Consider the following 72089-nt stretch of genomic DNA (forward strand, 5'->3'; position numbering starts at 1 on the left):
AAGTGAGAGTAGATAAAGACTCAAGAAAACATGCCTTTAGAGAAACAAATCACTTTGAGACACCATTTAAAAAATTTTATTTTTTAATTTCAAAATTTTAAATTTTAAAATTTTATTTATTTTATTTTTTTTGAAGATTTCATTCATTCATTTGACAGAGAGAGAGAGAGATCACAAGTAGGCAGAGAGGCAGGCAGAGAGAGGCGGAAGCAGGCTCACTGCTAAGCAGAGGGCCCGATGCGGGGCTCAATCCCAGGACCCCGAGACAATGACCTGAGCCGAAGGCAGAGGCTCAACCCACTGAGCCACCCAGGCACCCCTAAAATTTTATTTTTTACAGTAAAACTTGTGTATATTTAAGATATACAACACAATGTTTTGGTATTTGTATACCATATTCATATATCAAGTACACATTGTGAAACGCTTACCACCACCAAACTAACATATCCAAATTAACATACCCATCACTTCCCATAGTTACTGTTTTTGTGTATATGCTAAGAACATTTGAGATCTACTCTCAGTGAATTTCAAGTATGTATTATTATTTAGTACACCATGCTGCACATTAGAATTCCAGAACTTATTTATCTTCTAACTGAAAGTTTGTACCTTTTCACCAATATCTCTGAGCCATGAATTTTTTTATCTAAACTACCCTATATCCAAATTCTCTGGGAAATGTTAAAATCATATAGACATATGATCCATTCATGTATTTATTAATTTATTCAGTAAGGCAAAAGCAGTTAAAATGTGAACCTTCGTCCTGTCCCTTTCTTTTTCCCTCCTATGTCATTAATCACATCAAGTCTGGGTTTTTTGTCTTTTGGGGTTTTTTTTTTTTTTTTTTTACTTTAAAGAAAGTTTTGTTTTTACTTTACATTCTTTTTTTTTTCCCCCCCTTTTAAGAGATTCTCAGAAACAAGGACCTCCTATAATAAATTTTACATAGAGTGGTAGAAATTTATGACTGTCTACTGTCAGTCTAAGAATGGCTGACATTCAGCCATTCTTTTATGAAATACAGATTATGGGAAGTTAGAGAGAATGGGGTAAGGGAGACTAGAGGTGACAGAACTCTGATTTGATTTGGAGCACCTGGGTGGCTCACTGGGTTGAGTGATTCTTGATCTCAGCTCAGGTCTTGTCTCAAGGTTTCAGGGCCTCTGGGGTGAGCCCTATTTTGGGCTCCACAGCATGGAGCCTACTAAAAAACAAAACAAAACAAAACAAAACAAACCCTCTACTTTGGTTTGAATGTCCTCCTACTTCTCACCAACTACCTGAAGCTCTATATGACCGTTCTCTATTTTTCCCCTTTTTTATTTGATCACCAAATGCTCAATGCTGACACACCTCACCCATGTTCCTTGCAGGCTTACCTCCTGCACATACAGCTTGGTTGGAGGGTATTGGCAGGAATATAAAAAGAAGTGTAAGAAATGGACCCTGATTCAGGTGCAAGAGCTGGCAGTTGAATTGGGACCTGATGTTAATAATCAGAAGACCTGGGACTGATTCCTGGCTCCTTCCCTTACTAATTGGATTACCATGAAAAATTTGTTAAAATTCTCTATCTGTAAATTAAGACAGATAGTATTAATAATAATAGTACCTATGTGTAACCTAAAGGGTTGCTCTTAGGATCACAAGGAGTAAATTCTGTGAAAGCATTTTACTAGGAAAGCATTTACTAGGAAGCGATAATCAGGAAATTATTATTAATATTTATGTAAAATGTATACACAGATTAAAACACTTTTCAGGTTTTTGTCACTTTGCAAGTTTGAATTTTCCAAGATTATTCCTCCTTCAGAGACATATTCCCTTTAAGAAGTAATGTCAGGCTCAGTCTTACTTGAAAAGTATTTGACATTTTACCATACCCATCTTAATGTGGGCACATTTTGACACGACTCCCCCCAGATCTTTAAGATTCTAGGTGTTCTTTTTAGTGACCAATCAATGTGTGACATGCACAAGCTTACCCCATCCTTGAGGCTTGCTCTGTCCCTCACCTCACTCCATCACTGACTTCTGGGTTAGAAATCAAGGACATGAGTGAGATCCACAAAAGGTGGGAGGTGGAAAATGAGGTAAGCTCAAATTCCGGTGTGGCGAGTCAAGGCTCTTTTTGGACAGAAAACCCAAAGCAAACCCAATTTAATTCTATAAGGAGTTTAGGAGTAGGCTGGCTACAGTTACAGCTAGTTTCAGAACACCGGTGACATCACTGGGACACCAACTCTTCATTTATCACTCTGCTCTTGTCCATTTGGGCTTTATCCTTGGTTTCCATGTATTGACAAGATGGCTCCTGAGAGCTACCAGCCTGTGTCCTGTCAGGGGCAAATTCAGCAGAAAATCGTTCATCTCCGTCTCAAAAATTTAAAAGCAACTCCTAGGTCTGAATCTCAATGGACTAAATTAGGTCACATTTACATCCTGTATTAATTAATCACTGTGACCAAAGATATGAAATGACTCTTATTGGCCAGACCTGCATCAGACCCACCCCTGAAGCTTGATATGGAATCAACACCATCTGAAACTTATGGGCTGAGTGAATGGGATCTAAATATTATTGTGAGAGTTTCTTTATGTATGACTGCCATTAAGATAAAAAAAAAAAAAAAAACCTTTGAACCAGAATTTTTAAATTGCTGTATCCTATCGAGGTTAAGTCACATTTTCAAAATAAAAATAAATAATATCTACTTTCCTTTTCTTTCTTTCTTTCTTTATTAAATTAAGCAAGGAAGCCATAAGACTGCAATGACTCTTATATCATGGAGGCCTATATAAGCAAACCCAAATCTAAGCCTATAAATGCCTCAAGGCTATAAAATTGAAACCTTAGAACAAGCAATCATAACCAACTAGACTTTACACTGTAACCTATCAAATCATCTCCTTTCTTCTGCTCCTTCTCCCAATAAGTCATCCCCCTAGATCTTGATCACCTCCAATTTGGTGCTGCCCAGTGGAATGAATTTTTGCTCAAACTCTTAAAATTGGTAACATGCCTCAGCTTATCTTTTAATATTTTCTTCCTTCTTTCCTTCTGTCCTTGGCCCTTCTTTCATAGATCCATTCATGGAGGGGGGCGGCAGGAAATACAATATACACCTGGGGACTGTGAAGAGGAAGATTAGGGGAGAGAGTGCTCCCCTCGCCACCTGAGGGGACTTGATGTGGACAGATGGATGACTGGCAGCCCAGAGTAGGATGCTGGGTGTCACTGCCATGTTTCTCCAAGAATCGAGTGTCCCTTGCAGCCTTTTCAAATGCTAAGAGCACAGCAGAGAAATTGCAGCTCTAGCAAGTGTCATAGCTGCACGAACTCCAAGTTTTTTAGTGTGTTTTCTTCAAGACCAGCCTTTCCCAGTCAGAATAAAATTTCTTATTACGATCACCTCTACTCCCCTGGTGTTTGCTCTTGTATATAAGCTATTAACCTCAAATACTTACTGTAATTGATTCATCATTTCTTTTAGCCATTGTACAAGTTTGAGGTCTTGTTACTCATATTTTAGACAGTTTCATTGTATATTCATAATGAAGAATTCTAACAGTACAAATCTGTTCAGGGTACTGTAAACAGACATACTCATGGCACAGCAAGTGGATATTCTCTTTGTGCCAGAGGAATGCCAGGGAAGGGACATTCAGGAGGGTAAGGCTGGAGGACTTGGGTTTGGGACAGACGGCAGTGCATCGTAAATCTCAGGCTAAGCATATTGGGAAAGGTGTAGCTATGGGAAGATTTTGTTTATGGTGAAAGCAGAGTATTAGGAAATTAAATTTGATGATGGTTCAGCTTAAGTATATTTTCTAAAAGATAGATGTGCAAATATAGATGGGTGTGTGTGTGTGTGTGCGTGCACGCGTACATTCTAGAGCTTAGAAGCAATGACACCCAGGAGTTCATGGTTTCTAAGTACTATCAATCAATGCAAGAAATCAAGACGCCTTGAGAAATGGTTGATTCCGGGACTGGGGTATAAGAAGTGCAAGATGAACCTGAAACAAATTTTAGATACAGAAAACAAGGAGGTGTTCACTGAAGATATAACAAGCACACAAGAGTTAGCTTTAAAGGGGTTCCCACAGGTCAAACCTGGGACCAGAATGAATCATTGCAATGGGTTATAACTCATAGAATAAAATTTAAAACCCATGAGTCCATATAGATATAAACAGGCAAATAAATAAATAAATAAAGGGAAAAGTGAAGTTAAAATTTCAACTAACAAATATTTTTTAAAAAGACGTAACTCAAATTACCATTTGGCAATCTCTGTAGTAATAAATGTTTCAGGCAAGAATCATCAATGAATGCTTAAATCTGGGAAGTAAAAGGATGGTAAGAGATAGGATATTTACATGGTCTTAAAGTATCTCTCACAAGAGATTTATTAAGTATAAAGAGGAAAATAATAATCTTTACAGTAAAGAAATCTGGTGAACACCACCACTCTAACCAAGTAATTAAAGTTAATGTCACTAGTAATGAGGCAAATTGATAGAGTGTGCATCTAATGTGGGCATTTCTGCCAGAAACACATAGTCTACATCTAATCAGAGTATCAAACAAAAACTTATGAACCTTATGACCTTATAGAAAAACTTATGACCTTATAGAAAATGTCAAGATCATGAAAGCCTGAGATTAAAGAAGATTAAAGAGACGTGCCAATTGAAGGCAACTTGTGATCCAGGATTTTCTTCTTCTTAAAGATACCCCCAAATATTATTGGCCAATTAGAAACATCTGAATAGGTTCTGTAGATTATCTGGTAGTACTGAATCAATATTAATTCCCTGATTTTTATAAGGGAACAATGGAAGAAAATAGCTTTATCTTCAGGAAATACACGACTATTTGGGGGATAAAAGAGCACATGTCTGCAACTTATTCCCAAATATTTCAGGAAAAGACAGTTAGATGATAGATAGATGGTAGAATGATAACAAAATAAAGGGAATCTGGTTAAAAGGTATATGGGAATTCTTTGTACTGTTTTGGCAACTGTTCTATAACTCACACATTATTTAAAAATAAAAAAAAAAAAATTGGGCACCTGGGTGGCTCAGTTGGTTGAGTGACTGCCTGTGGCTCAGGTCATGGACCTGGAGTCCTGGGATCCATCCGGCATCAGGCTCCCTGCTTGGCGGGGAGTCTGTTTCTCCCTCTGACCCTCCCCCTTCTTATGCTCTCTCTCTCTCTCTCAAATAAATAAAATCTTAAAAATAAATAAATAAATAAAATTGATAATGGTGAAGAGAGCAGTACAGAGCAGACTGAGTAAAGGAGGAAGATATGATGGCTCTGGCTTAGGGGACCAGAAGGAGAAAGAGATGAAACTCCAGAGAACTGCATGGACATTTTAGACAAATCAGGCACCATCTCCTGGCAACAGACAAAGGCAGGAGACATCGGTTCTTTTTTAAATCAGGAACTGTGGCCAACCTGGAAAATAAATCCTGTTCTTTTTGCCAAAGAAAATAAAATATGGATTTTCCCTATTAGGATAAATACCGGTGTCTGGTCACATAAGGATATCTCATCAAGGCTTTGTTATTCATGAAGGATGAAAAACTCCTGGTAGTAATGTTTGGATTTTAGCATGTATCAGCTGAGCTGTTGTTCCTCTTTCTGGAACAAGGCAGATGGAGTCTGAAATATACAACCAGTGGAATGGAAGGCTGTAATTCTTTGTGTTTGTATCACTTAGTGCAGTCACCCAGATATGTTCCCAGTACACTGCCCTTTGTACAGACTTAAGACTGGAACCACAGATGTGCGCTAAAGCCATTCAGCAAAATCATACTCATTTGCTTGAACAAAAGAGGGGATATTCAAATTGTACTTAAAAAAAAAAAAGTGCATACTCCTATTGCTGTAACTAAACGCAATTATCTGTTTTAACCCTTGCCATCTTCACACCGAATATTTTAGAAAGGACAAAACTGAGACATAAAGAAGGCTAGGCATTGGCCCCAAGTTCACAAAACTACCCAGTAGCAGAGCCTAGATTTGAAGCCAGGTCTTTCTGGCCTCAGACTTTCTATTCTTTCTAGTACTGCACCCTTTCTTACTTTTTTTTTTTTTTAATGATTTATTTATGTAATTGAGGTGAGGGAAGGGGCAGAGGGAAAGGGAGAAAGAAACGTAAGCAGACTCTGCCTTGAGCATGGGGCCGAGTAGGGCTCAGTCCCATGACACCGAGATCAGGACCTGAGTGGAAACCAAGAGTCAGATGCTTAACTGACTGTGCCACCCAGGTGGCGATTCCACTTTTTTACTTTTAACAGGAAGAAGCACCTCCTTCAGACGACGCTGACCTCACACTCCACTCGCTATAAAGAGGGGCCCAACTTCCCTAAGTCTAACCATTCTTCCCCTTTCAGGGAATTATTCATAACTGGGATTGCAACCAACTTAGGCTACTAAAATATAGAGAGGAGTTTTCTGGGGCTTTCTGGGGAAGTTCTTTAGTCGTATAGGGGTGCCTATAGAAGCAAGGCCTTTTCTCCCGCCTGGGGTCTAACAAGAAATCATGGCACAGTCCTGCTGTTCCGGCCAACAAGCTAAGACTGCAATTGTGACCTGCCTGGGGATAGAGTGATGCTGTGGATGAAATTTGGAATAAGATATGGTTCAGGAACACGAGTTCTTCGACCCACATACGTTCTGGGTCCTCTCTTACTTTTCCAAAGACTCTCCTCCTATAGTTATTCCTGGTTTTCTTTCACTTCACTATCAACCTCTCCCTTTTCCAAACATGTGTTGGACTCTTTTGTATTAAAACAAAATAAATCTTTGATTCTGGACATCTCCGCCTTTCTTCCAGCTATAGGCCCCTTTCCTCTTCCCCCTTTTCTAAAACCTCGGGTATACTTGCTCACCTCCCAATCACACTTGAACCCCTTCTGGTCCTGCTCCTGTTAGGACTACTCTTTATGGTAAAAGCACCTGTTATGACAACTGTAGGATTTCAATGGGGTGGGCATGTCCTTCTTCTTTGGCTTCCATGACTCCATACTCCCCTGATCTTTCCCCTGTCTCGCTGGCTACTGCTTCTCTCTCTCCTACACTGATGCTCCTCCTGTATTGAATTTCTAAATGTTGCTTTGATTCAAGGCTTGGTCCTAGATCCTCTATGCTTCTCTATTCTAGCTCTTTCTATGTTTGTTCAACACTCAATCAATTTCATTGAGAGTCTACCAGATGCCAGACTCTGCTCTAGGCGCTGGAAATAAAGCAATGAGTTAAAGCTCCTGCTTTATAAAGCATACTTCTGGTGGAAAAGAAAGAAAGAAACAAACACCAAAAAATAAGGGTATAATATAATATCGGGTAGTGATAAGTGCTATGAAGAATAAAAAAGCAATAGCAACATTGATGAAGAATGATGTTGCTATTTGTTGAAATAAGGAAGACTAGGGGGTGAAGAGATTTGGGAGGGGAAAATCAAGAATTCTGTCTGGAGGGGCGTGTGGGTGGCTCAGTGGGTTAATCCTCTGCCTTTGGCTCAGGTCAGGATCCCAGGGTCCTGGGATCGAGTCCTGCATCAGGCTCTCTGCTCAGCAGGGTGCCTGCTTCCCTTCCTCTCTCTGCCTACTTGTGATCTCTGCCTGTCAAATAAATAAAATCTTTAAAAAAAAAAAAAAAGAATTCTGTCTGGATGTATTAAGGGGTCATTTGGACACAGGATGTAGTTATTTGAATAGATTAAATTTCTCTTATGTATGAATCCTTCCTCAAATCTTAGGAGACCTTCGCTGTCCACTCTATCTCTGAAAGCATTCCACCTGCCTCTTCTCTCTTGCCCTCCTTAGTTAACGGTCTTCGTGATAGCCCCCACAATCTGTAAAAACCAAACTTGGCTATTGTTTGGCTACTCCCACTAAAACTATGTCCTGTGAGAACAGGAATCTTGTCTGTCTTTTTCATAGCTGTGTCCCTGGGCTTGGTATTGTGCCTGTCAGAGAGAAAGGGCTCAACAAATCATCCTTACATGAGGGAACAAAGGGGATGTCTGTCCTCTGGAAAAGTCAGCACAAGTTGGTTCTTATCTGAGCTTAGCCAATCTCTAGCTATTTGACTTCAGGCAAGTTACCTCTGTGGTATTTTCTCAATACCAGAAGTAATTTGATTAGATGATTTCTAAGGGATAGTTTTTCCACTTTGAAATGTATGATTTTTATTGACTTACTCTGACCAAATTTGTATCTCGAACCTCATTTCAGTAGCAGTGCTAATGGGCTTTCTGATGTAGACTGTTCAAACTCTTGCTTATGGGGATATTTACCACAGGAAATCTGAAGGCTTCTGTATTCACACTCCTAGCTCCCCTAAATCCTGTCTCAGCTATTCATTCATCCATTCTGCTAGCCTCCACTCTAGGACCAGGGAGAAACAATTGGAAAGAAAGAAGTGAAGGAGTTTATTTTCTGGAACATTATGGAACACCTACCTATTCCCCAGTACAGTTCAAGCCTTTGAAGGTAAAGTATGATACCTTTGAAGGTATCATATTTCATGTGTATTTAAGAGTGATTTGGATATCAAAGCATATTTCTACAAAACCCTGTGAAGTAGGTATTAACACCCCCATTTCACTGATGTAGGAAATGAGGTTCAGGGACACGAACTGATCTGCCCTAGTTCAGACAAGGGGCAGAAAAAAGATTGGAAGCTAGGTCTCGCCCCACCTCCTCATTCTGCTTTCCCCCACACCACAGATGCCTATGGTCAAGGGCAAACCCTCTTGGATACAATCAGTTTCCAGTGGACTCAGGTCTATTTGTTGAGTCAACAAATGAAAATAAATTGGATTAAGAAACCCTCTCTTAAAATCCAGGGTTCAAAAAGTTGACAGTTTACTTTTCAATTAAGTGCAGAGAAAATCCTATTGCAGAGGCATTGATTACTGTGTAACTTAAATACATAGCTAGGTGGAAATAATGCCACAAAAATATCAGTATGCTTACAGAGGCAGAAAAGATGTGTCTTCTGAAACAGCAAGGTTTCCCAGGGCTCCTTCTGGAGAAGGAAGAGGGGGATGCCAGGATTATCAATTCCCTACATGACCATCTTGGGAAAGATCCTCCTCGCCCTTCTACTTTTCTTTAGCATTTTTAAAAAACTTCACTTTCAGAAGAGTCCTTTTTGCTTAATGGGAAAGAAATTCTTTTCCCACCAAGATATGCTTATTGCAGAATGTCCGACTCTGATGTATGGGCATCAGTGAGGATATGAACCTATGCCACACCAAAATATGTAAAGCCGTCCGTATATGTGAATCTTAGCATTGGGCAGCGTTCTGAAATAATAACTTAAAAAATAACAAACCTTTAGCGTTATCATAAAGCAGGGAGGGTAATCAAGGCAGATTGGGTGTAGTTACTTTTTCTCCCTTCCAGCCTCTTTCCCTTTGAACGTAAAAATGGTCTGGAAAAAAGGATTGGATGTCGTGAATAGAGAACTTCATTTTTTCCATCACTACCACCAATGGCAAAAACAGACATCTAAAAACTAAACTGTCAATAAAACAAGATCATAAATAGAAAAATGAATAAATAGCATTTATTTTGTCCGAAGGGGCTGTCCGGGTCCAAGGTCCCAGCGCGCGGAAAGCGCCCCAAGGGGAGGGCCCGAGGCCCGGGCACCCTCAGGGGAGCAGCAGGGAGCCCAGCAGCAGCTCGCCCTGGCCCAGCCGGCGGCCCCGCTCGCGGCCGCTGCCCCGCTTCTCCGCCTGGACGCGCACGGCCAGGCGGCGCACCTGCTCCTCCGACAGCCCGTCCAGGCACACGTCCTGGTCGAAGGCGGCCTTGCGGCTCGTCCGCACCACGGCGCTGCGCTGCGGGCGCGTCTTGCCTGGAGAGCGCAGGACGAAGCTGACGCGGCAGCCCACGGCGCGGGGCTCGGCGGTCCCTGCGGGCAGGCCCTCGGCACCGAGCAGCCGCACGCGGAGCCGCCCGCTGGCCCGGCTGTACTCGGCGGCCAGGCGCAGGGCGCCCCAGTCGCGGCCCAGGGCCACTGTGCCCTCGGCCTCCAGGCGCTCGGGCCGCGGGTCGGGGCCAGGCGGTGGAGGCGGCGGCGGGGACGCGGAGGGGGCCCGGGCCGGGGGCTGGGAGCCGGCGCCGCGCTCGTCGTCGTCGTCCCCGCTGGACACGGAGCGGGCGCGCGCCAGGCCACGACTCCTCCGGGCCCGCAGCGCGCGGCTCAGCAGTCCTTCGGGGGCGCGCAGGAGGCGGTGGGCGCGGGGCGGCGGCGCGGGCACGTCCGGGGTCTGCCGGGGGCCGGCGGGGATCGCGGGGTCGGGAACCGGGGCTGAGCCCGGGAGCAGGAGCGGGGCGGCGCAGGCGCCCCCGAGGAAGAGTGACTCCTTGCGGCGGGTGTGCGGGCTCTCGAGCAGCGCGCAGAAGCCGTAGGCGGTGCGCGCGCGCGGCAGATGCGGCAGCGAGAGCGCGGCCTGCGAGCGCGGGTCCCAGTCCGTATGTCCCGCGGCACCGTAGGCTCCTCCGGGCCACAGGTCTGGCTCAGCGGCGCAGCGCCGGGGCAGAGCCGCGGCCGGAGGCAGAGACTCCGGTGAGCAGGGCGCGGGCAGCCGGGGCGGGATGCAGAACTCGGGGATGCGGGCCGGGGTGAGCACGTTGGAAAAAGCAGGCTCCGGAGCGGAGGCGCGCAGTTTCCCAAGGATCCGCATCCTTAGAGGCTGAGGCTGGGAGTGGTGGCAAGAAGTGCTCCTGCGGAGGAGAGAAGTTGGTGAGCGTGGACGCCTGGCGCCCCTCGGGAAGTGGCTGGACCGCTCCCCGGGGCGCTCCGAGTGTACCAACCGCCTACGATCCCTGGCTAATCCAAGCCCAGCTCTCCCGCACCACAGGCCTGCCCGCCTTCCACTCATCGGTACTAAATAAACGAACAAATCGATATCAGACCTTTCCTTCCTTCTCCAGTCACTCAGGGTCATGAGTTGCAAGTTCAGGGCTGGCTGCCTCCCGGTCCTGGCTGGGGCGCCAGCTTCAGCACTCTGGCTGGGACAGTGGCGCCCCTGCCTTATACTGGCAGCCTGAGTCCCGCCCAGCCGGCCGGGAGCCCAACCCCTGGAGGCCCTGGACAACCCGCCTTCCAAGCCAGCCCCGCTCGCCCTGCTTGCCGCTGCCCGGGGCCCGGCAGCGGATGCTTGGGCGTGACCGTGTGGCCAGTCCTGGGACCTGCATCCTCTCGGCGTGCACAGAGAATGCAGGTGAAAAGAGCATGCCCGTTTGCACTGCCCAGGGAGAACTTGGCGGCGGAACATGCTGGCTGGCGGCCTCTTGGAGAAAGTGAAACAGGATGAGGAACCAGGAAGTTTTTTGCTAGGAGCTAAAGTCTGTCAGCCTGCGCGTGACGGACACGCCCGAGGTTCTTCTATTTTACTCCCTCCACGCACCCGCCACGTGTAGATGGAGTTTCCACGTACCCGTGTACTTATTACAGGGTTCCCTCTGCTGGATGGTGGCCTCCTTAATAGCCTGCTCAGTCAATGCCGTAAATACTGATGAACTGGGTGGATTTTGCAAACATTTCTGAATGTTGGCAGCCTGTCATCTGTTGTCACAAGAGATGGGGCCTCTGGCTCACACTCTAGAAGAATAACACTTGATATTCCCAAAGCCATCCCTTTTCTGCTTCAGTGGGGAGTGACCAGTTAGAAAGCCCTTTACGGAAAATCTACGTTGCCTCTTTCCACGCCCCACCTCGTCCCCCCACACCTTCATTTTCTAATATGAGAAAACTGGAAGCCCAGAGGGACTTGAGGAAATTCCATAAAGGTTAAATAAAGCCAGTTAATGGCAGAACCTGGAACTAGCAACTTCCTGTTTACTTGGCTTTGCATGTGATGCTTCCTGCTATCTGAAATGCCCTTCCTCTGCTTTTTCTCTCTGTAGGAACTCGTTTATTTTCCATAATTCAGCCAGACAAGCATCCCCTTCAGGAACCTTTACCCAACTCCCTCTCTACAGTTCATCAGTCCCTCCTTATTCCTTCCACATATCTTTTATGTACCAGCATTGCTGCATTTAGCATGCTGCTTTGGAATTTTGGTTTACAGGTTGTCTCCCCCAATAGACTAGGAATTTCTTGAGGGCAAAGACTGGAACGACTCATTCAGGGTGTTTGGGGACCTCTTTTGAATGTAGGTATTATAAAATAAGAGTGCTAGGATTCAGAATCTGGGTTTGCCTCCCTCCTAGTTGCCCTATACAAGGGACAAATCTGCCTGTCTTATTAATCTTTTATCCAATTCCAGCACCTGGAATACAATGCCAGGCAAATAATAAGTGCTCAGTAAATATTTGAGTGAATTACATTGTGTGGAATTGAGCCTGATCTACAATCCAGGTCTTATGACTGTCAGGTGCTTTTAACCACCTACCCCTCTAATGACATTATTCAATTTCTCATAGTAAACCGGTGAGACGGACCTTGCTCCTGTTTACCAGATGAGAAACTGAGGCTTAGGTTAAGAGATTTGTCTAGGGTCCTTCAAACTATGAATAATATGCTGTTTCCCAAGTCCCAACTTTTTACTAATTTCTTCCTTCCTTCTCTTTTTCAGTTCAATATAATTGGCTAAGTCTGTTGTGTGTCAGACTTTGTGTGTGTGTGGCTTGTATTACACTTTACACCCAGAACATTAATTCTTAGCTACTCAGTCTACTGTTAAGCATTTTCCACTATCCTTGCTTTGGAATAAGTAACCATTATCTCCAAATCCTTAGAAGTAAGGAGAGTGAATGTTTCCCCATGTCAGTAATAATATTTTCTTAACTGATCACTGTTCTCCTTTGGTATATGCTTTTTTGATGGGACAAGCATGAATCACGCAACCAGGGAACAGTAACCATCCTGCCAAATCCAAACTTGCAGGCAGAGGTGTCCCGGGGGTCTCTGAGTGCATCAGTCCCTCTGATTCTTCAGACCCTCTGCAGATTTGCAGGCAAATGGTCTTCTCAAAAGCAGAAAACACCAGCATTCGGTCCTGCCAATGTGCTGGCTCACTTCAAATTAGACCTCAATGAAAATGGCTCTCCCGAGGGCCTTTGTGGCAGGAACACACAAACATTTTGTCAGTGGGTAAATGCCACCAAAAGCAGGACGTGGGATTTGAGTCATTATGCTGACAGCGCTTTCATGTTCATAGGACAACATAAGCAGGGCTGGAAACCCAGTCCTTATCTAGAGGGTTTTCTAAAACCATTAGTTTTCCATGAATCAATATTCTACAGAAAAGACAGTGAGATACAGGGAAATTAAATTACTTACCCCAGAATACACTCCAGTCATTCATTCATTTAAGCCCATAGCTGCAGGCTGTGTCCACAGTTAGAGGCCTGATTTTCTTCCTGATTCTGAAATCACACTGGGAAAAAGTGAAAAACAATGCCTTTTTGTTGTGTTTCAGTGGAAACTCTGATCACTCCGATTGTTTCATTGTTTTGTGCCTTATGACCACATAAGGTCCACCACCGTCTTGCATTTAAAGCTTTGACATTGTTATTTCAAATAATCTATCCCAAGAATAATATTAACGTTTACTGAACGCTCACCATATACTGGGTTTTATTTAATCCCTAAACAACCCACTAAAGTAGGTAAGGATGAAGAAACTGTGGCTCATAGAAGAGAAACAACTTGTCTAGAGGCTCATAGCCATGCAAAGCAAGGTTGGGAGTCAAATCCAGATCCTTCTGGCTCATTATGCTGAATGCTTATAACCATTTCCCTAGAGTGTCTCCTTCAAAGCTATTTTTTCTGAACCCATGTCCTCTCTGGGTGGTTAGATAAAAGAAAAAGGAGACCTTTGTTCCAAAGCCTTGGGTTGAAACTACACACCTATTGTTTATACCAGCACCTAATAGCTTACCACAGGCAATTGTCATAAGCAGGAAATCACTGGTTTTGCACAATAGTGCTGTTTTGTAAACAGAATCCTTATCCTCCCCGGAAGTGTGAACACTCTCTTTATTTATATCATACCTTTTTCCAAAACAGGGTTTAAGGGGATTTATGTAACAAAGACCCAGGGAACTTACAAATTAGAGCCTGACGATAAAAATGGAAAAGAAATGCAATGGATTGAGTAAGGAACCATGAATTAGGTCCCAAACTAACATGTACCAATACCCATAACCCTAAAATGGGATGGACAAGATATGAAGGCAGTGAAAGAGGCTGCAATGGGAAGGCTTAGGGTTGTGAAAATCCCACAGGACCCTCACAGTCCACCAGCCTTGGAAAACCAGAAGAACCTTGGAAAACCAGAAGAACATGGGAATGGCCATGTCTCCTTTACAGAAAAAAAATACAGTCATGGAAAATCATCATCAAAAAGACTGTAGCAACACGGAAGCGGGTTTCTGTTGGAACAGTCCATGAAGTTAACAATATGTAAGGCTATATATCCCTTAACATCACAATTGGATAAAGATGCGGTCTCCTAAAGGCCAGAACTAGATGGGAATATACAACATAGACACTATTTCTTTTTTTGTGGGCATTGGAGTTTTTATCAATTTATGCCCTGGTTCATTGAAAGTTAGAGCAAGCTTACAAATACAGGTGCAACATGATGATAAAATAAAAGAAAAAGAAGAGGATGAAGTAACTGACCCAGAAAGAAAGAAGGGTAAGGACGATATGATAAAATCGGAAATGAAGTTATAATGGAAGCGATGTAGTGAAGTTTTTCTTTTCTTTGTAGCTGCCACAGTACTAGAACATGAGCCAAAAATCTGGCATCACCAGAGCTGACTTTGAACTCTAGTGCTGCAATTCACTTTTTCATTGTCCTCAAACAAGTCATTGCACCTCCAATATGACTTGTTTTTATCTATTAGATGGGAAAGATGACCATTGTTTTCTGAAGACGGAGTGGGAACTTGCTTGTGAACATACTTTGTAAATCATAAAGTGCCTCAATCCTCTACTTGCTGTTTCCTGCAAGCTTCCCTGTTTCCTGTTCCTTTTATATCAAACCAGCCCCCCTTCAAGATTCCTATCCACTTTTCTGGAACTCTGTTCAAACATTACGACCTCCTGAAAGCCCTCTAGGACTGACAAGTTTTGGTCATGGGCCTCTTTTCTCTGATTTTCCTTCAGAGCGAAGGGAAGGCATAGCAGTGAATTTTGGAGTCTCTGAAACTTGGGTTCACGATCCCACTCTGACATTTTCCATACGAGTGACCTTAGCCAAGTTAGTAAAATCCTCTGAGTCCAATCTTATTTATTAATCTTATCTTACCTCCATCTTGTGAGGATTAGAGATAGGACATAGAAAGCACAAAGGACATAAAAGGGCTCCGGGAATTTTGGTTATTATTACTGAAATAATGTCCTTGGATTAAGTTTCCCATGTAAAACTTTCAAAATTGCTTAGTTTGCTAAAACATATTAAGTCCATGTTTACATTTGAATGCTTTTAAAGATGGTTAATGAAAAATACATGGAACAACTTAAAACTAATTCTTGGTCCACCAAGAAACAACTGCTGAATATTTAATATTATCCCAACTGAATGTTTATCAAGCTAACAAATAAAAATCAAGGTTATCAATTTCCTTTTTTTCTTTTTCCAGAGGAGGAGTGTCTAGATTCTTCCATTTGTTTGCTTCTCCCTCCAGATAACTGTCTAGACTAATTTATGGTTATCTTTTAAGAATCTTTAGCTCACTGGGCTTTCTCCTTTCCTGTCAGAGATTAGTCTCCTTTATGTACACATTAGGTACTCAATGTATGCAGTACTTCTAGTCAGTTTTACAAATATCGTCCTTGTTTATTCTTCATAACAATCATGTCAGTCTAATGCTCATTTTATAGAGCAGGAGGACATTGAGACTCAGTGTTTCCTTCAAGATACAAACCTGGTCTTGACTCCATAGCTTATGTTCTTCTCCCAAAACAATGTTTACCATTGCTTGTGACCCAGGGGATTTAAAAAATACACTGGAAAGCAAAAGCAGCTTGGACACAAATTGTCATGAGGAAGTGAGAAGTAACTCAGACTTTTAAGCACATTTGCATGTTATCTCCTTCTGGCTACTTTCCTCTGCTTTTGCCCACGTTGAAATGCTGCTGTTCCCAGAGTTTCTTCGGCAGTCTCCCTCTGATTGATCCCCAGGGATTCAGTTTAATCTCTTTGTGCATGCTTCTCCGGGCTGTCACGGTCCCCCACCTGCAATCAGCCTGCCCTCCCACTCCTCCCTGGAGCTAAGAAGCAAACCTGATCATGTCACTCCCGGGGACTTCGAGCCTTCTGTGTTGCCTCACTGCCTCTAGGATAAAGCCCAAAGTGCTCTGCTTGGAGTACAAGAGTCTTCATGATCTGGCCGCTCCCAGCCACAATCTCCAGCTATTCCCACCATGCCTAGGACTGCAGTCCCTGTACTCGCTGTTCCCTGAAAGCGCATATTCACTCACCTCAGGTCTTTGTTCATGCTGTTCCCAGCGGCCATCTGCCTTCAACAGTCCTCTTCATTCCTTCGCCTTCTCCTAAAAGCCTTCCCTGACCTCCCAGGGTTGGGCCGTGCAGTCCGCTATGAGAGTGCTTCTCCTATGGTATTCAAGACGTTTGCTTGCCTGTCTGTTTCTCCCGCAGGTCTCTTTGACCGAGACTTTCACCCCCATTCCGCAGGCCCAGCACAGGACTGTCACACAGGTGTCAGATGGCTGCTGAAATCAGGCACAGTCTCGCGCTGCTACTTAACTGGGTGTTCCTCCAAGTGCATTTGTATCTCATCTTTTCAAACAGATGCTGAAGTTCATTTGAGGTTAAGAATCCCTTTTTATATATATCCTCCTCCCCTTTTTGAGAATTTACCTTAATTGTTCATATTTTTGCCTAAAAAGGAACCAGGTAAGAAACTAGCATTAACTTTTCATTTCTACTCTAAGGAAGTTAGTACATTAATTCCTATGATGCTTGTCTTAAAAGAACTCTTATTGCTTAATTCAAGTTATCTACACTGTTGTTAGTGTTATTTGAATCTCCTTAGGTCAAATAAATAGTCTTTTAAAAATTCAACCATGTAGGTGCATTTACATTATGAAAGTGATTTATTATTGTACTCATGTTAAATCAAGTAGTTGATACGACTTACTAAATTGATGAACATGGCAGTTAACAGGTAACCACTTATACTTTTCTCATGAGCTATCAGAAAACGAACTTCCTGTCTTGATCCCCAACCGTTTCATTCTAGTTGATCACTGATTTCTTTTCTCTACAAGTAGTAACCAAATTTTTAAGTATTCCATTCTCTTCTCATCACTAACAGGGTTGACTAAGAGCAACATCCCTGTTGAACACTTACTTTTCTTTTACTGTCCACAAGATCTAGACCCTGTTCACACGCTCAATTTTTCCTTTTTAAGCATTTTTTTAAAAAATTATATAACCTTTAATGAATGCAAAAACGCCCCTAAACATAATATAGTACACACTTGTTTATCCACCAACCAGCTTAAGAAATAAGTTTTCAAAACAGTTGAAACCCCCTATAATTCTTCTCGATCACCTTTTTGTCTCTTTGTTGTCCCAGAGTTAAATATTATCCTGAATTTGAGGCTTATTGTCTTTCTCTAAATATTAGTTTTATGCCCTATGTTCATATCCCTACAAATTATTCTGTTTATTTTTTGGTTTTGAACTTTATAAAAATGGTTAAGACTACAAACATTCTTCTGCAGTTTTTCTTTATTCAACATTCTGTTTTTAAGACTCATTTACATATCTGTGTACAGGTCTAGTTCATTCGTTTTCACTGTCAGAGAGAATTCCACTGTAAAAATGTACTTCATTTCTTTTGCCGATGAACATTGCGATTGTCTCCAGTTTTCTAGTGCCGGTATGGTCATTTGTATACATGTCTTCTCAGCCACCTGTACACAGATTTTCTAGAGTACATTTCCAGAAATAGAAGAGCTGGTAATAGGGTATTTGCATCTTCAGTTTTAATGCAAACTCGCTTTTCTCATCAGCAGTGGATAACATTTCTTGCTGTTCCATATCTTCCTTCAACTACATTTGTATTATCAGCTTTTAAAAGACTGTTAATATGGTGAGTGTTGTGGGCTAAACTGTGTCCTTCCTAACTAAGTTCATATGTGAAGTCCTTACACTCAGTGCCTCCAAGTGGGACCACATTTGGAGTTAGGGTCTTTAAAGAGATTGTTATGATTCAGTGAGGTCATTAAGGTGGGCCCTAATCTGAGAGGACTGGTGTCCTTAAAAGAAAGGGAGATTAGGACTCAGGCATGCACGGAGGAGGACTGTGCAAAGGCATGGGGAGAAAACCATCATCTGAAAATGCAGAAGAAAGGCCCTCAGAAAAAATCAATGCTACCCACACCTGGATTTTGGACATTTTTTTTTTAAAAGATTTATTTATTTATTTATTTGACACAGAGAGAGAGAGATCACAAGTAGGCAGAGGGGCAGGCAAGGGGCAGGGGCGGGGGGGGAGGGGAAGCAGGCGCCCTGTCGAGCAGAAAGCCCAATGTGGGGTTTCATCCCAGAACACTAAGATCATGACCTGAGCCCAAGGCAGAGGCTTAACCCACTGAGCCATCCAGGCACTCCGGATTTTGGACTTCTAATCTCTATAGTCTCCAGACCTCTAGTCTCCAATCTTCTTTATCTCCACGCAGAGATAAAGCTGTCACTACATTGTACACCTGAAACTAATATTACAGTGTATGTTAATTGAAATTTAAATAAAAACTTAAAAAATAAGAATTCTCTGTTGTTTGAGCCAGCTAGTCCATGGTGTTTTGTTATTGCAGCCCTAGCAAACCAAGGCAATGAAGTTAAAAATCATAGTTTTAATTTGTATTTCTCTCATTTACAATTGAGGTTGAGCAATTTTCCATATGTTAATTAGCCATTCAGATTTCTTCTATAAAATTCTTTAAAATAATTTATTTATTTGGGAGAGAAAGTGAGCACAAGCCGAGTGGGGGCAGTACAGAAGGAAAGGGAGAAGCAGACTCCACGTTAATTAAGGAGCCCTAGGTGGGGCTCGATCCCAGGACCCCAAGATCATGACCGGAGCTGAAGGCAGATGCTTAACTGACTGAGCCACCCAGGTACCCCTATAAAATTCTTTTTAAGAAGTCTTTCACTTTGTATGTTTTTATAGTGCTATTTCCTTCTCTTATACATATATACACACATCGGACACTTCTTTTTTGGTCATATTTAAGTGCTGTAAATGTCATCACCCTGTGACTTGCTCTTCATACTTTTATGATGTCCTTTGAGAAATAGGAGTTTTAAAAGTTTAATGTAATCAGATATATCAATTTTTTCTTTCACGATTTTGCTTAAGAAAGAATTCCCTGCCCCTAGGTCATAAAGATATTTTTTTCCATTTTCTTCTGATGTTTTAAAAGTTTTGCTTACTCATATTTAGACTGTTAAGCCAGCAATTGGCAGAATTTCCAGCCAGTGCTCCCTAAATGTGAGTAGGGCTTTTTTAGGAGGTGATATGCTCCCCATCTTTGGGGGTATTCAAATAGTCTGGACAATCATGAGATAGAGATCTTATAAGGATTCCTGGATCATGTCAACTTATAAACCATTGAATGTCTGGTCATAGATCTGAGTACGACAGGCATTTTTGTCTGAATATTTCAAATATCATCTCAAAGGACTTATTTATCCTATCTTGGCTACACTTCACCTCCTGACTTTTATTTTAAAGCCACAACCTATCTACCAAGTTCTTTAAGATTATGGACAATTCCCCAAATGCTGTGAATGGACACACTTTGGTAACTGTAAGGAATTAGATGTAAACAGCCTATGGTTTCCTCCCTTGTAATAGGAACGCTCTATTTTCCTGGTGGACACCCAGGACTGAATGTGGCTCATTTTGATTTTCCTTTCGCATTAGTGACAGACTGTCTGGGTCCATCTCCATCATGATCTGGCTGTGTGAGCCTGGGCAAGTTTCTTAATTTATGTAAACCTCAGTTTTGTCACCTATAAAAGCGGGTTAATAGTTCTAACTATATCCTAGGGTTATGCTGATTAGTAATCCATGTAAAGCCATTAGGATATAGTGTCTGGCATGTACTCAGTAAATCTTATCTATGTTATGGTAGTGATATTAATGGTAATGGCAACAGTGGTATTTTGTTACTATACTCTTTTTTCCTATATCAGGTTAAATTTTTCAGGCACAAATGAGATCTTAGAAAGAAACTAAAGGAGGAAAAACAACTCATTTTGGTAGGTAACAACTCTGGCCCAAGCTCTTTGCAAATAATTTTTTATCTGACCTTTCACCAATCTTGCAAGTTTCCAATGTCCTAGCATTTAAACATAAATCCTGACTGAGAGCGTTTAAATAACTCCTCCTAAAGTTACTTGGTCACCAACCACAGACCTAGAATCTAAAAGCTGTTATCTGATACAAAAGCCTAAGGTCTGTGATGTTAACACTGTCTTCAGAAATCACTTGAGGCTCAAACAAGTTGATGGACCTGCCCCCAAAGCCCAGGCTGCTGACCTTAGTAGCTTTGAGAAGTCATGGCAGATCTGTGTTAGAGTTTCTTCAGGACTTTGTACAGTGTTTTGACAGGCCTAGAAGGGAGTCCAAAGCTGGGACAAGCAAACTGGCCTGTATCTCAAAGTGCTTGGGGCTCCAGACCTGTCTCTACTGTTTACCAGTTGGCCTCTGGGTAGGTCACTTAACCTCCCCAGATCTCATTTTCTCCACGTGAAACATGACACTCAGTGATACCAGGTAATCTTCAAATTCCTTTGTAGGGCTTCATTCTCAGAATCCAAAAATTCTACAAAGCAGCTACATAAGGTCCTACAAGGAAGCGCCTCCCGGGCCCCAGCCAAATCCGGAGAACAACTTTACAGTTCCCCAGCTGCTCTGTTAGCTTTTCTTTTGGTCTCACTAAGCTAGAAATGGACCTCTCAGCTCCTAAATCATGTCAATGGATCCATGTAAGGTAGAACCCTTCCTTGACTCTTCCTCATTGTGGTACTTGGGAGTTCCCAGTCTTGTGGCATTCCATTGTCTGCCTTGTCATCTTGTGGTGTTCTCTCCTATGTCTGTGTCTCCCAGTCTCTCCTCCTCTTATAACACCATTCTTTTGGATAAAGAGCCCACCCTACTCTAGTAGGACCTCATCTGAACTCATTACATCTGCAAACATCTTATTTCCAAATGTATTCACCTTCTGAGGTACCTGAGGTTAGGTCTTCAACATAGGTTTTTTTGGAAGGGCCACAGCTGAACCTGTAATAGTGGCTAACTTGTACGTTGTCTGAGCCATCTGTCAGCAATGGCCCCTCAGCCCAATGTCATATAGGGAAGGAGGGGGGCAATTTCAGAACCTAAACCAGGAAAAAAGGTAGGAATCTTCAAAAAAATTGAGTCACCCATTCCCTGCACAGGAATCAGAGGTCACCCCTCCACTTCTGTTTCTTGAGCAGAGAGATTTACAATTGTTTCCTCTCCTGGGAAATATGAAAGTTAGCCAGGCTGCCTAGGGCTCTGCCACTTTCCTGAGGCTGCTCCAGATCGGCAGATGGCCAGTAGTGGCTGCTGAAGGGATAAAATCCCCTCATCATGAATAAGGAAACTCCTGAGTAAAGCCTTGAATTTCAAGAGAGGAAATAGATTGTAAAAGTATTTTTCCTCCTCCATAATGAGAAGGGCATGTGTGGCCACACAGGGGGCTGTACATATATCAGTACCAAGAGGAGCCCAGAGGGCCCACAGCCAGCACATGGTGAAGGACACCACGAGGATACTGGCCTGCCTGGGAGCGGCCTGCTAAGGCCTGGGCCAAGGACCCACCCACCTCCCCATCAACTGTGTCTCAGACCTAGGACGCCCAAATGGTGGGGTAAGAGTCATAGGAAATGACAAACATAGAACACAGCTTGTTGACTTCCTCAAGTGAGACCTCTGAGACAGATCTGATTCAGCTTGGAAAGGAAATGTTAGCTATTTAGCAACATAAATATTGTGGAGAAACCTGTAAGTATTACAATTACAACTCATATGATTTAACTTGTATTGTCTCTTTAAGACATACTAAGCACATAAACTTTCTGTCAGGCCAAAAATGTAAACTTTTAGTGCCTGCCACAGATTGGGTTCCCAGGGAAGCAGACACTGAGCTAGTAATACACATGGAGGAAAGTTATTGGAAGGTCTCCATGGGAGATACATCTGTGGGGGTGAAGAGAGTTGGGTAGGGGAAGTAGAGCTGCTGTGTGGTCCTAACACAGGTCTCAGCATGGACCATGCAGAGCTCTGGAACCAAAAGAGCCCTGAAGAGTTGTCCCAAACTGGGGGTCAGGGGACAGGCAATTATAGCCTCCCCATCAACCAGTCATTGGGTGAAAACTCCCCCAGGGAAAGGGCCGTGGGCTTAATCATGGTGGATCCCTTTAGTTACGGCAGTTTCTGGAGAGGAATTTATCTGTGACTTGTGGGCAGCGAGGGGAATGAGTGTCGAAGAACTGAAGTGGGGTGACGGTAGTCAGGACAGCACTCCACAGTGTGACAGTGCTCTCACTCCAGAGTGACATGGGGTGATGCTCCAAGCAGGGTCTGGCCACTCAGCACCAGCTGGCATCCTCTGCTCCATTAGCAGAAACATCTAATCCCAAAGATTCCCCTGTTTGACATAAGCCACCAATCCCTCATTAATCACAAGGGCACTCATGCCCCGCCCAGGAGAAGACAAGTGAACATCACACTGTGGGGGCTGTTAGGGTGCATCCAGGGGATAGCCAGGCCCCTCTAGGGGCAGCTTCTTGGGTCTGGTAACCTGTGAGCAACAGCACATTGATTAAATAAACCAAGGGCCGTCCACAGGGAGATCATGAAAATGGAAGTTGTAGAAGACTGTAAGAGAATAAAACAGCGGGCACTGGATGATCCCATTTCTGGGAAAAGATAAACGTATGGGAAGAGTCTAGAAGAATGGCCATGAAATTCAAGTAGTAAGATTATAGATTATTCTAATCTTTCTCCTTTTACTTAAATATATCTTCTGGATCAACCCAATATGTTACCTTTGTCATAGGGAAAAAAATAGTTTTTCTCTAAGGATTATAAGAGGAAATTATTTTTTTTTTTCATTAAGATAAACCTTGTAAGAAGTAGGCCTGTGGCTACATTAGCCAAATAGTGATTTGCTTAACCACCAGAGGCAGAAATCAGAAAAGGGACTTTAAATGAAGTTTGTATGTTAACAATGGCCACTTCAGAGCCTGGGAGATTTAAGAAAGAACAAGATTAGGTAGGTAAAAGGATGTTTGAAATACCTCGCCAAAGTAAAAGTCATATCACAAAGTAATTGCCATGCAGGATACCTGCTAGACTTAGAGTTTTGCTTGGTGCTTTCATAGGACAACCACTGAAAAGTACAATTGGTTAACAGATGAGCACACTAGGTTAACTGTGGGCTCTGCAAAATGCACCCCACACTACTTATGCACATATCAATCTATATCATTGAAATCTATCAGCTCAGGGCAAGTTAAACACTGCATCGCTGCTGTAGAAAGCCATTAACATCTTCCTCTGGGAGAAGCCCTCAGGCCTGTTATGGGAATGCCCAGGAGCTGCACCATTGCACCTACATGCTGGCTCAACTGAGCATTTGTCAGGATTCTGACCCATTCCCAAAGAAGAAAATCAGTGACTTGGGAAAGCTCTTCTAAGAAGGAATGGTTTACTCTTAATGACATACAGAGTTTTGTCTTTGGTTAATTTGTTTCTTAGTTTTTAATGCTGGTCAGTGTCCAAAATTAAACTGTGGTCAATGCTTGCTCCACCCTGAAATGTTTGTACGGAAAAGCACAAACTGGCTTACAGTTCACGCAAATCAATCTAAATCTAAGTACACCCCACACACACACTTTTTAAAATATTAGGTGACTTATACAGAGCTTCAGAGAACACTAAATACATCTCAGTGACCATTTTGTCTTCTCAGCAAGCTGGGAGGTGTTTTGTTTTGTTTTGTTTTCTATCAGCAATTAACAACTTGGGTTTAAATTATGTCTAAAGTTCCTGTTGGTAACAGCTTCTTGTTAGGCAGATTGCTACCTGGACCCCACCTCCCCACACCCTCTCATTTCCAGGCTTCAGAAATTCCTCCTCTGGGGCACTATCTGCCGTGCTCTCAGTGAGCTGTAATTAGCACCATGCTTCTCAAACTACCCTCTCTGGAACTGGGAAGTTATGTACATTTTCCAGACATTTTACGAGAAAGTTTTTCACATGCAGTAGGACATACAAAACATAAAATGTAGATGGCTTTTTGAGAGGGAGTATGAAGCTCCAAGAAATTTCAAGCTCTTCCAAATCTCCAGATCTTTAGTGGTACGAGCTAGGAAACCTTTGGTACTCCTGATGTCTCCACAGAAAGTCCAAGAAGCCCTGACCAAGAATAAAGAATAAAGGAGCAGATGGTCACCAGCATTTGGGGGAACAGAGCATAAGGTAAAGGATAGTCCTGGGGGAACTGGGGTGAAAACCTCCCACAGACAGATGTTGTTTATCTCATCATCTTCCCTGGTATTAGATGGATTTCAAAAATTTAGTTCATAACCTGCCACTAGGTCCTGTAATGCCAGAAGGGAGTCTTAGTTTCTGCTCTCAAAGAGCTCAGTTTAGGAGCTAATAAATCAAGGCATGAAGGTATGTGACAAGTGTTTTTGGGAAGTCCAAAAAATGTTCATTTTTTCTGGAGAAAACAAGAAGCACTAGAGAACATAGTGGTATTCAATCTGGGATCAAATCAAAGAATTAGCAATCAAAGAATTAGCCAGGTTAAACTGTGTGGTAGGCAGAGATGGGACGTGATTCTCATGGCTCTTAGTACTGTCAGCAAAGTGAACTCACGGAGATGGAACAACTTCAGTGCTGGGCCACAGACAGAAATCCTCATGGGAACGAAATCAACTGTCCACACCATCGCAACAAGTGCGTCATCTTTCCACCTCTGCTTCTGAACTAGAGGATTCTTCAAATCTGTTTCTTTCCCTGGGGAAATGTGAAAGCTCACCAATAGGGCCAAGACCCTGCTTCATCCCTGATTTGCAAAGAAAAACAGTTGCTGCTTAAGGAAACTGTAAAGGCTCTGAAAAAAAATTTTCTGTTGCATAACAAATATTATGAATGACACAACTTGGTTCAGCTTAGAGAAATTCTTTCTTAAAGTGCTAGATGGTCTCTGTAATTAGTGTTTCCCTTAAATACAATTTCCTCAAAGACTGTTAGCAAACACAACTGGCCATGTCCCTGTACCTTGTATTCTTAAAAGTTCCATGGGCTGTAAAGGGGCTCTTTGAGAGAACAATGGGCAAGGGAATAGGCTTCCCAGAGAGCAGTGGCCAAAGTTAGTTCACCAAGAAGGGAAAGCCAAGATTATAAAACCTGTTCTTTGCAGAAGGAGGAGGGAAGCCATCTTTCCCATGTTTTGCAAAACTTCTACGTCACTTCTAAGTTCTAGAACTAACATTTTGAAATTACCCTGAACTTGAATTTTCTGGCCTCCCCCAACCTTAAAAAGATAACAGATAAACAGCAAAACTTTAATTCATGAAGATTATAACAGAAGTACTATATTTTATATTTTCCCAAACATTTCTAATTTTAATTATATTCCTTTCATTAAACAAAATAGAAGTTTGAGAGCCATGTGTTCTTGGGCAAAGAATATAACCAATGTACCTCACTTTCAACATTTGTAATAACTGGGGTAAGAATACCTAGTTCCACAGTTGTTTGAAGGCTAAAAGCATATACATTATTTAGAATATTATTGCCTGAGACATGGAAAGGGCTAAGTGGGAGCTAGTGTTAGGTGAAGGAGAAACATTAATGTAGTATGTATGTGATGGAGTAAGTTGTTTCTTTGCACTGATAACTTCTGCTTTAGCAAAAGTAGAAGCCTTTCTTTCTTTATAGAAGTGCAGCTACTTGTCTTAAGTCAAGTTTTTCCTGCTCACAGTTGAAAGCTGACGCCATTTGTATCTTTCAAGCCAGTTGGGAGACGAGCCAGCTTGAAGAATCCCCTTTTCCACTATGCTTGATTAGATGATAGAAACCTAACAAAGTTTTTTTTTTTTTTTTTTTAAAGATTTTATTTATTTATTTGAGAGAGAAACAGTGAGAGAGAGCATGAGCGAGGAGAAGGTCAGAGAGCGAAGCAGACTCCCCATGGAGCTGGGAGCCCGATGCGGGACTCGATCCCGGGACTCCGGGATCATGACCTGAGCCGAAGGCAGTCGTCCAACCAACTGAGCCACCCAGGCGTCCCGAAACCTAACAAAGTTTTAAGGATAAACCGTCCAAGTTGAAGAAAAGATGGATTCTGGATCTATTGGGGTAGCTGGTATTTCCATTTCTATTCATATTTGGCATCCCTGAGACAAAAGCATGTTGGAAAGGAGAAAGCATCATGTTTCCAGGGGGAGGCTATGCATCGAGCACATAATTACTGAGGGCATCAGTGAAGTTCATTGTAGCCAGGTCTGCCTAGGCCAAGTGAAGCCACTGGGGCAGTTGCCTGAACTTGACACTGTTGGGCCTAAAAAGAGGCATCTTTAGAGCAAACCAATGGACCAAAGAACAAAACTACCCACATTCCCATGACCCTTTTCTCAGAGTTCAGACTTGGGGTCCTGGTACAGTCTAAACAATGAAAGAATTCCAAGTGAGGGCTCCAAATGACACTTTCACACTCTAGCTAGTATGTTGTCTATTACATATAGAACTAAATATTATTCCAATTTTGTTGTATCTGAGTTTCATACTGAAGGGTCTGTGGACAAAAGGACGAGACCGATACAAAGCTAAAATTAAGCAGGGCTTTATTTCGCGCCAGCACTGAGAACCAAAACCGACTGGTCGGGGTCACCTTTCACAAAGGGAAAGCGATGACCTCCTATTCTCATCAGCCAGGTTTTATAGAGTAAAGGCCGTATAGTTGAGCCTGGCCAATGAGAATGTAGCACACAGAGAACATCATATAATCATGCTAGGTTATACACAGGTGGCCAATTGGATTGCACCCTACCTCATGGTAATCATTTGATTCAGCCTATCACCTTGGCTAGAATTGGCGCCTTAGTTTGGCGCCTGAAAGGCGGGGCTCACATTCCTTAGCAGGTAGGGAGGTAATACATCCGCTTTTACTGATTGGATGTCTCCACCTGGCCAAACACGTCCTGGTATCTGGGCTCTGTTATCTCGCCCAGGCTGACATGTCCTGGTACTTGTGCTCTGTTATCGGGGGCTATTTGGCCGTATTTTAGCAGCCGGCCATATTTTACCGGTTCTGTTTCTAAGTGCGTTCCTCTTGGGGGAAGGGGCAGAGTCAATCTAAGTTCACACCTAAATATCAGGATGGCTATTCTATGGGGATGAGACCAGTACTGATCAAGTAGGCCCTTACATTCCCCCCCTTTTCTTTGGAAAAGATCTTTGACGGTTCTATGTCCCCCTGTTGTAAGGGGTTATATTGACTTTGTAAGATTAGCATCTTTATCACCCCAATTCTTTTCTGTACAAATGACATCAGGGCGTTTATAGCGCAGGGGCCAAAGAGTAACATCAGTAATAGTAAGACCAGGGGGCCTGTAATCGCTGATATTAGGGAAGTCATCCACGGAGACCAGTTGAACAAACTCTCATACCACCCCGGGAGTCCCTGCATTATTGTTCGTGCTCATCTAGCCTCCTTTTGACAGCGCCAGGCTGTCTTTAATGACTCCAGTGTGATTTATCCAAAAGCAGCACTCTTCCCCTAAGGTTACACAAAGTCCCCCTTTCTCTAAGAATAGTATGTCAAGCCCTCTTCTATTTTGCAGTACCATTTCAGCTAGAGAGTTCAGGGAATCAGTTTATCTATATTTTCATGCATGTGGTGTAGGTCAGCATCTACTTGGGATCCAAGAGCCTCAAAATCTACTTTCTCTTTTATTAAGGTTGCGGTTCCTATTGCGGTGGACCCTGCTATCCCTGCAGCCACTAACGCTGGAATTAGGATGGGGACCGCACGTTTTGTTCGTCCTGTCCCTGCAGTGAGATGCTGGAATCCCTCGACTCCCCCATAATAACCTACTTGGGGAAGGATGTGGGCCGTTATACAGAGTTCATTCCAGGAAGAGTTTTGGAACAAGGCAAGATTAAGGCATGGCATGAGTCCTGAATTGCAAGCAAACCAAGCCCCGGCAGGGGCCTTAAGGAAATTAGTGAAGATGGTAGGGACCATTATAATTTCACATAAGTCTTTGTACTGGGAAGATTGCTTCCCTTTTCGTGTCGCAAAGCAAAGTCCCTTACCTTCTATATCCCCTAGGGTTAGTCTAGGTACTTTTCCCCATTCACAAGAGTCATGAGAGCTTTCATTTTTAACCTTCCCCTTTCGGTTCCCTATGGTAAGATTGGCCCCCACACCATTATAGTATAGGGTCTGAGGATTTAAGCATAGCCAGCAGTCTCGGGTGATATTAGGAACTGAAGTATTTAAAAAATTAAACATTGTATCTATCAGTGGGAGTAAAACTTTTGCAGCACTATTGCCATTGTCAACCTCTTTTTTATCCTTCACAATAGTCTCCTTCGGGGTAGGCGTGGCGGGTAGCCTGGTTGGTTTTAATGGCTAGGGAGAATTTAAAACTGGGTTCGGCCCTATAGGCGAGGGCGCTTCTCGAATCTTTATCTTCTGGATGGAGAATTGCCCTCCTCTATCTGCACCAGGTTCATAATATCTAAGGCCCCAAGATCGGCCATATTCCCAAAGACAATCTTTGGGGTTGATGATCATAATAGATATATTTGTACAATATCTCCCATATCGGTGGGATGCGGTTGAAGGGAAGATCCCTGCGGCTAAATTTTTAACAAATTCCTTTTGTTACACAGTTGTCTGTTCTGGTGGGTACTACCGTTACGTGGGGGTCACGGTTAATTCCCCAATCAGAGGCTATTGTTTCACAGCCCCACCATGCACAGTAATAGTCTGAAGCCCCCCAACATCCTGTATAAGTCCCTGTGTTAGGATACATGTAATAGTGATGAGGGAGTAGGAGGCTGGCTGAGAATGGAGCAGGGGCTGGCGCCTTGCACCCCCTCTCCACCCACTCCCCTTGGTAATATGTGTGACATTCCACAGGCACCCCTGACTGCCCTACAAGAAGAGCAAATGGTTATCTTGCAGAGATCACAGTCCTGCAAGGCAGGAGTCTCTCTTGGTTTACAAATGTCCTTGAGATTTACAACAAAGAAGTTACCTTATCAATAGCCCAATTTCCAAAGACACATAACTCAGTTCCTCAAGCCCTAACGTCACGTCACCCTCCCCTCCATAAAAAACCGAAGGAGACGGAGGTAGAAGGAAAAGTAAATAAAGTTAAATTTCTTTTAAAACCTAAATCTCACTAACAAGGACGTTTGATAGCAGGAATGTAACATTCCACCAGGAGACTCCCAATTGTCTTTATGTTAGTGCCTCATTAGAGGGAAAGTGGCCTTGGCTTGATAGTAACCAGGCCTTCAATATCCTGACAGTCTTCTTTATCCCAATAGCCCTTCTGAACAACCCTTTGTCCTCACCTACCCAACTCCTGTGTATATAACCAGCCACTCCTCACATGCCCGGCGCAGCAGCATCTCCGTCTGCCCACAGGTCCTGTCCCCGTGCTCTAATAAACCACCGTTTTGCACCAAAGACGTCTTTTTTCTTAGCCATCGGCTCCGAACCTCACCCTATTGAACCTCACCTAGGTTCAAGAACTTCATCATTTGGCGACCACGAAGGGACTGTGGGTCTTTACATTTGGACTCTGAGCTTCAGTGCAAAATTGGTGAGTTCTTTCTCTTTTCTTCCTTTACTCTCATTTCAGGGCTTTTCAAGGAGTATGGTCTTATTGGAACACTTGCATGTCAATTGCTCAGGCAGTAATCCTCTAGCCCGTGGCTACTTTATGGGGAGGAGAGCGTCTGTCTCTTGGCTGTAAGTTAGTACCCTGGCCGGAATGGCAATAGACCCAGAAACTTGATGGCCTCTCTTTATCCCTGTTCTTATAGAAAGTTGTCTCTCTTGGGCACAGGACAGCCACCTAAGTCACCAGGACGGCTGCCAATCTTAAGACTCCTGTGTGAGGTTTCCTCCTGATTGATCTAATGTGATCCCCTCCACATCCCTGGCCTAGCCACTTCTGGCCACGGGACCTCCACTGGGAGCCAGCTGAAACCAGTACCGGACTGAATTAAAACGCAACCGGGGACCATTTCCTAGGGAAGTTGGCTGTAAGGGCCACATGTGTTGGAATGTCGCATAGACCATGATGGATTTCAGTCTTTACTGTTTCTTGTCAGTGTCTTATACAGACTACTTAAAGCTATGAAATTGGGTAATTTCCCCTTGCCAAACTTTTCTAGTATTTCCATGGGTTAAAATGGCAAAACAGTATGCAGTCCTCAGGACAGACGATGGCATGGTATGGCACAGTGTTTTGGTCCATTCACCAGGCACCCATCAGCAGCCTAGGATGCAATGGGGAAGTGGAGGGACGCCGGCACCCCTCCAGGGCCTTTAGGGCAGAAATGCCTTCCCAGGGAAGGCAGGATGGTGATCAATAGCGATATCTTGAGGGACGCCTCTGGTCGCTTTTGAGACACAGGAACCTCTGACATATCCTGCGTGGGACGCTACCCAGGAGTCAGGGGGGATTTGGTAATGGACCTTCTTTACTTTTCTGGAAGCATGGCCTCAGTAGGCTTCTTCAGTTCCCAAGGACTCTACCTTGGGGTGCCTTTTAACCCACTGGAAATAATTTGGATTGCAAAACTTAGGAAAGGACTGAGCTCCTGTAACACTGCATGGCCTCAGTGGGATCTATCAGTTAGATCCTCTGCAGGAAACAGGGCAAATGGACCTAGGATACCTTCAGGGCTCATACCTAGGCCTTCATTGCTCTGCACCAGGACCCCAGACTAAGGAGCTTTTGCGGAATGTGTTTGCCCAAATGAGTCAGCTAGTAAACTTTCTCCTGACATATTTGATGATAATTACGTAAATAAGCCTTCTTCTAGTAAACCCAAGTTGTTGGGCCATCCCTAGCAAAGGGGACTCTGACTTTATTTCCCTGTTTCTCCTAATAGATGTGGGGGCTTCTCTCACACTCACTTCCCGTGTTAATGGCTATAACTGGAGCCAATTGGGGTTAGTCTAACTCGAGACAGAGACCGTAAGGAATATTCCCAAGCAGCTGCCAAAACTCCCTTTGTTTCAGGGAAGTTTCCCTGTGTTCTCTGGCCTGACTTGGACTGCTTAACCCCTCCCCCCCTTGCTGGTGGGAAAGCATGGCATCTGCTCCTCTGTTGGGGCTTAGGAGCTCCAAAACTGGGAATCCTTTCTCTGCCTCCTGGCAGCACTTTGCTTCTTCTGTTTCCCCCTTCTCCTGTTTCTGTGCACCAACGTGCGTGCAGCCTGCATGACTAGCTTCTAGATCATGCACCACGGCTCCTCTCTTCACTGTCAAGGAGCAAGAAGAGCACCCCCTGGACCTAACACCCCCACTCCAGATCTTCCCACGCATGTCTCAGGTAAACATTCAAAGTGGAGTGGGCCCAGGTGGAAAGTAAATCAGTATTGGAATTAAGTTTGTTGGTTTAATTAAGATAGACATGTCTTTTAAGTTATTAGCAGTAAATGTGAAACTTCAAAATTTACTGAAGGTCACTCGTGTTATTTGTTAAAATTTGTTAGCAAAGAAATGACTAAACTGATGGTTAATTGTCTGTCTCAAAGTTCTAATGGGTAATTGCTGAAGTAACTTTCAAAGTCTTTGGTAACCTGAAAGTTTTAAAGTTTTGCTTGGATGACAAATGAAATTGAATTGTGGACATCTATATCTTAACCAAACAGGATAAATTGCTAAGTCGTTAATTACTGGATGTAGGTTTGTGCTTTTGACTTCTTAACTGCAAAGAAACTAAGAGTATTTAAATCTGTTGGTAAACGTGTTCTGCGCTTAACTGATTCATAAATTTGCCATCTGAAGAATTCTGTTGTAACAGTTCACAATTGGTTAATACTTAGTCTTCACTAGAGATTAAGGGGTTTCTAAGAGTATCAAATTCTGCTTAGTGTAACTAAGACTGATGGAAATAAGGGAAACTCTGTAGGAAAGTAGATGATATGTAAGAAAGATTTAAAGAAGGGAAATGCATTTTATTAAAGATAAAAGGTAATTTTGTCCTAAATGAGATGGTTGTTTGGAAGGAAATGACTCAGGACAAAACCTAAATGCAAAGGAAAGTTGTAGAAGATTTGTGAACGGAAATCTTCACAAAAGAAATTTTAGATATGGTCAGGACAGACTAAAAAAGAAAGAAAAACAGCCTCCAAGGTGATTTAGCACTCCCCTGACCTGCCTCCACACAGATTATACTTCCTAGTATAAGGGCCATTTGGCCTTGAGAGATTAAGGAAACAGCCCAACCTTGAGGGACTGCGAAAACACCCTGTTACCATCCTCCATTGCCTGTAACCATAGAAACTCACTCTAATCTGTAAAGAGTGAAAGGGGAGACTGATCACCTCCCATTAGCCAGAGATGCCCAGAAGGGGAGGGTATCCAACCTGTTTGAATCTGAAGAGTGCCTGACTGTGTGAATGTGTCTGTATGGCTCCACCACTTCAGCTACGGAGTCTGAGTGGGCTGCACCCTGAGTCTCGCGGGGCGTCATATGGCAGAACGGTCATCTACTCCACAGAGTAGCCTGGTCCGGGGTTTATATGGACAGACCTTAGCTAAGACGCTCCTAAGTTCCCGTGAGGGATGCGAACAGGACAGCAGGGGAAAGATCCCCCTCCCTTGTTTGCGATATCATTCATGATAGGAGGGAAACCCAGAAAACTCCTATCTTAAGACTGCACACTTAGAAATAAAATAAAAAAGGGAAAGACACTGGTATAAAAAGCTGGTTTTCTTTCTGTTTAAAAGGGGCAAAGTTTTCTTAGCTAATTGATCTGTTAAAAAGTGTAAATGGTTTTCTCTTTGCCTGCCTGGAAAATTCAGTTCCTATGTTTTGTTTTATCAGGTGTTTAACATCCCTAATTATATTTAGGCATGTGTTTTTAAACTTTCTAAGGTTTTAGCAATTGTTGACAAGATTTAAACCAATGATAAATCTTGGGTTACATTTGGGAAAATGCTATAATTATTCTAGAGATTCTATGCATTTCCTAAAGTTTTAATGTTTTGAGAGATCATCACTTGATATTGTAATTATGGAAATGTTATGTGTCACAGAAATAACCCGATTTCCATGCCAGCTAAATTGTAAACTCTTGTCTCATCAGCTCTAACCATATCCATTCCTAGTTTTGTCATTTGTAATTGTTTTAATTCTCTTGAAAAATGAGTTTTATCTTAAAGGAGATTCATATAAAGGACTTTCAGGACAAATAGATATTTGATATACTTGAAAATCCTAAAACTGAAATGGGTAAGAATTTCCAGAACTAACTAAAGCTGCATTCACCAGATTTAGTAACATGGGACTAAATGAACTACAAGATTATAGTGTTGTGTCTCTTAATGTTTTGTCTTGTTTTAGACATTGCTGGTTCTCTAATGTTTGCTCTTCCAGACTAGGGATACTTTTTCTTAAGTTATCTGTAACTTACAGAGATGTAAAAGTGCTCAAGGCATTCAAATTTTCTATCTGAACCCTCTGAAACCAAAAGGTCTCAGTAAGTATTCTTTCTTCCATGGCAATCAGTCATTTGCATAAGTTCAATAGGAATCTGTTCTCCTTGTAACAGGACATCATTGGAAACATGGGTTATTTTACCAAGGCTTTGACTGGAATGTCATATTTGAGAAAGACATGCATAGACTCAGATATGACCAGACAGCTTTAAGGAACTAAGGTTGACTTCATGAAACCTGGAGCCATAAAGCCTCTTGGGACTGTTGGCCTGATACCTTGCTTACAGAGTTCCCAGCAGCCTCACCAGGTGAGTAAAGAATGTCACTCCTTGGTAGGTGCAGAGTCTCATGAAGAGGCATTCGCCCAAATCGACAGGTATTGCAGGCATGCCTGATGGCAAGTACGTGGCTTGGCTTCTGGCCCGGAGAGGCTACTAAACATTCAACCTAGAGATTCCTTATAAAAAGTTCCAGCAAAGCAGATTCTAAAAGATCTATATGATCATGCACTGTTCTTGCTGAGCTTATGTAAATAATTAGGCCAAGTTTGTTAAAACTGGACTTGTTTTTCAAATGAATTAGTCCTGATTTGGCTATCCCTAGAAATTAGGGTTATTTTAGAGAGAAAAATTATGTTCAGTAACACACCGTTACTGATATTAAATTCTAGATTTGATTTTCTTTAAATGTTTACCTAAGCTAAACAATTTGAGGTAAACTTCAGAGAAGTTACACAATAGCTTCTTTAGTCGATCTTATTATTTTGTGGGGATATTAGCAGAACCCCGTGGCACATGATTAAACAACTGGAAAAATGGGATTGATTCCCTTATAATTGTATAACTTAACAAAAACCTTGTTTGTGGCTGGGATAATGAAATTGCCTAAAAGCCAGCCTATCGCACTCCATAGGATTAACTATGGACTTGTGGAGATAATGGATGACCCCACTTTCTTTATGATTGGATTGGATGATGCATGGGGAACTCCCCTTATCTCTTGACAAGTTTTCTCCCACTTGCCAGTGATCCTCCGTAATCAGGATATTGTTAAGGCTGGACCACTCAAAGGGCTACTTAATGGTTCCATCTTAGAAGCCACCTCTGTTGCGATGCAATTACAAACAGATGCTTTAGCTAAGCATAGAAAAGCCCTCCTCATAAAAGGAGCCTCAAAGCTCACTACGGGACAGCCCCTAACTAATGAGTTCACATCAGGTCCAGATTTGTCTTAGAATTCAAAGGCCATCAGTGGATAATGAAGGCCAACTAATTAAATATTGGGCTATATTTACAGAAATGCCAGAAATAATACTTAAAAACTTGTCAGACTTTAAACCTAGTTACCTGTATGCCTGAACCTGACCACTGTACTTCGTTATAGAGCAAAACTGTTCAGAGGTTATTGATCTTGCTTACTCTATTTGGCCAGATTTAAGATGCCTCTGTTAAAAATGTGAATGACAGTTTACTGATGACAGTAGTTTTCATAGAAAAAAAAAAAAAAGAAAAGCTAGGTATACACTAGCACTTGGCAGTTGCCAAAGCCTAAAAATAAACATTAACACTGACTCCAAATGTGCTTTCCTGGTACTACATGCCCATGGAGCTATTTGGAAGGAAAGGGGATTGCTGTCAAGCCATAACTCCCCAATCAAATATGAGCCTAAGTTCCAAAACCCTCCTTATCGCTATACTAAGGATGGTGTCGGGGGCAGCTATGTACATAGCAGACAACATGGCGCTTGTGCCTGCGGCTAAACAGAGGACCTGCGCACCACCTGAAAGATGATTGGCTATGCCCAGAACAGGTAGCCCGAGGACACTGCGTGCTTTTTATCATGCTATCAGGCTTCCTTTCACATGTACAGTCTGCTGATGGGAGGAGAGGGGATACAAATAGGGGTAAAGATCCGGATAAGGAGAGAACAATAAAGATTCGCAAGCTTGTCACTCCGTGTCTCCCGGTCGTTCTTGCTGGCGAGAGCGACAGATGGTATAGATCAAATCTGGGATACGTATTTGTGAATCACACCCATGATTGGACAGCTCAGTCAAAAGGCAGTTTTATGCCGGGAACAAAGAAATCATATGTATGATACTTGGGCAAATAACACACGACATCTAGGATGGCTGTCATTAGAAATGTGTTCCCAAATAATAGTACTCCAGGCTACTGACAGGTTTGCTACTGACTGGGCAAGGCGACCTGGCATTAGATGGCCAGCTCCAAATGGAACCCACTGGATATGTGGAACTAACCTGTGGCCCTGGCTTCCTCCAGGGTGGGTAAGGATTTCCCTTTAGGATTTGCCTGGATTCATGGGCACATTACTAAAACTTATCACCACTCCAGCTAATCTCCCTACTTAATACCGAAGTCTCACAGATACCAAGGCACTCCAGAAAATAGGATGGCCTTAGATGTCCTGATAGCAGCACAGGGTGGAACATGCGCAATTATCAAAGCAGAATGTTGTGGGTACATCCCAGACTACCAGAAAACTCACAGAACTAAGATATGAATACCCAGATTAAGGCCCTACAAGATCCTTCTCTCTCTCTCAGTGAATGGTTAAGTTCCTGGTTTGAAGGAGGTCTATGGCCAACAATTAGGAATCTCCTTTTCCGGCTTCTCATTCTTATCACCTTATTAACCTTAATATGTTGCTTTGTTCAGTGTTTCTCTACTTGGTGCCGAGACTCCATTGTTGCAATGACTTCACCACAGCAGATGATCCTTACCACGCGCAAAGACACTTCTTCATTGTCAGCGCTGGATTCAGCTGCCTCCGCCTTTCGTAACTCCCCTATACATTCCTCCACTGATCAATGTTGACCTGAGTAGGTAGAGACAACTCTACGCCCCTATTCAGCAGGAAGAAGTTACAGAAGATGAGACCTTCCACCTTCAACCACCTTAAAGATTTAAGGGTCAAAATTGTTCAGGGGGGAATGATGAGGGAGTACGAGGCTGGCTGAGAATGGAGCAGGGGCTGGCGCCTTGCACCCCCTCTCCACCCACTCCCCTTGGTAATATGTGTGACATTCCACAGGCACCCCTGACTGCCCTACAAGAAGAGCAAATGGTTATCTTGCAGAGATCACAGTCCTGCAAGGCAGGAGTCTCTCTTGGTTTACAAATGTCCTTGAGATTTACAACAAAGAAGTTACCTTATCAATAGCCCAATTTCCAAAGACACATAACTCAGTTCCTCAAGCCCTAACGTCACGTCACCCTCCCCTCCATAAAAAACCGAAGGAGACGGAGGTAGAAGGAAAAGTAAATAAAGTTAAATTTCTTTTAAAACCTAAATCTCACTAACAAGGACGTTTGATAGCAGGAATGTAACATTCCACCAGGAGACTCCCAATTGTCTTTATGTTAGTGCCTCATTAGAGGGAAAGTGGCCTTGGCTTGATAGTAACCAGGCCTTCAATATCCTGACAGTCTTCTTTATCCCAATAGCCCTTCTGAACAACCCTTTGTCCTCACCTACCCAACTCCTGTGTATATAATCAGCCACTCCTCACATGCCCGGCGCAGCAGCATCTCCGTCTGCCCACAGGTCCTGTCCCCGTGCTCTAATAAACCACCATTTTGCACCAAAGACGTCTTCTTTCTTAGCCATCGGCTCCGAACCTCACCCTATTGAACCTCACCTAGGTTCAAGAACTTCATCAATAGGGGGCATGCGTGACACAGGGAGTTACAGGTGCCAATTGACATATAGTCACATTAAATTGCATAGTTGGCTGATGGGTCAGCCACTCATTGCTTTGTATAACCTTTTCTACTTTTGTTAATTTCACCTGTCTAATTTCCTATTTATACTTCTCCGTCTGATGGGGCGACTCAGAAGTTTTTACATAAACCGGTAACAATAGGAGTAACAATGAACTTAATGAACTCATTGTTTTTTGAGTTTTTTTAGCTTTAGTCCACGGTCAGCGGAGTCCATCGGCAATGGTACCCATCTCTGGGGGGCGTCCCTGTCCTCGGCTTGTTTGACATGACCCGCATGAATCCAGGCCCTGATGCCCTCTACTTTTATTGCTGTGGGGGTGGTCAAAATGACAGTAAACGGTCCCTTCCAATGAGGTTCCAAGTTTCCCACTTGGTGGCGACGTATCCACACCAAGTCCCCAGGCTGGTAAGGATGTGGATCCATCTCTGGCTCCATTTCACTGTTGGCAGTTCGGATCCCTGCGTGGGCCCTTTTCAAGACAGATTGTAGTGCCTGCAGTGACTGGAGTACAGACTGATCAGACATTTCTGCTATGGTAACCTCCTGTAACAGGGGACAAAGTGGGGGGGGGGGCTCCCAAACATTATCTCAAATGGAGTAACCTTTCTTAAATAGGGTGTACACCATACCCTGAGAAGGGCAAAGGGAAGGAGAGCTACCCATCCACCGCCAGTCTCCAGAATTAGCTTTGTCAGGGTTTCTTTAAGAGTCCGGTTCATTCATTCTACCTGCCCAGAACTCTGGGGCCGGTAGGTACAGTGCAGTTTCCAATTAGTGCCCACGGCCTGAGCCAGTGTATGCGAGACTGAACTCACAAATGCAGGCCCGCTGTCTGACCCAATCACAAGAGGCAGCCCAAATCTAGGAACTATTTCCTCTAATAGTTTCTTTGCTACCACTCCTGCTGTCTTGTGTTTGGCAGGGAAGGCCTCTACCCAGCCTGAAAAGGTATCCACAAAGACTAACACATACCTGTGTCCGTATTTTCCCGGTTTCATCTCCATAAAATCCACTTCCCAATAAATTCCTGGTTCCTTACCTCTTTCTCTCCTCTCTCTCCCCATTCTATCCAACCCCCCCGCGTTTATTGCCTGACACTGAACGCATCTATCAACCACATCTTGAACCATACACCCTAGTTTAGAAACCTGGAACTGCTTGCCTATAAGCTCCTTAAGTTTGCGTATTCCCAGATGAGTACCCTGGTGTATCTGGCTTACTAATTTTTTCCCTAGTCTTTGAGGAAGAATTATTTTTCCTGTTTTAGTCTTGGCCCAGTCCCCTCCATTGTCCAACTGAGTCCATTTTTGCAAATATTTTAAATCTTCCTCTGAATAGTCCAGCTTCTCTGGTAGAACTGGAGCTGGAAGTGTAACTAGCTCCAGTACTATCTCTCAGGCTGCTGTTTTATGGCCTGATCTGCTAACTGGTTTCCTTTTGAGTTTAGATCAGTCCCTTTCTGGTGCCCCCGGCAATGCATAACGACCATCTTCTTCAGATTCCAAATAGCCTGGAGGAGAGCCAATATTTCCTCTTTGTTTTTAATTCCTTTTCCTTCAGCTGTTAACAGGCCTCTCTCTTTATAAATAGCCCAATGTATGTAAACAGTAGCAAAAGCACACCTGCTGTCTGTGTAGATGTTAACAGTCCTACCCTTGGCCATCTGCAGTGCCTTGGTGAGTGCAATCAGCTCTGCTTTTTGTGCCGAGGTTCCATGTGACAGGGCCTCTGCCCAAAGTTCCTGTTCAGGAGAGACTACCGCAGCCCCCGCATACCTCTTTCCATCGACCATATATCTACTTCCATCTGTGAGTAGGGTCATCTCCGCATCCCGGAGGGGAGTGTCTCTGAGATCCGGTCTTATTCCTGTGACCTGGGTCAGGACTTCCCCACAGTCATGCGGGTGGTCAGCTAGCTCCTCTGGCAGTAGCGTGGCTGGATTTAGCACCACTGGGGGCCAGAACATCACCTTCGGCTTGTTGAGGAGGAGGGCCTGGTACCCCGTCACTCAGGCATTTGTCATCCACCGGTCTGGCAGAGTCCAGAGAAGGCCCTCAATAGCGTGAGTAGTGGTCAAGATGAGATCTTGGCCCAAGGTTAATTTACTGGCGTCGTTAACCAGGAGGGCTGTAGCAGCAATTATGCGGAGGTAAGGGGGGAACCCAGCCGCTACTGGGTCTAATTTCTTGGTAAGGTAGGCTACTGGCCTTTGCCAAGGCCCCAGAGTCTCATTTGGCCACTCCTGCCTTTTTGTCCACATGTAAGTGGAAGGGCTTGGTAACATCTGGGATGGCCAATGCTTACTTAGTAAGGCTGTTTGTAATTTCCGAAACGCTCCTTCTGCCTCAGCTGTCCATTCTATCATAGTGAGTCCTCTCTTGGTAAGTTTATAGAGGGGCCAAGCAATTTCTGCGAACCCCGGAATCCATAATCTACAGTAGCCCACTGTCCGGAGAAACTCTCACTTGTCGGGGTGTGGTGGGGCGGGGGTATCAGGTAATCACCTGTTTCCTGGCTTCAGACAGTGAACACACTCCTTCATGGAGATCAAAGCCTAAATAAGTGGCATGGCTCTGACAAAGCTGTACTTTCTTAGTCGACACCCGATACCCTTTTCCCTGCAGAGTCTGTAAGAGAGCTCTCATCAGTCTGGATTGGAGGTTCTGTACTCACATAGATCCTCATCCAGGGCCTCGTCAAAAATGGTAGGTGAATTCTTGAACCCTTGGGGAAGTCTCATCCAGGTAAGCTGGCCTTGGAATCCTTCCTGTGGGTCAGACCACTCAAAAGCAAAAAGAGGCTGAGACTCTTTTGCTAAACGTATACAGAAAAACGCATCCTGTATATAAGACGGTATATACAGTTCTTTTGGGGCCCAGGAGGGAAAGTAGGGTATAAGGGTTGGGCACCTTTGGGTGGATACCTTCAACCCATTTATTAACTTCCTGTATGTCTTGAACTGGTCGGTATTCCCCAGTTTTGGCCTTTCTGATGGGGAGCAAAGGTGTGTTCCATGGAGACTTACAAGCAACCAGGATCCCAGCTCCTTGAAGACAGTTAATGTGTTTTCTGATCCCTTTCTTTTCTTCCCAGGGGAGGGGGGTACTGTCGGATGCGAACAGTCGTAGCTGTCGCTTTTAACTGTACCACCACTGGAGGCTGTCCTTTGGCTAGGCCAGGGGGCTTCCCTTCTGCCCAGACTTCAGGAAACTCGGCCTGCAGGGTTTGGAGTAGGTTCCCCTCTTTTCTTTCCTCTGGCTTGGAGGTTGGCTCAGAAAGGAGGTATTCATCTACTGCTGCCATAAACATCTGCACAGTGGGCTCTCCTAAAGTTACAGTCACATCTCCTTCCAAGAACTGAATGCCAGCTGGTAATTTATGGAGGAGGTCTCGTCCCATCAAGTTATATGGGGCATTAGGGAGTACCAAAAATCGATGTTTGACAAGTCCAGAAGCCAAATTTAGAGTCCTTTCCATTGTCCATTTATGCCCCTCTTTGCCATTTGCTCCCTGTACCTAGGCTTCCTCTTCAGACAATTCTCCAATAGGTTTAAGTAGTGATGAAAATTGGGCTCCCATGTCCACTAGAAAATCAATTGATTTCCCCTCCACTTTAATCTTGACCCGAGGTTCGGGGAAGGGCTCCGAACCATGGCACCTTCAGTCTCTGGTGGCGAGCATCACTGCCTTCTTTTTGGGGCACTCCTTGGCCCAGTGGCCTTTTTCCGTACAGTAAGCACACTGGTCTGAATCCAAGGCTTCCTGCCTATTTTCTCTGTGCTTGGGCCTTTCTCTCCATTGGTCATTCCCCACTGGCCTCTTCCCTTTTTCATGTAATGCCAAAACCTTAACTATTTTCTCCCATCCAAGTACTAACCAGGCCCGACCCTGCACCTTAACTATTTTCTTAGTCTGGTTTCTATCTTCGTGTCATCCCTATTGTTAAACACCTTTTTCTGGTATTCTCACCAACTCAGTCAAATTCTTCCCTTCAAATCCTTCAATTTTCTGAAGCTTCTTTCTTATATCCGGGGATGACTGACTGGCAAAAGCAAGATTTATTGCCCTTTGATTCTCGGGCATCTCAGGGTCAATCGGGCTACACATTTTATGGGCTTCAATAAGCCTTTCTAGGAAGGCCCCCAGGGACTCATCCTTACCTTGAGTCACTGCACTAATTTTAGACAAATTTATGGGCCTCCTTGCAGCCACACAGAGGCCCCCCCCCCAGTAGAGTCTGGCGGTAGAAACGTAGGCTCTCCCTACCTTCATCAGAGTTTGGGTCCCAGTTGGGGGGTTCCGTTGGGCAGTAGTCCTCCATTCGCCGGAGATCGAGGTCCCAGCCGAGCCTCTCTTTTATCACCTTACGGGTTTCTCGCGTAATGCGATCCCTCTCCTCTGCATTGAAAAGGGCCATAAGAAGTTGCTAAATATCTACCCAGGTAGGCTGATGGGTAAGAAACACACTTTCTAGGAGACTAATCAAATCCTGGGGGTAGACAGAGAAGGACTTAGGTTGGGCCTTCCAGTTATAAATATCAGAAGAGAAAGGGATATAGGTTGGGGGGGGTGCCCTCTCCCATCCAGTGGATGAACCTCACGAAAAGGCAGTACCAGGGCCGCTGGGACCAGAGGGCTAGAGGCGGGTAGAGGGGGGGTAAAGGGAAGGAGGGGATAAAGGGAAGGAGGGGGGTCGAGAGAAAGATCAGAGTGGTCCTTCTTCTTAATAGTTCCATAGGTGGACACAGACTGCGTATGAGATGGGCTTGGGAGGGAGTCTTGGGACCGAGAGTCAGGTCTGGGGGACAGATAAGGAGGGGGAAGTTCAATGTCCTCTGTGTCCGACGGGGGCAGAGCGGTCCTTTTTCCTGGATCTTTCTCATCTTTCTGTTCTGATTTTGGTGGACTGACCTGCCTTAGAGGGAGAGAAATAGTTTTGTTAGCAAGGGGAAGATGAGACTTGAGCCATGATGGCGGCTCTTCCACCAAGTATTGCCAGGCCACGATGTATGGTATCTGGTCTCAATGGAGATCAAAGACTTAATTCTGGGTAAGATAAATTTGAACCAAGGCAAACATTCCCTCCGGCAGCCACCCTGTGGAGAGAGTAAGCGTCTCTAACTGGCAGAGTGTTTTTAGTTTTCCTGGATAAACCTTGTCACCCACCTGGGTGGCTTTACCTTGAAAATCCTTGAAATGTTGGAGAACAAGGCTTAGGGGCATCACAGGTTCCTTACTCTCCATTTGCCCCATTTCTTCAAACACAACAAACAACAAGAAGACAAGACAAAGACAACCACAGGCCCAGTGGCCCTTCTTCGACCAGATGTTAAGCCCAAAGATATGCAAGATATAATCCCAACTCAAAAACACAACCTGTCGCTGTAGGGAATTTTCTCGGTTCCCCACAAGCATCCATAAACCCAGCGGTTGCTGGGGATTTTCTCAGTCCCCTAGACACGCTTGCTGGTGGGGATTTTCTCGGTCCCCTAAACACGCTCGCTGGTGGGGATTTTCTTGGTCCCCTGATCGCCTGGGAGGGCTCGTACCCCCTGGCAATCCCCCCACCCCGGAGTGATGGGGTGTCCCCGCATCCACTCCAGCCCTGGGGAGCAGTGCTGTGTCAAGCTTCTCCCTGGCGGGCTTTACCCTGGAGCTCCACACTCAGACAGACAGACAGACAGAAAGGATCTCAAGAACAAAGTCTCAAGATCTTACCTCCAGAGGCTTTTCCCAAAAATTCTGATGCTGGCTCAGTCCTCGCCATTTTATCCCGGACGAGCCCCCACTGAAGGGTAGTGGACAAAAGGACGAGACAGATACAAAGCGAAAGTTAAGCAGGGCTTTATTTGGCGCCAGCACTGAGCACCAAAACTGATCGGTTGGGGTCACCTTTCACAAAGGGAAAGTGACAACCTCCTATTCTCATAGGCCAGTTTTTATAGAGTAAAGGCCATATAGTTGAACCTGGCCAATGAAAATGTAGCGCACAGAGAACGTCATACAATCATGCTATGTTACACACAGGTGGCCAATCGGATTACACCCTACCTCATGATAGTCATTTGACTCAGCCTATCAGCTTGGCGCCTTAGTTTGGCGCCTGAAAGGTGGGGCTCACATTCCTTAGTGGGTAGGGAGGTAATACGTGCACTTTTACTGATTGGACGTCTCCACCTGGCCAAACACGTCCTGGTATCTGGGCTCTGTTATCTCCGCCCAGGCTGACATGTCCTGGTACCTGTGCTCTGTTATCAGGGGCTATTCAGCAAATTTTAGCAGCTGGCCGGATTTCACCAGCCAACTGTATTTCACCGGTTCTGTTTCTAAGCACATTCCTCTTGGGGGAAGGGGCAGGGTCAATCTAAGTTCACTACCTAAATATCGGGATGGCTATTCTATGGGGATGAGGCCAGTATTGATTAAGTAGGCCCTTACACATACAAAAAAAAAAAAAAAAAATGCTTTGTCAGATCGTATGTCATCAAAAGGTAGACTTTATTATAATGCCCTACTATCACTTTTAAGTATATAACACTGTGATACAGCAGATGCCTCAAGGTTTTTGTGCATTTATGTTTGGTGCTAGGCATATAGTGACACCATTTCTTCCATGAGGGGCAATAAGCAATTTCAAAGAAACCTCCATATGACCAAACCCATTTATCCCATATTTGGCCACAAAAACCATCTTGTCCTCCCCAATATAGCCAAATGCTGTATCATGAGGCCCTTATTCTTAGTGTCTTTAGGTTATGTCCATTCATTTTTTACATAAAAAATCCTTCTAGAATGGGACCTGTGGACAAGAGCAGACTTCTAGTGAATTGAAGCACAACTATGGGATAGATCCTTAAAATTAACGTTGTAGAAGAGTGTGAGCTCAGAAAATTTTAAAAGGTCTGTATCACTGAATTGTACTAAACAATCCTATTTCTAGGGGGAAAAAAAATTGTGCACCTGGGTAAACGTTGTAAGAAAATCCACTAAAATCACACCAGCAAGTTGACTCTGGATGGTTGGATTACAGATGATTCTGATCTTTCTCTATTTGCTCATCCATATTTTCTGGATTTGCCAAAATGAAGATGTATTACCTCTACAGGAGGACCCCTCCCCCCTCAAGAAATAGATAATTTTGCCAGGAGACAAACCTAAAGCAACTTTAAGTAGACAACAAACTTGAGTAATCAATAGTTAAAGACATCAGATGGCAATTTAAAGGGATTTAGTATATTTAAAATTGCCACTTCAGAGCTTGGATACTTGGGGAAGGATAAATAAAGGTAAAAGAAAAAGGCTTTCAATACCTGGGAGGATAGGAGATCCCTGAAAGCTCAAGAAAAAATAAAAAGGCTGTAGTCTGTTCACAGCGTAGCTCTCCCTGGCTCCCTTACATGTCAAATGCTGGGCCCTTTGCCAGGCAGAAAGAGCCCCACACTACTTAACTGGGATAATATATATAAGAAAGTAATGCATTTATGTAGAAAGGGGAAAACCAAAAACCATGAGCCAGTAGGTGGACTACAATAGGCCCAACCCAAGGCTGCAAATGAGCACTAGCTGCAAGAGGACCCCAGCTGCATGAATCTGTGTGGGACTGAGCACTGGACAGATGCACCGCTGCCCACTCCCAGGGAAGAAAAGCAGTGTCCCTGGGAATGTGCACACTAGCAGGAATGAATTTGAGAGCTAATTTATAATGAACTACATGTGGGTTGCACTTCTTGACCTTTAAAAGTAGTCAGTGTTTGGGCATCTGGGTGGCTCAGGTGGTTAAGCATCTGCTTTCAGCTCAGGTCATGATTCCAGGGTCCTGGCATGGAGCCCCACGTTGGGCTCCCTGCTCAAAGGGGAGTCTGCTGTTCCCTCTGCCTCTGCCTCCCACCCCAGCCTCTGTGCCCCTGCTCTCTCAAATAAATAAAACATTAAAAGAAAAAAGTAGTCATTATCATTATTAACATGCAGTCACTGATTACCTCAGAGGAGTTCATTAGGAACCACCACAAACTGGTTAAAATTGATCTAAATGAAGTAAAACTGGGAAAAGTTCTTTGACTATCTCCCAAAATTTGAATCTGTTTTCATGTCAGACAGAAAGAAAAGGATGGAGGCTTTCCTAGTTCTTAGTTTCTTTAATTGCTTCTTGTTTCTCTCCCTCTTTCTAAAATATTCTGGACCCCTTCACTTCTTGAAAAGTGCTATAAATCTCCTAGTTCACTCAGAAAGGGTGTTAAGTTGGACTTTTCAGTCTTTTCTCACTTCTATCAGTCTTTATGGCAACTGGGGAAGAAGATCAGATGTAAGAGACTGAGAATGGACAAGTCCCTGTACTAGAGAAACAGCATGGGAGAGTGTTAAGAGCCCAATTCTGGCCCCAACACTGTAAGAGTGTCTTAGATAAGTTACTAAACCCCATATAATCCTTTCAGCAACCTGCTGTGAGCAAGAAATTGTTGGCGTCATTAGGCAAGGAGAGAAGCCCAGAGGATAAAACCCTTAGAACAATGCCTGGAACAGAATGACTGCTACATTAGTTTCAGTTAAATGCACTGATGGGGGCAGGGGGTTACTCAACACCCAGACAAGACCATACCTGTCTGTTTCCAAAGAACCATGTCTCAGCCAATGCTGCTTCTATACCAAGGAGCCAAGTCTTCCAAATTCTGAGAAATCAAGCACAGTTGCCATCAATTAATTTCTAGATTAAGATCCTCAGTTACTTCTTCATATGATGCATTTTAATAATCACACTCTTACTTAAAAATTCCCAGTTTAGGGACTAGCAGTGCAGATGGAAAGAAGTTGCTACCCATGGCTTAATTTAATCTGAGTCATATACCATATATGAAAATGTACTTTTCCCTTCAAAATATTTTATGACAATATTCTAGAATAGGGAGTTGGCAAAATGTTTTGGAAAAGAGCCGATCATAGATTTTTAGGGTTTTGCTGGCTACGTGTATTTCTGTCCCTGCTGCTGCTGCTGCTTTTTTCAACTACACAGCCAACTCTGTAATGATGGAATAAAATATTTTTTAGCTCAGGTGACCAGACAAAATATTTTAAAGGAAACTAAGAATAGTTTATTTTTTAAAGAAATGTTTTTAAAACAAAAAGGAAGACTATGTGGCAGTCACTTTGGCCTACAAAGCTTAAGAGATTAACTGAAATATTACCATAGAAAAAGTTTGCTGACCCCCAGTCTAGAGAACAAGGTCAGAGTATTATTCTAAAAAATGTAACCCTCCATTCCCATTTTTACTAGTTCACAGAGCTGGTTAGTTTTTTTCAAAACAACACAACAGTACATAATCATCTCAGAGGATGCAGAAAAGGCATTTGACATTTGACAAGATCCATTCCTGATTGAAAACGTCCAGCAAACTAATTATGAGAACTTCCTTAATATGATAAAAGACATCTAAATAATCTATACATCACACCATATTTAATTATTAAAGGCTGACTGCATTCCTCCTAAGTTCAAAAGGAAGAAAAACATGGTCGCTCTCACAATTTCTATACAGTACAACACTAGAAGTTCTAACAAGTCCAGTAAGGCAAGAAAAAGAAAAAGCATCCATATTGGAAGGGAATGAAGCTATCTATTTACAGGTGACAAGGTTGCCTATGTAGAAAACCAGGTGCAGTCTCTCAAAAAAACTAATAAGTGAGTTTAGCAAATTTGCAAGATACAAGATCAATATGCAAAACACAACTGTATTTGTAAATACCAGTAAGAGACAATCAGAAATGGAAATTTTAAAGAACATTATATCAACATTAAAAAAATATGAAATACTTGGGATAAATCTGACAAAAGTTGCGCAAAACCTATAACCCAAACTGCAAAATGTTGCTGAAAGAAATTAAAGAATATCTAACTGAGAGCTATTCCATGTTTTATAATTCAGAAGACTCAGGATTAGAACGGCAATTCTCCTAAAATTGAGGCATAGATTCAACATAATCTTAATAAAAATCTCAGCAAGGATTTTTTGACAAGTTAATTCTAAAATTGACAGGTTTATTCTAACATTCACATGGAAATAAAAAGGACCTAGAATAGCCAAAACAACTTTGAAAAAGAAGTCAGAAAACAAATGCTATATGATTTCAAGACTTATTATAAAGGTACAGTAACCAAAGCAGTATGGTATTGACATAAAAATCAACAGTCAGGGGCTCCTGGGTGGCTCAGTGGGTTAAAGGCTCTGCCTTCACCTCAGGTCATGATCCCAGGACCCTGGGACCGAGCCCCACATCAGGCTCTCTGCTCAGCGGGGAGCCTGCTTCCTCCTCTCTCTCTGCCTGCCTCTTTTCCTACTTTTGATCTCTGTCAAATAAATAAATAAAATAAAATAAAATAAAATAAAATAAAATAAAAAAAAAATCAGGGCTCCTGGGTGGCTTAGTGGGTTAAGCCTCTGCCTTCAACTCGGGTCATGATCCCAGGGTCCTGGGATCGAGCCCCACATGGGCTCTCTGCTCAGTGGGGATCCTACTTCCCCCTTTCTCTCTGCCTGCCTCTCTGCCTACTTGTAATCTCTCCCTCTCTCTGTCAAATAATAAATATTTTTTTAAAAATCAACAATCAGTGGAAGACAATAGAAAGTCTATAAATAGAATCATACATATACAGAAAAATTATCTTTGACAATAGTCTTCTCAACAAATGATGTTGCGACAACTGGATATCATGTGCAAAACAAGCTCTGAGGCATACTTTGAAGTACCATATAAAAATTCTTGTGGCATATACAAACACTACCACAAAGTGGATCACAAGCCTGTATATAAAATCTTAAACTATAAAAAATTCTAGATGAAAACAGAAGAAAACTTTGTGACCCTGAGTTAGATAACTTTTTTAGATACTACACTAAAACACAATCCATAAAAGAACCAATAAAATGTACAAAATTATATACTTCTGCTCTTTCAAGAGACACTTCAATAAAAAAAAACAAGTCTCTTACTGGGAGAGCAAATTTCTATATGATGTGTCTAATAAAGTGCTTATCTCTAAAATACAAAACTCTTAAATACAGTAATAAAAGATGAAGAGCAGGAGAACCGACCCGATCCGTAAGCATAAGAAGCTCAATGCCACTCATCTTAGGGAATTTCAAATTTAAAGCACAATGAGGTATCTTTAAACCTATTACAATGCGTAAAATTTAAAAGACTTTGTCAAGGGTTGGTGAAGGTAAATGCTCATACACTGGTGGTGGGAATGTAAGACAGTACTACCACTTTGGAGAAGAGTCCGACAGCTTCTCTGGCAGTTAAATATAAGCCCAGCATGTGAACAGCCAACCACTTACCACAAAAATAGCCTTAACCCAGTTTTAAACCCCCCACACACATACACACAGAGTGAACCTAATATAAACTATGAACTTTATTATTGTTATTATTATTATCTATCAATGTAGTAGAAAAAAATGAGAATCTTTCTCTTAAAATTCCTCTTGCGGGTGTGGGGACTCCAATAACCCTTACAGTACAGATAGCAGTTCTGTTAATCCTTCAAACAGCCTCTCCATTTGTGTCACTTACTTGTGACTTGAGGCATTTGTAGGGCAGCATTCTCCTGAAGTAGCCAGATCACCTGATGTTGGAAGAGGGAAAACTCCAGACATTTGCCCCTAAGAACTGGAAGATCTGTGAGTGCAGAGAAGATGGGGTGTTCACTCACTGAGCGAGAACTTTGTTCTGGCAAGTCAGACCCAGGGTGAAAGTTGGGAGGTTGAGTCTCTCATCTACCAGAGTCTTTGATCTTCACGAGTAGCCCACAAATTCTCTTTCTGCCCTGATGACCCCAACTCTTCACCTCAGCAGGCTCTCGTTTCTCATGTTTGTCAAGAATTGGGGTTTCCTGGATGCACTGCCCCTCCTTCTCTCCCTGACACTCTCTCTTTCTCCTCTTAGACAAAACCTGATTCATTTCTGCCCCAAAAGGGCTTCATCCGAGTCCAGCTTTGACCTCACTTCCCAAGAGAATTCAAACTAAGAACTTTGGAAATCTTCAAGGTCAAATCCTTCACTTTACAAATGAGGTAACAGACTCCATGAGGTAAGGTGATTTTCTTAGAGCCACATGACTAATTATTTGTTCTATCTCCATCTTCACACTGTAAGCAGCTGGATAACCTAATGATTACCATGACCATGTAGCCAAGAATTTTCTGTCCCAGTTTCAAACATCCTGTACAGCCAGTCATTAGGACACATGAAGAATTTCACTATGGAAAAAACATTGCAACTACTATTGCAGACATGTTAAGAGGGATCTTTTGGAAGCAATACATTTATTCCCATTACTGAAACCTACTCTTCAATCTAAAGCACTGGGCTTTACCTTTTTAGGATAATAGACACCCCCCTTTAGAAAACCAATGAAAGCTATGGACCTTCTTCACACACACAAAAAGTATTTATGTAAAGACATAATTTTGCTCCAGCGATTTAAATATGTAACACATGGCCATGAAAGTCCTTGATCAGATAGTACAAATGTTAGCATGTCTGCTATATGGTCAGGGAATACTTTTAAATGGCTCTTAAATCGTAACAAAAATTCACGAATATTTATATAGTACAACAGATTACAGAGCACATTTAATCCTCACAACAACCCTGTGAGGTAGGCATTCACATCCCAATTTTACCCATGAGGAAACCACAACCCAAAGAAATTTGGAGACTTGCCAGAGTTCACATGGATAATAATGGTAGTGCCAGGACTAGAACACAGGCTTCTTGTTCTTTCTTCAAAACATCTTCACATCTCGTATTTTCAGTTTTTTTGAAATTGGGATCCTTGCTAGCTACCCAGGGGAAACTCAACGGCTTGCCCTTTCAACAAGTAGTTCTTCTAAAAATTAAACAAGTGTGAAGGGACCATGAGAGACTACAGATTGGAGCCCATCATGGATTATTCCCAGGCAAGGATACCAGAAAATAGGTCATTAGAATTGCAGACCTTTGGGTACAGAAATGACCACCAATTAAAGGAAAACAAAACAAAGTAAAACAAAACAAAACCAGATGTCAGAAGTGGGAAGACCCACAGATTTTTGGGGGTTTGCTCTGTTTTGTTTTTTTCACTGTGGTTTTACATTTTCTGGCCTTTTCCCAAAGAACAGCTGAGAGTCAGTTGAAAGAACAGCCAACATCTTCTGAGAAAAGGCAGTACATACACCAAAAGGGAAATATGAGAACCAGAAAACAAACTTCCAAACCTTATAAAAGATGCTGTAAAATCTGCTAAATAGCCATAGAGAAACCTCCTCCAGGGGAAAGCGGAGTGGGAACCCCTAATCAATCCCTAAGCCAGAGATTTCAGAATCTCCACAAAGTGGCCATGTTCTTGATGATGCAGAACTAGTTCCTTGGCCATCTACTCAAAGAAGAAAAGATGAGGAAGCTATCGACTTCATGCCCTTGTTGCTGAGGCTGTAGAGCTGAGCTAGATCACTGGAAATTAAATACTGTCCAAGGCAATTTTTTGAAAGCATCCAAAGGCCTATGGCTATTAAGAAAAATATGGTGCTGTTGTTTAGTAAAGATATCTATCCAACTGAAAGCCCTGACTGCCATTACAGACCTCGGTACACCAAACACTCTTCAAAACATTTGGCAAAATGACAGTAGTAAGAGTCAATGTTTTTCACCTGGCCTTGTTATCTATGGGTTAGGGTATCTACCCAGCCAGTGCCTTAATTCCAGGGTCTTTCCCGCTGCAGCCAGGCAACCTTAAGTTCGGCAGCAGCAAATACTTTCAAAATAAACCATTTAGGAAAATCTCCCAGGTCCAGTTAGGACCTACCAATCTGGTTACCCCCAAACTCTAGAAACTTAAAACTACTTTTTAATGCCCGCTTTACAGATCAAACCTAGAGTCATAACAAATGTGACTTCCTCACAAGGCCTATCTTCTGGGAATTCTCTGTATCCTGCACCTATAAGAAGTTTTTAAATACTTGCACAAAAACACCTCCCACAAAGAAGTTCTCTCATCAAGATGTGAAAACCTAGGAGCTTTTGGTTTTCCAGGCCTCAGCAAAGACGCTTAACCAACCTTAAATGCTAATAGAATATTCTCTGATAAGAGCATTATTTTTTCTCTGGTCCTGGGGCTGGTCCTTGAACTTCCTGGACTTCAGGGACCCATAAACTGGATACAAAAATGTTTTTCTTCAGTTTTGCTGCTGTTGTTGGTATTTGGGGATAAAGAAGTTTCTTCTTTGTTTCCTATTTTCCAAATCTCTCACAACTTCCTTATTCTCCCTTTTGCACATAATGACCAAGAGAGAACTCAAGGTAGTTGTTGTCGGTAGTTGTAGCCAGACAACCCACAGCAACACAAAGATACTTCAGGGAGAGGAGAGTGATAACATTACCCCTTCCACTGTGCCTGACTGTGGCACAGGGTACATAGGAAGTATTCTAGCCCTGATTCACTTCAGACCTCTGTCTAGTACCTGTATCACCACCCAAAGAGAAGCCACAAAGATGGCATGAATCCTTAGCCTACATGTGTCAGCTGGTTCTCTACCCTCAGCTCTGTGACAATTGCAAAGGTAACTTCAGAACCCATTCTGAGGGTCTTTATTTTCTTAGCCTCTTCCTTACTGACACACAGAAAAAGCAGTCCTTGGAAACCCATTTCTCATCCCATGCCCTACAGTTAGCCATGACATTAGCTCCCCACTACTTATGAGCTCTTCTGGAGCAGGAAGTAAGTCTTGTTCATGTTTTATTCTCAGCATCTAGCTTGAACTTGGCATGTAGTAGACACTCAAATGTTTGTAGGAAGGAAGAGAGGGAAGAAAGAAGGAATACAGAGAGGGAAGGAGATTTAGTCATTCTGGTTTTGTCTCTAGTTTCCTTATAAGTTTCTGCCATGGCCTTCTCTTCCTTCTAAGCTTTTACCCTTTCCTCAGTGTTAACTTAAGTTTCATACGGTTTCTGCCCAAGCAGAAATCTAAGAAGTGTTATCATCTGACTACCCACGGAGGCAAGGTCCACAGATCCTGTAAATAGAAGTAATTAATTCCATTTCCCTCTTAACTTATCCTAAAAGACAAGCAACTTCTATTCCTATGATTTCTAACCTATTCTCTAGCTTCTTCAAAGTCACTCCAAAAGCTCTTCCAGTTACCATCAACCTAGGAACTGACTCTTTCAAGGGTGTGTATCCTCACCCAGCAGAGGAACAACTGGCCTTTTGCCTTTAAGCAGTCTGTCCCAAAGCAGACCTAGGACCTCTTTTCAGAGAGCAAAAGCCCCTACCAGCACCCAGAGATTGGGCAAGAATTTTTGCTTCACACCACTGTTAGTTCAAGTCCCTGCCCCATTTCCTGATCATAATCCAGTCTCCCATAGGGCTGATACGCCTGCAAGTTCCCTCTTGCCAGCTCTAATGTGGGTTCCAGAGGCTTTGGGCCCCATCAGATAATCTCACAATTGGAGGAAGGGACAAAACTTTGGATACTCGAGGATTCAATCCCAGGTTCCCATCAAAATCCAGCACCGCTTACCACCTAGTCTAGCAGCACAGAGGGCAGGCTTTCCGTTTGGAACAAAGAGCTCATCCTAATTTTAGGCACTTTGGTGATGCTAACATGGAGGGGAGAGCTGAGAGGTAAAAGAAGCAAATCACCAAAAAAGAATTTTCCATTTTTAGAACATGGATGCATAACTGACATTAAACACCTACTATCCTTCCTATGAGGAAGAGCATCTAAAGCAGACCACGGTGATGCCATTTACAGTGACTACCTGCCTAACAATGAAGATGTGTATCATCCCCCACCAAAGACTTCTGCTACTCTGATACCACTGCCAGACCTTGAATACTGAAGGGTATTCAGCCTCAAGATTGGATCCCAAATTCTTAACATCCCTCAAAATTAAATTTGGACTGCTTTTTAGTGATTTCTGCAATATTGTTTCTATTTTCCAGGCCCTTTACAAACATAGGGTGCTAATTCATGAGAAAGGAAGAGGTAATTTTCTTCTTAATTCCATGTGTGTCCCTTAGGTCAGGAGTGACTATCTTAATTCCATGTGTGTCCCTTAGGTCAGGAGTGACTATCTGGTGATGTCCCACCCTCTTCATCTGGGCCCCCAACAACTGTGATAAGTCTTCTCCAATTACTAGCATGGATGTGAACATTCATACACAGGTTTAAACTCTTTTAAAATAGGGTTTAAGAGTGCCCCACCACAGAACCATAAAAGGAGCCTTTCTTACCACCCCAGTTGGTTATGTATTTCATTCCTGAGATTCTGAATTCAGGAAAAACACCCACCCAATCCCAAAATACCCAGCAACTCTGGTGAGCCCACATCCAGATTCAGCCTAATATTTTAGCATTCCAACTTAGGACCACCACAAAGGTTTGCCTCATTAACAGACAACTTTGGAGCCATGTGCGGCTCATGCACCCTACTTAACCTTATAAACCAGAATGTCTGCACTAGGGAGGGAACTCAGGGCAATAATCTTTCGTTTAATCCTGTGAACCTAACAGCACACCTGTTAAGTGACTTCTCTAATGACATAAAAATGATTTAAAAGTAATTTGGGGAATTTTCCCCACATCTAGTAAGAAGTGGAGGGGAGGGGATACACGTTTTATCATAGAGTTTAATGAGAGGGGTTTGATGGAAAAAAGAAAGGAACAGAAGGAAAATAGGTATGTCCTGTTTGTAATAACTCCTATGCTTGTCTGGTGGTGACAGCAGTCTGAGCTGGGTGCACAGGGTGAGCCGGTGAATTAGTTGCAGGCTCTACTAAATCAATGGCTAGGGTCTCACAGAGACCAAAGGACAAGAAATAGGTCTGCTCCTATCTTATAGAGAAGCTGGCTACAAATCCTCACTCTCAGCTGGAGAAGTTATCAGCTCACTTGGCAGTTCAAACTTAGTATTTGTGGGTGTAACTACAAATTTCACTGAGTTTAATATCTACTCTATACCCCCCTACCTTCCCCTGCCAGGATTTGAAATTTCCCCCACCGTCCCTCCAAAGGCCACTACATAGGTTGGTTGCATTTTTTAAGAAGACTTGTGCAACTCTGACCTAGTCACCCAGAGACAGAATATTTTTCCTAAGGCCACTGTCACCACAAGAATATATTCAAAGCCTCGGCAACAGTTCAAGGTTTCAGGGTGTACCATGCCACTGAGCCTCCCCTTGGGCCTGCATCAGTGACAACAACCCCCCTAGTAGGGAAGCCCAACGGCAGGAAGCCGAGTGGGGAGTGACCAACGCCTTCCAACAGCGGCCTGGGGGCGTGGCCTTGAGGCAGTAGGGGCAGGGGTAGACCCGTGAGGACAGGGTTTCCAGGGCTTCCTGGCAGAGGCCTGGCCAATGGCAGGGCTGGTGGCGAGTGGCCACGCCCCTTGACAGCCCCACCCGCGAGTGGCCACGCCCCTTGACAGTGCGTTAGTGCGTCAGGTGTTCTGTACGTTGAGCCCACTTACCTGCCTCATGCTAGCTCTGCGGCAAACGTTAGCCATGTCCGGTGGAAGCTCACTGGTTGCAGCCTGGGGCTCTGATCCCTCTGCTGCTGTGGCCTTCAGTGGCAGCTTGCTCCTCGTCTCTCCGCACTGTCACACGGGCTGGCTACCCCACTTACACCCTGTGGGTGCCTGGACGTTAGCTCCACGTTGGATCTAACGAGGCCCACTGCTACAGCCCTCTCCTCCCTCACTGGCCCTTCTAGTTCTCTTGCCTCCGTCTGAATTGGTCGGACACAGACCTTTCTGGATCTTGAGGGTGGGGCAGGCATGCATTTCCTACTGCTCATTTCTCCTTGGAAATGGAGTGATCTCTCCATTCCTGTCTCCACTCTCCGCTTGGTTTGAAGGCCCTCCTACCCTGCCTCTTGTTTCCAAAAACCCCCTGCCCCATGGCCCCCTTTTCCAGAAGCATTGGAGGCACCTGTTCTCCCATGTTTCTGCCCCCTCTAAGTCTTTCTGGTACTTTCTGTGCTCTCTTTTTATCACCCTTTCCTGGGCCTCTCTCGTTTACAACATATCCTTTCTTTGCTCTTCCTTAATGTCCAAAGGGCTTATGCTCACAGATAGCAGTACTCACCACCTTATTATAATCTTTTGTAGTTGGTTTATTAAACTTCTAAGTTTGAAGGAAAAAAACCAGTATGTTTCACACATACCATTTTTAAAACCTATTACTTGAACATTTACTCACTGATGACAAGCTTTAAACTATGATAACAAAGTTAAGATAGTTGAGTCTGTTGAATACTTTCCAATGGTTTAAATAGCAGGCACAAATTTTTATTTCCAAAAACTTTAATCACTTCATAACCACCCCTGCTCCCCAAACAATTAAGCTTTGTTTCTTACACTTATTCTTTGCTGGGGTGGAGGGAGAGAGAGAGATGTCAAAATGAGACCAGTGGTTATTTGCAAGTGAGGAGATGTTCTCCATTGTCCTTTTAATTAACTATTTTCTACCATCCACATATATTTTAATAGACATTTTCAGTTTCATGAGGATCAGAGACATGAAGAAACTGGGAACCAGGAAGAAGAGACCAACCCCATTAACAATCTCATCAAGGGACTGTCTACTCTTTTGGGGAACCTCCTCTAATACTTCTAGGCTTTTCCTACATTATGGTTGTAAGAGAAAGAAAAGGAAAGGGCAGCTTAACTTAGTGCAGGGTGCAGGAAGATCGTGTGCAATAGATTAGTGGGTATTCTGACCATGGTTTGAGGGCAGAGGAAGATGAATGATTTTATCTTCCCACAGGAGGGACTAGCCAACCCATCTTGCACATTTGTGTGTGTGTGCAAGAAAAACAAATACAGAAGTGAACTGAAAACATATTGCCCTGTTACCATATTTTATTTGTTCAATCTTTGGGCTGCTTCCCCATTCACTGTTAAGTGTAAGGTTAGATCCCAAATTAAGGCTACCAAAGTATTCAGAATAATTTGGGAGAGCCTAAGAGGTTGTTAAGCTTTGAAATCAGACAGGATGGTTTTCATCTAAGCTTGCCCACTTGCTAGGTATGTAACTTTGGGCAAGCTATCTAAACACAACCTCTGATTTTTCATCTCTAAAGGAATGATAACTTGCAAGGATTTCCATACACCATGGTGCCTGTCAAATAGTCAATACTATGCAAATGAGAGTTGGTGGCCCTCTTTCTGCTTTCCCACCATTACCTAACCCAGGAGCCCAAGGCTTCCTTTAGCATATGCCTTATTCTCTTCTGTATCCCCATCTCTTTGTGTGTACTGTGTATGAGGGAGTGGAGCAAAGATGTTTTCCTGAAAGAACCCTTTTGCCGACCCTGAGAAAGGGTGCCTTCTTACCTCCAGTCTCTTCAGGGGTGCTAAAGTCTAGGTGTGCCTGGGTTTCTGGAGGAATCTGACCACAGCTGGGGGCTCCACCTTCCCCCCAGGGGCCATTGAGAGTCTCAGGCTCTGATCCTACCTCCCAGTGCAGCCCCCAGCTGAGGGCCAAAGGTAAAAGGCCCTGCCTATCCCTGCCCAAGGCTGACCCTGACTGTCCCCAGTCTATGCTCCAAGAGGAGATGCTTCAGTTGCTAGACCCTGGGATACTGCCCTCTTCTCACCATTCAAAACTCCACCTCTTCCATAGCAGGAAGTTCCCTGCTGTGGACCCAGTCTGTCCTGGACAACTACTTAAAGTCCTGCCTCCACATCAGAGCCCCTTCCTCTACCATAGACTCCATGGTCACTGCATCTTCCACCATCTTTCCCTTTCCCTGCCAGATCCCAAGCCATGCTCTTCCTCCTCCTGCCTTTACCCTTCTCCCTGTGAGAGCCTAGGTCCAGAGTGCCCATCCTTTCCAACACACACACAGGCTTCAGTCCTGGGTAGCTTCTGTACTTGCCAAGAGAGGTTAACTTGCCAGGCAGAGCAGCCTCAAGTTCAAGTGACATCCCCTCCACTTCCCTTCAGCACACTTACCCTCTTCCTTCATCTTACTCTCCAGTGTCCCAATCAGCCTCATCTGGCCTATTTTAAGGGGTCTAATGACTGGTCCCATGAGGCCTAAAGAGGGACCTCCAGCTCTAAAAGTAGGGTTTTCAGTATCAGTCACTGGGAATGGTCAGATCTAGTTTGTCTGTGGAGACATGGACTTGATGGGGCCCCTGGAGTCCTACTCTCAGGTCCAAGTCCACTCTGCTTGCTTGTCCCCCCAACCCCAGACAGGTAGGCCTGAGTAGCTGGGTGTAGTCATTTCTCCATAACATGTATGGAATTGAGGGGAAGGGGGAGAGTGGAAGAATATTTAGTTTTTTTTTTTTTAATTATTCAGAAGTAAAGAAACATGCATTTGATCCTGCATGTCAAGTACTGGTAGGTAATGATAGCAGAATGGAAAAATAGAGAACTTCTGAATTAACAAGGGAAAGGGAAGACTACATGAAGAAAAAAGTAAACATGCATAAAAGAGATACAATTAAATGATAAACATAAAGTAGAATAAGCGGGAGTGTAACAGTAGGACAATTATTGTGTGATATTAATGGGCTGAATTTTCCTATTAAAAGAGACTAGGTTATTGGGGTTAAAAAAAAACCAACCCTGTTATATGCCATTAAGCAAGAAATACACTTGAAACAAGATGCTTCCAAAACCTTGACAATAAAGAAACAGACAAATGCGGGGCGCCTCAGTGTGTTAAGCCGCTGCCTTCGGCTCAGGTCATGATCTCAGGGTTCTGGGATTGAGTCCCTCATTGGGCTCTCTGCTCAGCAGGGAACCTGCTTCCCTTCCTCTCTCTCTGCCTGCCTCTCTGCCTACTTGTGATCTCTCTCTGTCAAATAAATAAATCTTTAAAAAAAAAAAAAAAGAAACAGACAAATGCAAATATTTATATAAGAGAACAGAAATAGCAGTATGATTATGAGCTAGGTTGAATCAATTGTCAAAAATATGTATACATTTAACAATACAGCAGCTAAGTGTATCGAGCAAAAACTATTTGGTAGGCAAGGAGAACTTGATTTTTAAAATACAATTAGAGGGGCACCTAAGTAGCTCAGTCAGGTAAGCGTCCGCCTTTGGCTCAGGTCATGATCCTGGGGTCTTGGGATCAAACCCCAAGTTGGGCACAATGCTTGGTAGGGAGTCTGTTTCTCCCTCTGCCCCATACTCCACTTGTGCTCTCTCTCTCTGAAATAATGAATGAAATCTTTAAAAAAATACAATACAGTGGGAGATTTAAAAATAACGTCCCTATGAATCTTTGTTTGTTTTTCCAAAATTGGATGTGATGATCCTAGAATTCCCGTGGAAGAGGAAATGTTTAAAATAGCTATGAAAAGTGCCCACTTTGACAGCACATAAACTAAAATTGGAACCATACCAAGAAGATGAGTGTGGACCCTGAGTGCAGATGACACGCAAGTTTGTGAATGAAGCGTTTCCTAGTTTTTGAAAAAAAAAGTAAATAAAATAGGTAAGAAAAATCATGTAAAGGAAGATGATTGAGGAATTTACCATATGAGAGGTGACATAAGTTCCCCCAAAAAGCTACTGAAACTAAAGGCTTGGAGCACAGGAGGGTCCATGGGACGGCTCAGCCAGGGGACTACTATGCCAGAACAGAGACAATTCTGAGCTCTCAGCTGCTGGAGAAGGGATATAGGGTCAGTGGCTAGAATGTTATCTTTGCCTCTACTGGGAGGGAGTCCAGAGCAGAACGGGCCCCGCCAGAGGCTCTGGTTGATGCTGAAGCTAGCAACAGAAATTTCAGCACAACATGGCTCACACTCTCTCTCAAGTGTTGGGGAGCATGCAGAGAAAGGAGAGGATGCAAACTAACTGGACAATGTTCAGATACTCATTTAATAAACAGAATCCTGCAGGCAAAGCATTAAGGGGGTCACTTCTGCTAAGCAATGATATAGTTTTTCTCTGGCAACAGCTGCTACAGAAGCTATTTTCCTTTAGGAGACTATGTAAATGTTCATGGCTCAGATTTAAAGGGGTTTGAAACTGATTGTGTCCTCTCAGAACCCAACGCATGGCCCAAACACATTTCACAGATGCATCCAGAAAAACCGGAGGGAGTACTACCTGTCATCTAGGACCTATATCCCATCCCCATCCTGTACTCCTAAACCATGTGTGTGTATGTGAATGAAATCTGTGTAAATGAACTACTACCTATACATACATGTAGATAGTGTGTATATGTGTACATACACGCACATACACATATACATATGAATAAAGATTTTCAACAATTGTTTCCTCAGGGCACTGGGTAAGGGAGGAAAAGAATGCAATTGTGGTGCTGGCCTTGGAGGAGAGCACACTGTTGTTAGAGACAGTGGATTTGGGAACTGACATGTGAGTGGTTTCCTCCAGGTTCCTACCCCTAAGTAGAGCAACCAACACAGTTGTTGGAAGGACTCCACAAAATCTCTACCTAATCTCACTTTCTTCTATGATTAATAAGAGGAGAAGTTGACACCAGAAGCCCCAGAAAAAAACACCCCCAGGGGACTGAAGTCTCCTTAGACTTGGTGGAAAAACACAGATAGTATTTGGGCCTGTAGAATCTCCAAATCTGGCAAAAATGAGCCAGTGTTTTAGAGGATGGTGTGGGGAGAGAAGAACCAGGAGGGAAGGCTACAAGAAAGGCTTTTTACTGTACTGTGTGTCTAGAAGTAAATCTGCCTTCAAAGATCTGATTCTAAGAGAGAAAGGTATAAGCAAATAGACAGTTCATGTGATTGTTGCTCTAGCAGTAGAAACACAGGGTGAAAACACTCATAAGAAAGACGCCTCAGCCAGGAATGGTTCCTGGAGGAAGCAGTGTCTGAGTCTTAACAAGGATGGAAGAGAGTTAGTTGAGCACTGGGTTCGGGGTGGTAAAGTCTCTCCAGCAGCAGGAAGGGCAACCTGTGGAGGGCAGAGCATATTTAGGGGGAAAATGAAGTTCATTATGGCTGTAGCACCATGTTGGAGCACAAGTGGCCAAAGTTGATGCTGAAGACAGATGCAAAGGCCTCTAAACTATGTTAAAAGAGAACAGATTTTATCGTGGGGTAGTGAACTCCTGTTCCCCTCTTATGGCTGGCTTGAAAGAAAAAAAAGGGCAATAAAAACAGACACAGATATAACTTCAGCAAGATATAGAACAAGTAAACTGAGAAAAAGAATATTCCAGAGATTGACCTGTAGAAGAAGGAAAGCAAGGCCGAGAAAAATAGATACAGCAGCACACAATGTGGGGAAGGACGGTGGGTGGGGTGGGAGGAGCAACAACATGAACAAAGAGTGAGAAAGGAGAGGTAGGGGACAGCAGGGAGCCCCAAGAAGCTGGCAACATGCGCACATTCACACCCTGCTCTGACCTTGTGGGTTGGTTCTCTTGCCACTGCACACACTGTCTCAGCTCCCAGCTCCAAGGAAGGGGAGAGAGAGGTCTGGTCCCCAAGGCTTCTGGTTTGGGAAAGGGGTAGCAGAGCAAAGGCCAAGTTAGAAAGGATTGACAAAATTGGCCAGAGATGGAAAAGTGAGAGAAAATTTTGTCCCAGGAGGAGGAGGGGACCAAGCAAGAGTGGTCTTCAGCAGCTGAACTCATACAATAGGAGAAAAAAATGAAAGGAAGAAAAAGTCATGGGAAATAAGTTTTGTCAGAGAAATGCCCAGTGACCATGGCGAGGTGTGGGGTTTTAGAGTTGAGTCAGAGGAGGGACCTCCAGGAATCGAGTCTTGCTATTAGACCAGCTGTGTGACACTGGACAAGTTACTTAAAATCTGTTCCTCAGTTTCCTCAACAGTAAAATGAGAATGAAATCATAGATAGTACCTACCTCATAGGGATACTGGGTGGTTAAAGTGAGTTCAATCCGTGGAATGCTTAGTGAGGTGTTACACTGCTGTGGAGGTTAGCTGTTATTCTTCCTCTACTTGAGTCTACCTAGTCCTTTTCAGTGATAGCACCTGCAGGTACACTGTGTGATGTCCTCCACTTTCAAAGACCAACCCCCCTCAGGCTTTTCTTATCTATTGTATAGAAGAGGTGTGGAAATGTACAACGAGCAGAGAAGGGTATCACTATGGGTTTATGGGGTCCTTGTACTGGGTATTTGGGAGGAAGAGACCACCTACTACCTGTTTGGAAGGCTGCCCTGCAGGTTGAGCCCTGCAGGAGAGCCCATACTCTCAGAGAGTATGTCCCCTGGCTGTAGGCATCACATCACTTCTAGCACTCACTTGGATCTTGTTTTCAGGGTTAATCTGATGACCAGCTATTAATAGAAAAATGTATTTGGAGTCTTTTCGTACCCCCTCAAGCTGCCTCTTTCTTCCTCTCAGGTATCCAGGGAAGCTTGTTTATTTCTCCCCCTTTCAAACAGCAAAACCTGCTCTCGCTTATCTTTCCTGAAGGGATCTGATCACTCACAGTAGGAGTGTAAAAAAGTCTGATGGAAGCTGGACATCTTCTGGGGGATTTTCATTTTAATAGGAGTCAGTCCCTGCAATAGAGGGGTGAAGCTGGCTGAAATCTCAAGCTGTATGGAAGGTCCTGGCTGAGCAAAACTCTTAAAGATGAGAGGGGCTTAACCCCAATCCCCAAATGTTTCCTTAGAGAACATATTCTTTAGGTGTGGCTTGTAGAATAAATTCAAAAGTGTGGCAAAAAGAGTTGCTACCAGGCCACCAAAGTACGAATGAGTAGGGCTAGTCCTAAATGACTTAAATTCTTGCTCTTTAAAGAGCCCTACCATTGTCTCATCCAAGAAATGCCAGAGGGCCCTAGGATTGTAGTTGGTGGGCTGATTTAGATTTGCTCTCCTTGTATCATTCCATAGGAGGTTTTAGGAAACTATCTGAAAGAGCTTGGAACAAAACTGCTGCTGGAGAGCGTATCTCCTCCCCGGCTAAAAGACTCCTGAGCTGTTCAGCTTGGAAAGAAACCAAAGCTCTAAACACCAGAGATCCTGTGGGAGCTGAAGGCAGGGTGAGATGGTGGCTGCCCCCACCAGCAGGAGAGCCTTAAGAGCAGCTCTGTGAGCTCCCTGACATTGATTTTATGTGTCATAAATCTGACCCCGCTCAGTGCCTAGGACATGGTAGATTACTCTCTAAATGTTTGCTGAATGAATGAATGAAAGGAGGTGGCTGAGGAAAGCATACACTGATAGGACCCTCTAGAAGCCTCCCTGTCTAAAAATAATCAGCTGCTCCCTGCTTCTTTGAAAACAATGCTATGAGCTTCTGCCTACAACTTTTGAATAACCCAGAGAAGAAGTTTATGGCCTTTTCCAAGGAGACCTGTAACCCCTTTGGAGAAGCTTTGGAAACTTTGACAAGTCTTATAGTTTCTACAAAGAATGTCCTGAAATCTTAACATAAAACCCTAAAACTTCCAAAAGGAAGTCTGGAAGCCCCCATTTGAAATTTTTGGAAAACCTGCCAGAAAGCCTTGAGGCCCTATCTGGAAGCCTAGGAAACATGCCAGGAGTGACAGAAAACCTTTTGGGGTTGAGACAGCAGAATGCATGTTGTTCTATTATCTCTGCCTTTGCAACAATAATTTTTATTGGAGTAGGGGAGGGGAAGGAAGGTTATTATTGTTTTGTTCTAAAACAAAACAGTGGCTGTGTCTTAAGTCGCCTGGACCCAGAAGGGCCAGCCAAAAAGGACTGGGTATGGATCTCCAAGTCTTTAATCAAGATGGTGGGACTTTGGGAAGATTGGCCCTTGCTGCTGACCAAGTGTAGGACTTGAAATCACTTCCTGATGTTTTGGGTTAAAGGATGGAGATCCTGGCCTGTATGTAGCTGTGTATTAGGTAAAGATGTAGACCCCCTATATAAATATCCACTTCATTGCTGAATGTGGGTGAGCCTGCAGGCAGCCAGGCTGGAGCACAGATTTTAATAGGAACAGGTACTATCCACACAATTATTTCTCGCTCAGTGGGGCCCAGCAGAGAAAAATATTTTTTGTTCACAGAGAGATGATTCAAGTAGTAGTACTCATGTACTCAGAAACTCAGATGGTGTCTTTCTCTAGGCCTCCCAGGAAAAAATTTGTTGAAACCTATTTAGCTGTGTGAGAGGAAGACACACAAACATTCCAGTATTGAGCTTATGTCAGAGAGACAGACAGATTGAGGAACAGCTCCAGAACAGGCCAAAAATGTAGATGGATACTATAGTGAGGGAAAAGCAAATTTAAAAGAGGAAGATTAAAGTAAAAGAGGGAGATTAAATTAAAAGAGGGAGATTTAAAAGAGGCAGTAAAGACTGAGAAATCAAGGCTCGCGGTATCAGAAACTCACATACAGGAAGTACGCTGCTGTCAACTGGAAGATAGATCCTAGAACGAACAATACCTCAGGCATTTCTGTCATGGTTGGCAAGCTTCTTTAAAAGAATTTTTCCGTAATTCTGAGAGAAGAAAATGTGAGAAAACATAAGTAGCTTAAGGAGTATGTCTGAATGGAGTAGAAATGGAAAGGGACAAGGAGGAATATATTGGGATTGAAGGACAGAATTATTTCTCCTTCCACCCCCTCTTCCCACCCCCTCCTCTAAGTGTTTCTAGGTATAAGAACTAACAGAATAAAGGAAAAAAAGAACTGGATGGTGTATTGAGGGTCCCCAAAACCAACTTCAGTTTCGATGAATCTCTAGGATTTCCAGGAGTCAGCATATAGTTGTATTCATGGCTGTGATTTATTACAGCAAAGGGCTACAAAGCAAAATCAGCAAAAGGAGAAGTTTCATAGAGCACAAAGTCTGGAGTCTTCTCCCACTGGAATCACACAGGAAATGCTTAATTCCCCCAGCCATGAGTTATGACAGCACATGTGAAATACTGTCCACCAGAGAAGCTCATTAGAGACACAGGGCCCAGGGTTTTTATTGAGAGTTATATGTATAGACACTCTCTGCTTACTGTGTACCCAAATCTCAGACTCAGAGAAGCAGGTGTTCAGCACATATCACATTATTTGTGCAAACAGTTTAGGCATAGTGGGCCAATTTTTTTTTTTTTTTCATCAGTTAGGGTGGTGAGAACCCTAAATCCCAGTTCCCAAAACACACATCCCTTGATGCCTGCCAAGGGCCAACCTTGCACATAGGTCTTTCTAGAGAACAGTCTCAGGCCTGCTTTGTTAACTCTTTTCTGTGCAAGTTGCTTTGGGTGAGTATGAGTTGGTGTGCTCGCCACAAGGCTTCTCCTCTAGTCAAGCTAAAAAGTTGAAATCTAACCCTCAATTTGGGCATCATTTAAATGACCTGAAACAATGCAGGTGCTGCTAAGTGGCTCTGCTGGAGAAAATGAGGGTTGGTGTTTGTCAAGAATGTTCTCAATTAGGATTAAAATGGAGAAAAGTCCTGATGTCACTTCTGTATCCTGACATCCTTCCTTATCTGCATGGTGGGGTTGAAAAGGTCTTGGTCTTAGCTACCTCAGAGAGGGCTTCCTCTGGTTGTTAGTGGTACCTGCTCCACAAGACGGAAGGCCTCCTCTTGGTGTCATCAGTAGATGGTGTGGGAGAAATGAGGGCCTTGTTCTGTCAGTGCCCTCCTGCTGGTTCCTTCAACACCTTCTTTCCACTTCTTAGGTACCCATGATGGCCATCCCTTTCTTCTAGATCTCCATTCTCAATCATCTGAAAGGATCTAAAATCACACTGATGTAGACAAGTTTGAGGGCTATGTGAATAAAGTACGTTTTTTAAACACTGAATTAAATTCATACATAAGTACTTTAGAGAGAGATTCCCAAATAATGAGCTCCGGAGGTGGCTTACCTTCAAAACACAGGGATTCAGCCATTCTAGTTTCCTACCTAAAGATCACACATGGAGATAGGATCACTTTGGTTTTTCCATTTCTCCCTGTGGGGATGAATGTTCATTTCCTTGGTTGACTGGGGCTTGACAAAGATGGAGACACCATGGCATTTATCACTGAAGTCATCCTTGGGACAGATCCAATTGTCAGCAGAAAAACAGCTCAATAACTTAAAATCAGACAAGAAATGACTGCAAGTTAGAAGCTAAAGGCAACTTCAAATAGGAAAACTTAACTGAAATGTTATCTTTCTGATATTTTTTTTACAGCTGATGTATTTAGTTTAAGGATTAGTATTTCTCCACACAGGACAATTTTATAAGAATTTGAAAGGTTTTGATGAGAACCAAGATCAGGTTTTAGGGGTAAAAAAATATGAGACAGGAATTTCCCATAGTAGTCAGATCTGTGGGGGGAGGGGGTAAAGTGGCACGTAGGATGGGAACCAGAAATGGAATGAAAGGCTGAAAGCTGGTAGCATTATGATAGGTAAGAATTTAGACTTTTGAAAATACTTTAAACTCCTTTCCTTGTTAATAGAAACTGAGAAAGCCTTAGAGTAACTTAGCTGGAACCTGGAAACTGAATTATTACTCATTCAGAAGAGAAATTTTTCGTGTCCATTCTGAAACCTGTGTCTCATGACTTGTCCTGGACAAATCTGGGCATTTACCTTCCTTAAGGGCATTCTGATTACAGAACATAACTTCTGTCTTTTGGATCCTTTTCTCAGAATTCACCCTGGGCCCATTTGTACAATAGGGAAGTACGTTTACAGACTTCCCAACCTATTCTTTTGTGCACTCTCCTCCATTTTCCTAGAATCTCTTCCCAAGTACATCTGACATTCTTGCTCTCTCCCCTTCTTTGAACTTGTTCATGTACATTTAAAAATATCTGAGTTGTCGGGGCGTCTGGGTGGCTCAGTGGGTTAAGCCTCTGCCTTCGGCTCAGGTCATGATCCCAGGGGCCTGGGATCGAGTCCCGCATTGGGCTCTCTGCTCAGCAGGGAGCCTGCTTCTCCTCATCTCTCTCTCTGTCTGTCTCTCTACCTATTTGTGATCTCTCTCTCTGTCAAATAAATAAATAAAATCTTAAAAAAAAAAAAAAGTTAAAAAAAAAATATCTGAGTTGTCTGCCAGAGCATTAAATTTCTAAGAAAGGCCAGTCCCTTCACTAAGGAAATGAAGCTCCAATGGTATACTTTAATGCATTATAGCAGGGGTTGGTCTAGTTCTTTCAGGGAGTGAGGCTTTCCTGATGCTTCTAAACTTCCCCAAATGTTGTTACGTAGATATCCTCTCATTGGTCAAGGAGACTATCAGTAGTACATAACAATACCCTAAATATGGTAGCTCCTCCCTCCCCCCATTCTTCTAGGGTAAAATCTTAAAAGATTCCAGTTGGATCAATATTCTTGATCCATAAGAATTGGTTATAGGAAAGATGGACATTGTAACCTCATCCTGACTTAGGGTAGTGGGATCTGCCCATGAAATTTGTCAGTAGTGTCATCTTCCTTAGGTCCTTCTGCCCTCTATTCCTAATTTGGTTCTTAACTGTCTGTGACAGTGGAATATAAGGCAATTATTTGAGATGATGATAGTAAAACATACAAGTAATAAAAGAGAAACAATAATAACTGAGAGAGTGACAAATGTGGAGAAAGATGAATGCAGAAATATACAAATATACAGCTGGAAATAAATAAGAGAAAACGAAATGAGAAATGAACAGTTCAGAATATTAAAAGTATATAGAGACTTATCCCAGTAATGCAAACATTTGTCAACACAAAAAACTCAATGTAATACACCACATTAATAGAATAAAGGGGAAAAACATATAATCATTGCAATTGATGCGGAAAAAATATTTGACAAAATCTAACACCCTTAAGAGATTTTAAAAAATCAGAAACTAGAAATAATAGAAGGGAATTTCCTCAACATAATAAAAGACATTTATGGAAAAACCTACAGTTAACATCATATTCAATTATAAAAGACTGGAATCTTTTCCATAAAGATCAGAAATAAAACAAGGATACTCACTTTTATAATTGCTAGCCAACATTGTACTGGAAGTTCTAGCCAGAGCAATTATTCAAAGAAAAAAATGCATCCAAATTGAAAAAGGGGAAAAAAAACTCTCTTTTCACAGATTACATGATCCTACATGCAGAAAATCCTAAAGAATTTATAAATTTACAAAAAAAAAAAAATACCCCCAAATCCGCCAAATTAGAAGAGATCATAAATTCAGCAAAGTTTCAGGGTACAAAACCAAAAATCAGTTGTATTTATATACACTAGCAATGAACAATCCAAACAGGAATTAAGAACACAATTTCAGGGGCACCTGGGTGCCTCAGTGGGTTAAGCCTCTACTTTCAGCTCAGGTCATGATCCCAGGGTCCTGGGATGGAGCTCCTCATTGAGGTGGGGGGTGGGGGGGTCTCTGCTCAGCGGGGAGCCTGCTTCCCCGCCTCTCACTCTCTCTGCCTACCTCTCTGTCTACTTGTGATCTCTCTGTGTCAAAAAAACAAAATCTTTAAAAAAAATTTTTTTTTCATTTACATGGTATCAAGAAAAATAAATATTAGGAAATAAAATTAACCAACGTGGTAGAAGACTTGCAACCAGAAAACAACAAAACATTGCTAAAAGAAATTAAAGAAGACATCAATAAGTGGAAAGACATCCCATGTTCATGGATTGGAAGACTTAATATTGTTAAGATGACAATAACACCCAAAGCAGTTCACAGTTTGAATATAATTTTTATCCAGAAAATCAAGAAAGTTTTTTTACAAAAATGGAAAAATTCATTCTAAAATTAATATGGAATTGTAAGGGGGCTCCAAATAGCCAAAAAATCTTGAACTAGAAGAACACTTCTGGGAACTAATGCTTCCTTCCTGATTTCAAAATTTACTGCAAAGCTTACTTCAAAACAATACAGTACTGGGACACCTGGGTGACTTATTTAGCTAAGTGTCTGACTCTTGATCTCAGCTCAGGTCTTGATTCCAGAGTCATGAGTTCAAGTCCTGCATTGGGTACCAAACTGGGTGTGGAGTCTACTTTAAAAAAATGTAGTACTGGAATAACACTGATACATAGGTCAATGAACTAGAATTGAGGTTCAAGAAATATGGCCACAAATCTAAAGTCAGTTGATTTTGACAAGCATGCCAAGACTATTCAATGGTAAAAGAATAGTCTTTCAACAAATGGTCAGTCCTGGGACAACTGGATAACCACAGGCAAAAGGATGTAGGACCCTTACATCACACTATATACAAAAATTAACTCAAAAGGGATCAATCCTCTAAATATATGAGGTAAAACCATAAAACTTTAGAAGAAAGTAGAAGAAAATATAGAGGTAAATCTCAATGATCCTAGATTTGGCAATGGTTTCATAGATATGACACCAAAATCACAAGTAATAAAAGAAATAAATAGGTAAATAAATTGCATCAAAAAAATTAAAACTTCTGTGCATCAAAGGACACTAAAAAGAAAGTAAAAAGACAACCTACAGAATAAGAGAAAATGTTCTTTAAAATATATCTGACAAGACTCTATTATCCAAAATATATAAAAACTCTTCCAACTCAATAACAAAAAGACTAAAAACAATTTTTAAATGGGCAAACACCAGGGCAGGGGAGGATATATATTTCTGCACAGGATACATACAAATGGTCATATGTGCATGAAACAATGCTCAACATCATCAGTTGTTAGGGAAATGTACCCACAATGGGGTACAACTTCACACCACACCCTTTAGGGTGGCTATAATTTAAAAATGGATAATAACAAGTATTGTTAAGAATGTGGAGAAATTGGAACCCTCACATATTGCTGGTTGGATTGTAAAATAGCATAGACTGTGTGAAAAACAGGTTGGGGGGGTTGCCTGCATGGCTCAGTGAGCTGAGTATCTGACTCTTGGTTTCAGTTCAGGTTCATCTCAGGGCCCTGGGATAGAGACCTGCACATGGCTTGTGCTCAGCAGGAAGCCTGCTTGAGATTCTCCTCTCCCTTTCCCTCTGCCTCTCCCCCCATTCAAAACAAATAAATGTTTTAAAAAGTTTGGAAGTCTCTCAATAAAGAGAATTACCATATAATTCAGCAATCCCACTCATAGACTTCTACTTAGAAGAAATGAAAACGGGTTCAAACGAAAACTTGTAAACCAATGTTCACAGCAGCACTATCCATAATAATCAAAAGTTAGAAACACCTTGGAGTCCAAGGTCCATCAATTGAATGGATAAACAAAATATGGTATACCCATACAATAGAACACTATCTGCAATTAAAAGGAAATGAGGAAATGGTGACAAATGCTTTAACATGGATGAACCTTGAAAACATTATGCTAAGTGAAGGAAACCAGACTCAAAAGGTCCTATTGCATGATTCAATTTTTAAGAATATATAGAACAAGCAAATTCAAAGAGACAGAAAGCAGAATAGTGTTCGTTGGGGGGGGGTGTGGAGGAAGCAGACAAAAGGAGGAGGGAGGAGGAGAGAGAGTATGGAAGCAGGAGATGACAGGGAGCAACAGTTATTAATAAGTACAGAAGTTTCTTTGATAGTGATAGTTGCCACTATCACTGTGCTATATGGGCAATGTGCTATGTGTCACTGATGGTAACTTTTATACTATGTGCATTTTACCCTAGTTTTAAAAAAGGATCTAGGAACACAGTGGAGGAAGAAGTTAGGCAAGATAGGAGCTTAGGATTGTTCGAAGAGGCAAGAAACACTGTAGACACTGTGAACTGAAGAAAGAAGAGTTTCTGGAAACCATTTCCGGCAGGAGAAAGCCCTGGGTGCTGTTGCTAGTGACTACCATTAGCTCTTCCATTTTGTCCTCTGGTATGTCCACTGCCAAGCTCAGGGAGAGGCATGTTGTAGGTACTCCCATACACAACAAGCTTTATAAATGACAGAGGAACTGTTACAGGGGCCGGCCTATCCTTGCTGAAAGAACCACCATGCCCAGAACTCCAGTCAAGAAGCCCTGAGACCCTGGCAGGAAAATTTGGCAATACCCCTAGGATAACTGATGGCCCTTGCCAAGAAACCTGTCAAGAGATAATGTAAACTCTGGACCCTGACCTTGTTCGTCCTGAAGGAGTGGTATCCTCCAGAAATGTGTATGTTGCTTTCGTTATTCTTGGTTCAAAGGGGATGGTAAAGATGACTACCTTTTTAAAGGAGCCCTATTGTAAAGAATATCCCCTAAAAAATATCAAGTTGGAAACCAAAAACCTTGGCAGCTGAAACCTTGAACTGTAACTGGGCCCACACTTTGCTGTGTAGGATGTGGTCTGCAGGAGATTCTGACCTTGGGGTGAGAGTGGGTCTAAGCTGCTTGAGTCTGTGAAGCCTATTAGTGGAGTCAGTGTGTGGTGGCCTCAAATTTAACCTCCAAACTCAAACTTTATCATAGAAAAAGTACATATGATAGAAATTTAATAGCTGCTGAATATAGGCCACAAGAAAGGACAAATGATTTCTTTAATTCCATATCAAGATCATTTTCTCCCTTAATATGTAGCTCTCTGGAATATAAGAGAGTGACTAGAGAAAACTTAGTGCTTATTTTTTAAGGGATCTCCAGAGCACAGATTTCTTTATTCCCAGTTGCTCAGAGGTCATCAAAAAGGAACATCTGTGCCCCACTCACATTCTGCAGCAACCATGAGTATCTTCTGTGTGGGGTTCCCTGTTTCCCTTCTTTCCTCTCTCTAACCAAATCCCGCTCATTCTATGGATCATGTAGACACAGCATATGCCTGCCCTCTTATTTCTTACCAAACCCAGCTAAAATACTGTAGAAAATGAAATTTGATTTTTTCTTATGCATTTAGAGAAATCACTTCAATCAATTACAGAAATTTTACTGGGATCATTGCAAGGCATGAGGGATGAAACAATGGTTTTTGGCCTCAGAATTCCCTGTCCAGTGGAGCAACTAACCTTCTTCTCTAATAGGTTAAGGGATTTGGGCATTAAAGTTCATCTGCTACAGGAGCAGCATAAAGCTCTGAAGACTGTGTATTTTTAGAGCTAATATCTGATAGGGCCTTCAAATTGGCCCTGAAGTATTTCATACCATGTAATCTTTTTGCTGTGGGGTAGTGTGTGAGAATCCACAGAGAAGGCCAGTCTGCTAACTGGGGTTTGGGGTTGGGCAAGAACTAGGAAAGATTGACAGCAATCTTAGAGAAAGGAAAAAGGTATGTGTGAAGAAACCAGTCTTTAAGTAGTCAGATCTTGTGGTACCACCTAGAACAGACTTGAACACTTTTTGAAGGGTAGAGAAAAAGGTGACAGTTTCTGAAGCTAGTGGAGCTCCCATGATGGAATTTGGACTTGGGGTAAGCCCAAAGGAAATGGAGCCCAAAAGTTCCAAGGGGCAGCTCAAAAATTAGAAATTACTTCCTTCCTCTTGCTGTCCTTTGTTCTTACAGGTGGGGATCAGGGCACAATTTGAGAGAGCATGAGACAGCCTCAGGGTGTGTGAAGAAACCGAGAAGGGAGGGAGTGTCAGCAATGAAGAGAGGCACCTCAGTGAGCAAGGAAAGGGATGAGACCAGATCAGGTGTGAGGTATGAAGGGAATAAAGACAGAAGGACTGGAATAGGTCCAGAAGTAACTGACCAGGCCCTCTGTCCTCAT

The 72089-nt window shown here is 43.0% G+C and overlaps 1 protein-coding gene and 1 non-coding gene across 3 annotated transcripts; one reads left to right on the forward strand and one right to left on the reverse strand.

Annotated features, from left to right (window-relative positions):
• Nucleotides 1-9614: 9614 nt before the first annotated feature.
• Nucleotides 9615-41865, reverse strand: C2CD4B (C2 calcium dependent domain containing 4B). Of its 2 annotated transcripts, XM_032342742.1 has the most exons (5): nt 41791-41865; nt 16481-16901; nt 13328-13424; nt 11481-11644; nt 9615-10764 (listed from the first exon to the last, which is right to left on the reverse strand). In XM_032342742.1, the coding sequence occupies exon 5, from the start codon at nt 10722-10724 to the stop codon at nt 9687-9689; it is 1038 nt and encodes a 345-aa protein (XP_032198633.1). In that variant the 5' UTR covers nt 10725-10764; nt 11481-11644; nt 13328-13424; nt 16481-16901; nt 41791-41865; the 3' UTR covers nt 9615-9686. The 2 variants fall into 2 exon arrangements, with proteins under 2 accessions (XP_032198633.1, XP_032198632.1); XM_032342741.1 differs by lacking the exons at nt 11481-11644; nt 13328-13424; nt 16481-16901; nt 41791-41865 and adding an exon at nt 10957-11251.
• Nucleotides 41866-58877: 17012 nt separating this feature from the next.
• LOC116592178 lies at nt 58878-58989 on the forward strand. Its single transcript, XR_004286357.1, has one exon. It is a non-coding gene; the product is annotated as a U6 spliceosomal RNA (small nuclear RNA).
• Nucleotides 58990-72089: the final 13100 nt, after the last annotated feature.

This window comes from Mustela erminea, chromosome 5, assembly GCF_009829155.1.
Source record: "Mustela erminea isolate mMusErm1 chromosome 5, mMusErm1.Pri, whole genome shotgun sequence".
NCBI lineage: Eukaryota > Metazoa > Chordata > Mammalia > Carnivora > Mustelidae > Mustela > Mustela erminea.

What these genes read in the sequence shown, in the direction of transcription:
- C2CD4B (XM_032342741.1), bottom strand. Translation starts at nt 10,988, where the DNA reads ATGACCCTGAGTGACTGGAGAAGGAAGGAAAG. An exon ending in GACTGGAGAAGGAAGGAAAG is followed by an intron (nt 10,765 to 10,956) that starts GTCTGATATCGA and finishes TCTCCTCCGCAG; the next exon opens with GAGCACTTCTTGCCACCACT.